Genomic DNA, 72,089 nt, shown 5'->3' on the forward strand with positions numbered 1-72,089 from the left:
AACCGTGACCTCCTGGTTTTTAGGTCAACACTCAATCACTGAGCTATGCTGGCCAGGTCTATATTTAACTTTAAATCAAGAGATAAAATATAAATACAGTATGCTTTCAGCACATATAAATTATTAAAGAAAAATAAAACTCCCAATGGGGAGGAATTAAAAAGAAGAAATTACATATTAGGAAATTGCGAGTAAAGAGGAAGCAGCCATAGCATCTTTGCCATCAGCTGAAAAAAAGCACAAAGAAAAAGTCTTCACACAGACATGACACAGTACTGCCACAAGGGCTATTTAATTTTTTTAAATTAAAAATGAGAGGAAGATTTTGATACCCATTTTTATTTTTCAGCAGATTAAGTGGATAAAAATAAGTATGGACTTAATAGACTTGCATCAAACTTTACATTCTATAAATAAACAATATGCACTTGAGATGATTGTTTTAGTTTCATTAAACATGTGATGAGTCTGTACAATGAACCAAGAGAGTTTACATATTTATTTATTCTTCAGAATATTCATGTGATGTTCTGTTTTTCCAGATTTCCTGATAAGTAAAAAGTTGTCAGGTTACATAGTCTAGACTCTAGAGTGATCCATTTAAACAGATGAAGATTTTTAAACCTTTTATTGGAAACAATTTTAGTTGTTGTTTTTTAAGTTTCCAAAAATACTAGAACTGGTCCCTTTGCTCTTCACCAAGCTTCCTCTAAATTTCATGCCTTGTGTGCAATTCACAGTGGCACAATTTTTTTAACTGAAGACCTTATTCAAATTTCACTCACTTTTCCACGAATGTCCTTTTTCTATCCTGAGATCCAATCCAGGACCCCACTCAGCATTCCTCCTTGGTCTTCTTCAGCCTCTAACAGTTCTTGTCCTTACCTCTCAGGATTTTAACATTTTTGGAGAGTTGGTCAGTTGTTTTGTAGAACGTTCCTCAATTTGGGCTTGACTGATATATTCTGATTGAATACCACAGATGGTATTGGTTCTGTCTCAGGGTGTCATATCAGGGGATTCATGAGACTGACATGTCTAATTATTTGCAATGCTGACTTTGATCAGTTGGTTAAGATGGTTTCAGCTGAGTGTCTCTAACTAGAAAGTTTATATTTTGCTCTTTGTTGCTAAGAAATATTTTTGAGAGATATATGCAAACACTGCAAATTTTGTTTTGCTTCAACTTTGGGAAAAAAATTTAAAATTGATAATTTGCCAGGCAACAAAGTAAATAATAATAATAAAACTACAGTTCTATTTTACTGAATAAGAGTTGTATCTGTCATGTTATCTGAGAAAAAAATCTCAGTAATATGTTATTTCATATTGAAATGTATAGAATAATACTTTGTTTTACGGTAAATAAGGAATCTACTTCTAATTTCAGATTATTTAGAAAATAATGGAATAAATTGTGGAAATTGCCAAACATAGGAAAATTTATATCCTTACATTTTAATTAATTAATTTAATAAATAATTTACTTTTTGTTTACTATATTCTGAACACTAACTACATGAATAGTGAACCAAATAGACATGACCCTTGCTGTAGAATTATAACAGTAAACAAATTAACATTTCATCTCAGGTTTCTTTAAAGGAAATCATTAAGTAAATGTAGAGAAAACAAGATAAAAGGAAATTAGTGCATTAGCAAATAGAGAAACATTAGAATTAATAATTAGAGTATAAAGAACAATAGCTCTGTCAGCACTTCTCTATGGGATAAAACTGCCCCTCCTTCCTTTGTCCTGAAGCCAGACAATTCAGGGCTGGGGCCTCTTGTTCCTCAGGGGGTACCTCTGCAGCCTAGAAACCCTCCCTGATTTTTATTTCCCACATGTGGGTATGGAACCAGGTACTCCCATTGTCCTCTTAAAAATACAGACAAATGCATGTCAAGGTTAATCAGAAAATGTACCCAGAGCATCAAAACTCCCGAACTTCATTTTAAAAGGACAAACTACAATACTTTTACCCTATGGTGAAAAACTTAATAAAGGATGCAGATAGACAATTCATTAAAATAGCCCAAAATACATTTAACTTCACTACTAACTAAAGTCTAAAGCAATAAAATCCTGTCTTCCCCCAAATATCCTGTCTTCCCCCATCATACTTATACTAAAAAAAGAATGCAGTCACTTGGTGTGCTAAGGTTTCCCTGAGAAGATGTTCACACATGGTAGCAGCATTATTGATTGGAGACTTTTGATGGACATTTTCCTTAGTATCAGATCAAATCCTGTAAAGCGCTTTGTATTTGACCCATCTCAAAGAAATCTAAGCTTTTATCCTAAGATATAAGCATTCATAAATTTAGAGACAACATAGTTGATAATAGAGGAAAAAATAGAAGTAATCTAAAAAAGGAACTGATTAAATAAACTATAATAAGTTCACAAAATAGAATGTCATGTGTACATTAAAAATAACATTGTAAAGATTACTGCTATAGAGGAATATTTACAAAATGTTTCAAGTTATTAAAGCTGTTTTTTTCCAAATAATATGTTTAGTGTGCTTTTATTTGTCACATAGAATATTAATTTACATATATATAACATATATTTAAGTTGTTAATAGTGGTTCTCACTATGAAGCAAGATTATAGACAATTATACTTTCGGCATTATCCCCCAATTGAAACATAATTTAAATATATATATATACTAATGTATGTATAGATATAAATTTATATAAATATATACATGTATTTATATATAATTTAAAAATCTGGTTTAAATCACAAGCTATATCAAACTGATTTTACTTTTAAGTTCTGGAGATCATTTTAACGTGTTCCTCATTTTTTTTATAAAAACTATGCTACTTAGACTTTTTACTGAAGCTTTTTTTTTCTTCTTCTTCTTCTTCTGAGAGGAATAGAGTAGTTCTTTTAAAAATCCATTCTTGGAAGTTCTTGTCAAGATGGCAGCATAGGTCAACACAGTACTCAGAACCTCCCATAACCACATCAAAATTACTGCTGACTACAGAACAACTGTTACTCAGAACCTGTAACCCAGTGGATCAGAAGTCCTGAAACTAGGATCTAAAGAACAAGTGAAGTGGAGACTGGTAGGAGGGGCAGAGACATGGGAGTACCTGGTTCCATACCCACATGTGGGAAATAAAAATCAGGGAGGGTTTCTAGGCTGCAGAGGTACCCCCTGAGGAACAAGAGGCCCCAGCCCTGAATTGTCTGGCTTCAGGACAAAGGAAGGAGGGGCAGTTTTATCCCATAGAGAAGTGCTGACAGAGCTATTGTTCTTTGTTAAGCCCTCTCCCCTCAGACCCTGCAGGTGGGCACCATATCTAAGTTTCCTTCAGCCTGGCTCACACTGTTCACCCCACTCCGGTGATTCTCTGAGACCCTGCCCCAGTGTACTTTTTGGCCTGCCTAAGCTCATTCCATTGGCTTTTGCATACAAATGTCCTGTCTTGGACATTCCTAAAATATCTCAAACAAGCAGCATCTGGCCCTGGTATGCCCTGTATCTCTTGCTAAGTAGTCTCAGGCTCAGCACTGGTGATAGCCAGCCTCTGTTCACAGCTTGGCCTCTCACAGGCACCTGTAAGCCCAGCCAAAAAGCAGTCATCTTCAGATCACTCTGTAGCTCATGCCAGTTGGCCCAGGCAGAAGATAGGTGCTGGCTGACCTGTCACCTTCTGGGAGGCTCCAAACCACTGTTCATTGGTCAACAGTTTTAGACCATACCGGATTACAACCCAACCACCTCTCTAACAACACACTTAAGAGACAAACTGGGCAGGCCCAAATCCCTACTGAAGTGAGTCCAGCTCCATGGAGTTGGCCCCTGCATAGAACCTCTCTGTTGTAACCTTATCTGATCCTTGTAGTCACTGAGCCTAAGGGACAATCCCTCAAGTGATGTGTTGTGGGGAAGCATGGGACTTGGTTGGAAAGTCTGTAAGGCGAATCCTCCGAAAGGTTGGAGTCCTCTAGGGGAAACTTGCTGACGGTTGCAGAGCTCCCAGTTGTTCTATAGTCAGTAGTAATTTTATGGGAATCTTAGTTTTAAACTTCAAAAGGTCCTTGTTTTAAAGACACTACAGATACATGTGTTTTTTCAAGCATAGTTACACTGCTAATAATATCTAGAGGTTAATTTTAGTCCAAGCTGTTGGTACAATAAAAGCGTAAAGCAGCAGGCAAATGGGGTTGTCTGGTTCCTTTAGCCAGGCAGTCCCTTAGCCCTCTCTTTTGTGGAAGTATGTGTCAGAGTAATCATTCATCCTTCACTCAGGGTATGCTGGTCAGCCCTGGCAAGTGGTTCCCCATGTGAGGACCGAGGAACACAGCGAAACATGATGAAACCCTCAAAAAGGAAGAGGAAAACAATGAAAGTAACAGCACAGTAAGTCAATGGAGCACACTTGGGATTTCCAAGTTCGAGGGAATTGTTTCTCAGCTAAGGTTTCATAATGGGACAACAGTTGTCTACGGAACAGCAGCAATATATCATAGTGCTAAAATAGTTATTAATAGCAAGTGGTCCTCTGTTACAAGAACAACTAAAAATTTATTGCAAACTGTTATCATTTATAATCCTTAGCTCCCTGATGCTGAAACACTAGACCTTAATCTCTGGGAACAAGTGGGCACAAATTTAAAGAGAAATAAGGCCCAGGAATTTAAAGAGAAAAGGAGTGACCTTATCATCATTAACAATGTGGGCTCTTACTCTTGTTGCATTGTGCCCACTTCCTATTGAAGAACAAAAGCCTACAGAGCAACAGGAGGATTTACCACTGCCCCCTTTTCCTGAGACAGAGTCTGTAGAGCCTGCAATAGCCAAACCCCCATCGCTGGAGGAAATGGAGAGTCCACCCCCTACATCCTCTATTGTGGAATCCTGTGTCAAGCAAGTCATGTTAGAAGGAGAGCTTTTGGCTTGCTCAGTAATGCAAGATCAATAAGGTAATACAATTCATGATCTACTCTCCTTTAATACCTTTAAAGAAATAAGGAAGAGTATCAGAGAAAATGGGGCTAACAGCCTATTTACAAAAGGACTCCTTAATGCCTTGTCTGAAAATTATCACATGACTCCATAGGACTGACAGATTTTGGCCAAAACAACTCTGGATGCCAGTCAACATTTATTATGGAGAGCAGAATAAGATGAGATATGTGAACAACAGGATGTTTGTGAGTGTTCCCTGGCTACCCCACCTAGGAGCCCTCTGGGCCACATCCTAGCTGTAAGTCCCAGGCACTATAAAACATCTTCTGAGAGATCCATGGAAAGGATTCTGATTTATTAAGTCTCGTCTGTAGGTTGTGTGTACCTATAGATATTGTGCATAGACTGGCTCTGTTAATTGTTGTTTTCTGTCTTTGTTGTTTGGTTTAATTTGTTTAAAGATGGGTCATATTTCACTCTGCTAGGGGTCCCAGCTACTTTCAGCAGGCTGAATATGTGACAGGAGTTGCAGGCACTTCCCAGAAGCTGCCAAGAATTCTTAATCTTGAGGACCTTTCCTGCTCCCCCTTTCAAGGCATCAGCCACTAGAAACTCTGAATTAGTATGAGTTCCTGTCTGTCTGTAATGTAACTTGGCTACTGCTTGATGACCTGTACTTGCTTTCCTATCTTTGGGGAACTTAGTTTGCACTTCACCATTGTATGAATATAGGAAATCTGTGGTTTCTACTGTTTGGACTTTATGCCACTCAAAACCCATTTGCTGTACTGGGTTAGTAGAACATGAAATTCTAAGGCTACTGTCCCAGTCCATCCTTTTGTCAGTACTCATTTATTTACTGTAGGGTTTTTTATTTCTGTTTTTAAAATCCCTTCTTATATAGAAGATTTCATGTCATTAGTCTACTCAAAAAGAGAGAAATATGGGAAGTAATCATTTAAACTCCCCAAGTATTTATCTTATAGGCCAGAGCTACAGATGTACCCTTAAAAAGGCTGCAGAAGTGGCAGCAATGGGGAGGGGGACGGAGGCAGTCACTTTTAAAGAAAAAAAAAGTACTCTCACACTAAAGCCTTTAGAGGCCCAGGAGTTACTGCAATCCTGGGAACAACCCCTGGACCTGCTGTCTCCCCACAGAACACCCTCCCTTTCTCCAGCCTCCTGAGAGCTGTCAGGTCATATTATCTCTATTATACTTTTTAAGAAAATGAGTATATTTTCCATTGGAAAAATAAGCCTATTTCTAAAAGTAAAGGGAAAAAAGTCTTTCCTGTATTTGTCTAAGAAGCAAAGGTTATATATATATATATATATATATATATATATATATATATATATATATTAGAGGACTGGTGCATGAAAGTCATAATCATGCATGCGGTGGGAGGGAGGAGGGTTCCCTCAGCCCAGCCTGCACCCTCTCCAATCCAGGACCCTTCTGGGATGTCCAACTGCTGGTTTAGGCCTGATTCCAGGCAGTCAAACAGCATAAAAAAGGACATGGAAAGCATAAAAAAATCAGAAATTATCTTAGTTAATGATGAGAATAAGATGTGCATAAATAAATATGTATGTTTATAGTTTGCCCCTATTGATTTGGAGCCATTATCTTAAAAACAAACAAACAAACAAAAAAAAAACTTATTTAGAAAAAAAATAATTTTGAACAGGACATAACTATTTACATGTAATATTTTAAACTCTAAAATGTAATTTCTTTACAAATCCTTTTTATTACTATTTATGTATGTAAACTTTTTAAAAATATATTTTATTGATTTTTTTACAGAGAGGAAGAGAGAGGGATAGAGAGCTAGAAACATCGATGAGAAAGAATCATCAACCAGCTGCCTCTTGCACACCCCCTACTAGGGATGTGCCCACAACCAAGGTACATGCCCTTGACCAGAATCAAACCCGGGACCTTTCAGTCCACAAGCCGATGCTCTATCCACTGAGCCAAATCGGTTTTGGCTATGTATGTAAATTTTTATTGTGAATTTGAAATAAAGTTTCTTGATCCAATTTGGGGGGGAAAATCCACTAAATCTGTTCTTGAATTCTTAATATAGGTTTTTAAATACATTTCTGGTTGTGTTTTCTCATCTATTTTGCATTTGTTCATATTTTTGCTTTCTTTGGCTTTGGCTTTTCCCTTAATAATTATTATCTAAAAAGAGAGCCTTTTGATTATTGGTGACTTTCACATTCTCAAAAGCAATCAATCAAAACTTGGCTCCTCTCCCTGCTGCTTCCTCCAAGTTTAAGAACTTGGTGGTTTACACATGCAATCCTCAACGGCTCTTCATTTATATTTTCCAGTAGGTTTTGAATTTTTTCCATTTATACTTTTCCTTATTTACATCTGAGTGAATTAATTATTCCTAGCATTTCTTTCCATCTGCACCTCACAGAGTTTTGGAGGTGGCACCTTTATTGGTCACATCTGCTCCTGTTCCAGTTCCAGGCCAGCGCTTAACTAGCTGGAAAGGTAGAGAAAAGGCACAGTTCCAATTTCAAAGGTTTCTTATTTTACTTTTTGTTCAGATGTGAATTCTGGATTCTTCGAACCTTCCTGTCGTCATACCTCTGCGCAGACTCCTCAGCACCACTTACTAATTACCATCAGGGCGCAGCCAAGCAGTGCTGCCCATGGCGGGGCAGGGGCATCTCCTGGGGAATTCAGAAAAGTAAACATTGTATAGTCCCTGGGAGAGGGGCAATAATGGTAGCCAATAATAATTTCATTAGCAAGTAACATCTGAAAAACCCAGGAGGTATCTTTACAGGAAATGGTAAGATATAAAATGACTTGCAGGGGCAAACATTTGCATGCTCCTTCTCAAATTCTAAACCCTCCTAGCCCAATCCCAGAGAGACAAATGTGTGCTTAAGACAGTAGTCCCTGGTTTGATAGTGAATTTAGGCAGTCCCAGATGGGCTTTAACTATTTTTCACTAAATAGGTAATTATGACTGAACATCTTTTTTATTACTCTCCTTGAACAAAAGGTGAGTAATAAATAAAATAGCAGTGCCATTTTAAGTCATGTTGGAATACCTGACAATTGCATGATGTATGTGAGTGTATTAGGTAAGTCCTGAATTCGACCAAATCCCCACACCAAGCATATCTGGATTATTTTATTTATGAAGACAGCTGAACTGAAATTCATTTCCTTTACAACTAAGTCAAGATTTCCAAGAGTTAAATCTCCTTTAAGTCTAGTTATATTATAACAACTATTTATTAAAAACTGAAATCAGACATTTCATGTTCCTTATAAGAAATTTATTGATGATTCCTTTACTCAAGCATGTAATGAGTCCTGCTTTGTGCTTAGCACAAATTGAATAGCTACTTGCTATTCTTTAGGTCACCCATTGCTACTTCTAGGCATTGGGAGAGAATCAATGTGAGATAGGACCTAGATCCAGCATGTCAAACTCAAAGACTAACACTGGCCAAACAAACAAGCTTTAAGTTTATGTGGACTGCAAAGAAACACAAAAGCTTCATTTGTCACAGAAATGTAGGTTCATTATGATAGTGACATGCCAAATACAAAGGGCTGAAATGAATGAGTAATCATTAACATAAAAAATAATAGAACATTTTAATAAAAATAATATTTTTATTGAATATTAACTTACTAGACACTGAATAACTGCACAAATTAATAACTATAACACAAATAAATCTATTTTTCTTGTTCTCTGAAAGCGAAATATTCCCTGTTTCATACACCAAACAAGGCAGTCCAAGACTAATGATGAGGCCATCAGCTATTAGAATATTTGCTGCTGGTATTAGTGGAGAAAAATGGTGCGCCAGTAAGTAAGGCATGTGAAGGAAATGAATACAACACGATTATAGTAATCAGTCATCAGCCAACGTTGTAGTTCATTATTAATAATTATGTATAACATGATATTGTAAAAGTTAAGTTACAGAATATTTATTAAAATGTTTCTTACATACCCTTGCACCGTCTGGGCTGCAAACATATTCGTTACAGGCTACATAACGAATGGGCTGTGTGTCTGACATGCTTGACCTCGATGATGAAACAGGCATTCAGCTTATTGCTTTCACTAGAGTTGTTTCTATTTCCCTCAGTTTCATCTTCTGTAAAACACCACAAGTCAAACCACACTGTTCCATTCATTACTTCTTTGATGACATCATAAAGAAGTAATCTGTGTACTAGAGTTATAACACCCACCCTGTCTCCCATGAAGATTGCATAATATTGTGGTTAGAAGCACGAATTTGGAATCTGACAGAACTAGGTTTGCATTGTACTCTTACTGCCAGGAGACCCAAGTGTTTTGACTTTCCCAAGCCTCAGTTTTCTCTTCTGTCAAGTGTTGCTGATACTATTACTATATTCAATGGATTGGCAGATTAATGACTGGGCAAAAAACCGCTCACAAAGCAAGTATCAATTAATATTAATTGTTATTAATATTATAATTAATATATATTAATTAAATAATAAAATTCCTCCATAACTATGTTATACCTCTTGGAGGCTTAGATAGTTCAAGATTAAGGTGACCAGACACGCTTTTGGCTGGACAGTCCCGATTTTTAACAATTTGTTCCGCATCCCGCTGCGTTTTAAAGAAGTCCCGAAAATCCAGCTTTTACAGACTGGGAGAATGGGATTTCATAAAAGGAAGCTGAGTCAATAATAGGTACAGTGTAGATTTTGGACTTCGAGATGGGAGTGCAGCTCTAATGCCGGTTCATCCTAACTCAACAACCACAGAGCAGTTCCATTTATAACTGGACAGAGGGCTTGAATGGACATTTCTCTAAAGACATGCACATGGCCAATGAGCACATGAAACAGTGCTCAGCATGTTTAATCATTAGGCAAATGCAAATCAAAACCACAATGAGATACCATGTTATACCTACTTGGATGACTGATACATAAAATGTAAGTGAGGATATTGCAACTGGGACCCTGTGATAACTGGTGGAGAAATAAAAACTGACACTGAGGGGAAACCATTTGGCTGTTTCTCAAAAAGTTAAACCTAGGCAGGGTGGAGGGGATCAATAGGGGGTAAAAGGGGGTACCTATAATACTTTCAACAATAAATTTTAAGACAAATTAGGGGGGAGAAAGTTAAACCTAGAGTCACCATATGATTCAACAATTCCCCTTGTGATTATATATACACAAAATAATTGAAAGTAGGAACTCAATTGAACACCAGTGTGCATAGCAGCATTATTCACGATGTTTGTAATTGGAAACAACCCCAGTGTATATGGAGAAATGACTGGATATATGTGTGATATATGCCTAGAATGAAATATTTAATCTTTAAAATGAAGGAAATCCTGAGATGTGCTACAATATGGATGAACCTTGAGGATGTTATACCCAACATAACAAACACTGCATAATTCCACCTTCATGGGGGTACTTTTCTTCAAATAGGCAAATTCATAAAGATAGCAAGTACAAAAGAAGCTGAGGGAGAGAGAAATGGAGAATTGTTGAATTGGTAGTTTCTGTTTGGGATAACAGAAAAATTCTGAAAATGGATAGCAATGAGGTTGCACAACTTTATGAATGAATGTACTTAATGCTACTGAATTTGTACACCCCAAATGGTTAAAATGGTAAATTTTACATGTATATTTAACCACAATTGAAAAACCCACAAAATACCATTAAATAATTTCAAGTAAGTGATTGTTAGGCATGCTAGTGAAAATTGAATAGCATTTCCTAGTTTATATTTTTGCAAGATGACAGGAAAAGTTTAGTTTCTCTAAAGATTTTTTTTCTGAAGTGAGTCTAGGAATGTCTAAGAATTATAAGATCATTAAATCTGTAGGTTATGAAATAGTTCTTTTGATATTCTTTAGTCTTAAACAGGACATAGGGTCGATACAGATTGAGCCGCTGTTTGAGATCACTTTTGTGGCAAGGCTTCTATCTAGTAGGTTTTTAAATTTTTGTCTATTCAACATAAAATTTATTTGCACACATAGTTTATCTTTCCTTATAATTATCATTAATTTATCTAATTTTACTTTACCTTGCTTTTTTGGTTCCCCTGTTGCATGTGTTGAGCTGGTGGGGATATTGTGTGTGTGTGTGTGTGTGTGTGTGTGTGTGTAATTATTTATTTTGAAAATATTTCCTTTTGAAAATATTATAGATGTCCCCTTCTATTTTTTTTTATTTTCCCCTTCTAGCTCACCATAATTCTTATTTAGATACTATTTGTTAATAGGTTATTATTTACTGCAATTTTCTTATATAAGCATTTTGTTTTAATTTTAGGCATTTGTTATATCTCAGGATAAGTTTAAAAAAGCCTACAATAAGTTTCTTTTTGGAATTTTATTGATTTTTTAAATTCTTAATGTATACCTCTTTTTTTGTTGTTCAAAATAAGGAGCCATGAATAATGGCGGTTTCGCCTAGGCATTTTTATATTATTCATTAAAGGAAGAGTCACACATCTACTGCAGAAGGGGCTGCGGAGACTGTGAGAATGACAACAGAGGATTTAGAATATCACTGAAATCACGTAGGATTTGATATTTCTTTCATTTTTTCAGCATTGTGATTTTTAAAAAAATGTTTTTATTGATTTCAGGGACAGGAAGGGAGAGGGAGAGAGATAGAAACATTGTTGATGAGAGAGAATCACCTGTTGGCTGCCTCCTGCACACTTTCTCCGGGGAATAAAACCAGAAACCTGGGTATGTGCTCTGGTCAGGAATTGAACCATAACCTCTTGGTTCATGGGTTGATGCTCAACCACTGAGCCACACCTGCTGGGCCAGCATTGTGATTGTTTTCTATATTCTTAGATCCACTTAATGTGAAAGTGGAACTTGAATTGCTTTGACTGATTTTTTTATTGTTTAAAGTATTACATATGTCTCCTTTTCCCCCCATCGGCCCCTCCCTGATCACTCTCACCCCCCTAATTACAAGGAGGCAAGCTTTAAAAATCAATACCTGTTTCTTCTTCTTGGGATTGGGAGTATTTATTGAATTCAGACTACCACCAGAAGGTTGAGCCTCACCTTTTGAACAGATCTTTATGTCTGAGTCCTTTAGAAGTTTCTCAGATAAAGGATGAGGACTTGTCACAGAATTTCAGTCTGGATTCTTCTACACTTCTCATCTCTCACATACTTGCAATGCTTTTTCTTCTTCACCAGGTCTTTGAGGAGCCTACATTAAATACTCTGATGGGAGAAGGAATTCATTCACTTGTGGACCTATTAGTTCAGCTGGCAAGGTAAATACTGTGTGTAGAGTGAAAACTTCCAGGAGTGCTCAGATGACTCAGAAATTGGCCTTCTTAAGAAACCAGAGCATTTTTTTTTTTTTTTTTTGGTAAAATAGAGTTGTTTGAAGATATTGGTTGTATAAGGGTCTGTGAATCATCTTTGTCCTAAGATCAGCAGGAAGTCAGGAAACATGTTAAACGCTGGGGGTGATCCACAGAGCATTTCATGTTGACAAGCTGACTGGCTGCGCTGAGGTGGAAGTTTGTTTGTTTTTAAATACATTTTATTGATTTTTTTAGAGAGGAAGAGAGAGGGATAGAGATTTAGAAACATCAATGAGAGAGAATCATCAATCAGCTGCCTCTTGCACACCACCTACTGGGGATGTGCCCACAACCAAGGTACATGCCCTTGACTGGAATCGAACCCGGGACCTTTCAGTCCGCAGGCTGATGCTCTATCCACTGAGCCAAACCAGTTTCGGCGAGGTGGGAGTTCTATAACAATTCCTGCTGTACTGTAACAATACCTACCTTCTATAGGTGCTTACAGTTCAGAGAATTGCAATTTAGCTACATAAGTTGTCAACAAGGTCAGGGAGTCATGATCCCCATTTAGTGATGAGAAAACCTGTCTGAGTGTGTTTCCAAGAGCAGCTGCACTTGTGCTGTCTCTTTTTGTGTCTTCCAGGCTCCTAGTGGATCTACATTTAGATGTTCTAACTCTGCACTTTTACAGCCTTGCCAGCACTCTGTTTGGCACTGAATTCTAAAGATCACACATTTGGGTGTTGTGATCCTTGATAATAAAGAAAATTGAATGAAATAAAAATGTCAACATCTGAGTTAAGATTACAACACATTTTCTAATTTTTGTGATCTTCCTTGAGATACTGAAGTTGAATTCTGAGACATGGCAGTTTTAATTTTTTATTTCTCTCAGAACAAATTATTATTATCATGAAAATTATTTTATTATGAAATGATTTCCAACCCTAATTGTGGGGTCTGGTATATTTCACATATCTTATTTAGTTTTAAAACTTCACAGTGAATTAACTGGTATTTCCTAATTTTGTGGAAGAAAATATTGAAGTTCTAGAGATGGTTTGCTGAAGATCACATGGGTAATAAGTAATGGAAGAGAACCTAGACCTCAGTGTATTTACAGTAATTTCACCTCCACAAAATGTGTCTAGCTAAAGGAGTTCAGGTTGCACTTAACCATATTGGACAGTGGAAAGTCCAGAAATAGAACAAAGGGATTCTAGATTTGATTATCTTCTTTCTCACAGGTACGTTTTTAACTTGGAAAGCTCTATTGATGAATCCCAACTATTGGGGTAAAATGTTGTAACACCTTCCTTGTTATTTCTATTTTATATGTTCTTATTGTTTTAGGGATTTAAAATGGGAGTTTTACTTAGATCATTACTACAGGGATCACACAGTGCTTTTCAGAACCACAGAACATGTATGCTCAATTGATCGAGGTAAGCATGTGTTGTTAAAGATTTTGTGAACAGTATAGTGACATCTGTTTGTATTTCTCTTAAGTTTAGACTCCATATCATAAACTGGACTCTGGATAGTGCAGAGCACAGATGAGATGATGGGAAGTCAGGTCCTGTTACTTCTCTCATAATCTCATTTTTGAAGTCCCTTTCTTCCTCTCAGCATCTACTTCACTTTCCCTCTGTATGTGAGTCTGACTGTCTATCTGTGCCACTGACCTGTTATTCTACTTTTAAGTTAGTCAACACCCTTTTCCACACCAGGTTCATAAATCTTAATGTTAATATTTTGGTGTATATATTTCCAGATTTTATTTTTCAATTAAATAAGTTAATAATTAATTAGTAGAAAAAATTAAATGTTTCAAAACTTATTTAAAAATGTATTATATAGTGAGCATCCTTTCATATCAGCATATATGTATACTAATGTATGTGTGTATACACAAACACACATGTGAAATTATGTATGTGAACATAAATACATAAGGTCTACACATGTTTTTATTCAACAACTTTATTTCTATTTATTCAAAAGACTACTTAATTTAATGGATTATAGTCTACATAAATAGCTAGGTACTATTGGACATTATCATTATTTACTATTATAAAAATATAGTTATTTAAGATAATTGCCTAGAACTCTTAGGACAGCACCAGAGAAGGCTTCCATCACTGCCAGCAGCTGGCTCCATAATGGCTTTAGGTACTGCCTCAGGCCAGGCCAAGCCAGGGCAGGGCCTCTGGCTGGACCAGGCTCTGGCCTCTGAGCAGGCCCTTCCTCTGGCTCTGCAGAGCTCTGGAGCTTTGGGTGTGGACCTGGACCAGGAGAGAGAGAGAGAGAGAGGAGAGAGAGAGAGAGAGAGAGAGAGAGAGAGAGAGAGAGAGAGAGAGAGAGAGAGATTTACTCACATACCTGGCTTTCCCATGACTTTCCACAGATAGGAAAGGTGCCACTGCCTTTAAGCGAACTCCAGCCCGTGAGCCTGCCCTCCCAGATTATCTGCCCAGATTATCAGTCCCCCTCACCTTCCTGAGTTGCCTGTGTGGGCTCAAGATGCTCCAGCTCTAGATTTTGAGCGTGGCCCACCAGGTGTGATGCAGTGGAGTTGATGGGCACCAAGGCCTGCTCTACCTCCAACAAGGCAAAAGGAAGGGGCTGCCCAAAACCCTGGACCTGGTTCAGCCAGGTCCCGACCATCGAAGCCATGGCCCTGGGGAGAGGCAGGTGGGCAGTCAAGTCAGAGTTCTGGTCTTTCCTTCTACTCTACCCTCCCATGGCACTCTTGTTTGGGACTGAGCCTCTGTGCAGTCCCTTTCCTATCCAGGGAAAAGCCCCATGCCATACCCAGCCCCTAGTGGCTGTTCTGTTTGTAGCAGGTGTGGGATCCAGCAGGTTTAACATAGAGTCTGTGTGAGACTCTTCTTCCCACTGGCAGCTCTCCTGAAGGTCCTGTACATTGCCCACCCCAGCCCTCCATGTCCCTGGGCATCTGGGCTGAGGACTGAGACAGACTCCTGAGCTGCCTGCTCACCACCATCCTGTTCTGAGCCCTCCACTGTGGTCAGTAGAGGTGGATGGAGAGAGGGGCAGGCAGAGCACGATGGGTCTTGGGGGAAGGAGACTCTGAGGGACATCTTAGCCCAGCCTCCCCTCTGGGTCTACAAGACCAGGGACCTCATCCTCTGTCTTCTTTGACTCGTGTGCTCCTGGAATAGTAGGCACCAGAGATCAGGCCTTTCTTGGGAATCAAAAGATGTATAAGATCAGGGTTCTGCCAGGCACTCCCCCAACTCACAGTTCCCACTCTGCTGACACAGGGGGGCCTCCTTCTGGACCCAGAGACCACTCACTTTATGACTTGGTCCTGCGGTGTGTCTCCCTGGTCCTTATGAGAAGGTGTGCCTGCAGATGTCAAAAGCACCTTGATGGCATCAGCTATGATGGCTGGTGGACAGGACCTGTGAATGATGGACAGCGTGACTGTGGGACCCACTGCCTAGGACTGAGGCCCAGGGGTTGTGTCTGCTTCATCCCTTGAGTCGGGCTAAGTGTCTCCATGCCTGCTTGCCTGCAGTAGGAGCTTCATACACATTGTCGAGTAAATAAACTCCAACCAGCACCATCCCACACATGTGAGTGGGCTTGGGGCCCCTGCTACCCTCCCGAGATCCCCTATGTGGCTACTACAACAAGGCTGAGGACCAGCTAGGTGAAATCTCCAACTGCCTGACAGACTGATTTCCATATGTTTTTCCAAACTGTGATGCCACAGGCCGCTGCTGGGTGAGTCAGAGTTCTTTCTAAGGGACAGATTGAAATCATTGCCACAAACCATGGGCACCCATCCGGCAACCCTGTCTGAAGACCCAGGGAGCAGGTAGAACCTGCTATGCCTTTTCCCCACAGCAGTGCTATGAGGTTTTCCCCTTACCACCCCACCTTTCAGAGGAGCATACTGAGACTCAGAAAGATGTGGTGACATTTTCAAGACACACAGCTTGCAGCGGGCAGAGTCAGGAGTGTGTGCTCACCTAGCTAACAGCTCCTCCAGGAACTGTTGGGCTCTGCAGAAGGCCAGGGTGGAGTCCTGGGGGACGTTTCCCCCCTGGAGAGCTGGTACCATGGATGTGGCCACTTGCTCCAAGGTGCCTTCATGGAGGTCCTGCATCCTGCAGGACTCAGGTAGGTTACCAGTTACCTCAGCTGCGCACTAGGTGGGACAAGGAGGGACATCCAGTCAAGGGATGTGTTCAAGAGGAGGGCCAGGGATGCCCAGGCTGAATGAGGCTCTAGGTCTTCAAAGTGCCACTTAAGTTCTGTGCATGTTCTTACAATTGGCACCTTCTAGGCATCTTTTTTCCCCCCTCTCAGCTGAGGAACAACGAATCTCCTTGTAGGAATAGTCTATATGAAGAGCACGGGCCCTGTGAGTCCTCTAGAAACTTCCCCTTATAGAGCTGAGAACACAGAGGCTTAGGGATATCAAAAGTCTGGTGAAGGGCATGCAGGTCAGAACTGGGACCTGTCCTGCATGACATCCCCTCTCAGTTAATGGACACTCATCTGTTCCTGACTTAGGTAGAAAGGGTGTGGGAGCCCTGTCCCTCCCCAGAGTGGGAACAGCGTACATGGTAGACATGGCCTATGAAAACCATTGACTTCAAAGGAGAAAGTTATGTTCATCCTTTTACACTAAAGGGCATTTTAAGGCCTTCATAATGGAGATCCCAGATCCTGCAAGGTGGCAAATGCTTGAAGACTGCAGACTGGAGAAAGGTGATCACCAGGCAGTAATCTGAGCAGAGGACTCAAGAAGGATCAAATCTATGTGGTGGCTGCAAAGTGACAGGTAACTCAAAGTACCCATGTGGCAATTGCCAATGAAGGAACATTGTGATAGAGTTGGACAACCTGGCATCAGACAACACAGGTGAAAATTTCAATGAGTGAGAAATGCCCAGCCAGGATGGGAGCAAGGCAGCAGCCATCATCAGAAACTGCTTTTGGCTATGTCCCTGCTCCAGCCCTTTGGATTTGGAATCTGCCTGCAGCCAATAAATGTTTTTATGTGCACGTCCTTCTCTCAGCAGTGGGTGTCCATCTCCAGCTGAGGAAATTACATGTACTGTGGTCTCAACTATGTCCCCTAATCCCATGAATTTGCAACCCCTAGAACTTCATTACGTGTCCGCATTTGAGTTTTAGTCTTCAAGCATGTAATTAAGATGAACTGAATTCAGTGTTGAGGGTCTTAATCTAGTCTGACCAGTGTCCTTAGACGAGGAGAGGAGGACAAATGGCAGTGCAGTGGGGAATCCTGTGACACACAGGGAGAAGACGACCATCTACAAGCTGAGGAGGGACCTCTCAGGAGAATTTAGGCCTACTGACAGCCTCCTGTCTCACGCCTAGCATTCAGAATAGCGAGAAAATGAATGTCTGCTGCTGACACCACCCAGAGTGGTCCTATATTAAGGCAGCCCGAAAAGCCTAACACAGCCCATTCCAACACACTCAGTACTCCAGGCAACATTGCTGATATGGCAGGTGAACTGAATCAGGCCCATATCCAACAGCACTGAAGGGCTGCATCACTGGGGGAAAGACATCTTCTATTGGGCCAAGTTCTGCAAGGACTGTGGACTGAGTGGCAGGGATAGTTTAAACAATAAAATCAGAGAAATGCCCAAGTGCTCATAGAGTCTACTGTGAAGTCAAACCACATCTCTCTCTCTCTCTCTCTCTCTCTCTCTCTCTCTCTCTCTCTCTCTTTCTCTCTCTCTCTCTCTCCCTCTCTATCTCTCTCTCATATTTATACAAATATGTGAGGAGTGTCTTTCTACCCTCCCATGTACCTGGAGGGAGGAGTGGGGGTCTGGATTCCTTTGTCATGGGTCTGTGTGAGAGTCTAGAGAGAGTCCTGGGAGGGTCCCTGGGGAGTCCACAGATCTGAGTGTGTCTGGGCACTGCCAGGTCCTCTTGGGGTTGTGGGTGTGGAGACCCTCGAGGCCGGCTCTCACCTCTGACAGGCACTGGATTGTGTCATCAGCCTGGTGCACCTGCACCATGACCTCATAGGTGGTGCAGTCGGGTCCTTGGGCCAGCACCTCAATGATGTCCTCTTGGGAGCTCTGCAAAGACAGAGTGGGTACTGAGCCTGGAGACATCAGGAACCTCCCACCCAGTCTGGGGTCCTGTGTCATAGAAGACTTCGTCTATCAGGACACAGGGAGGATGTTCCTGGCAGCCCTGCTGAGCTAGCAGCCATTGATTTGTGATAGGTCTAGCAACAGTGAAAACGTGAATCACTGATGAAAACTGTGCCCCTGTTGGGATGACATGGAGTTGGGTAAGGTCACGGCTCCTGACCTGGCCTCAATGCAATGGTTTGTCTTCCTCTGTGAGGTGATAGGTTGCAGAGGAAAAACATTCAGGACCTTAATCCCTCCCTTACCTGCAACCCTCTATTTTTAAAATACACAGTACTATCAAGTGGGATGATGTTTAAGACTTGGGAAAGTTCGACAAGGACAGTGGAGTTGGGACTGGTCCACAGGTTACTTGGTGCAGGGAGTTAATCAATTGAAAGGGGCATAATGCAGATGGCAACAAATGCCTCCTCTCTGATTCCAGCAAAACATGAAGAAAGATTGCTTTTCTACCCTCACAGGGACCTGGTCGGGTGGATTGAAGGTACAGGTTTCTTTGGGAGTGGGTCTGTGAGATCTTGGAGGCCCCTGGTTTGAGTCTGACTTCTGGTTCCAGTCCAGTCACTTCAGGGTTCTGGGTGTGGGCCAGCTCTCACCTCCGTTTGGCACTGGACAGTTTTCCTGGCCTGAAGCACTTGTCCTTTGTACCCGTTGATGGCATAAGTGAATCCATCTGCCAGCTCCTTTACGATATCCTTGTTGGAGCTCTGCAAAGACAGAGCCTGCTACCAGAACAGGAGGAACAGGACCAGTGTCAGTGTGGCAGATGCCCACCACCTGCTCTGCTCCCCAGATCAGGCAGAGAGGAGCATCTGTAAAGACCTCCAGGCAGGGAGTCAAGTTGATGACCCCCTTGAATACTCCCCACCCCGTCTCATCCTAACAAGCAGGTAGCAGATCTCCGAACCCAGCACTCACATGACACACCCTCCAGGCTTCTGACACCGACCAACCTGCTCCTGCCCAAGGATGTGCTTGTCATCCCACGCTGTCCCTCACCATCCCGGACGTGTACATACACACACACACACACACACACACACACACACACACACATCCCCGGAATGAGGGGTAAGAGGTGTGGGGCTCCCAGGTATGAGCCCAGCTGGTGCCTCGCCTGTATGGGCCTGGCCTGGGCTTCCCTGGGTTACCTGTGGGTGCCTCCTGCCAGAGGGCAAGGGGTATCGGTGGTGGCGCTTGCGCCTGTTTCTACACCAAGGGAAACATCTCTCAGCCTGGGCTTTCTTCTGCCCATAGCCTCGGAAGAATGGGAAGCAACACAGAGACATCCTTGTCTCCTGACCCTCTCCACTCAAGTGAGCTGCAAAGGCAGTTGCCTCCAGAATGTGGATATCTGGTTACCATGGTTCCAATTTCTCTCAGCAAGGAAGTGAGGTCACTCCTTCAAGGTTCCATGACCTGTGCCCCTTCCTCCAATCAGATAAACCCAAAGGCCCCATGGACTGTTGACATCTCACCCTCTGGGCCCATGTTACCTCCACACCTGTACACCAATCAGTACCCAGTATCCAGCACAGCCCTCTCCACAGCTCTCTGTGAATGTCTGGCTTGGCAGAGAAAGCTGTGCTCACACCTCCTTTTCCTTACTTGTTCTGTGCCCTGAGGAAGCCTCTGTGTCTCTCAGGGCATCCCCTAGTCTGCAGAGCTGCCCAATGAGGATGATGCTAGACACCATTTCCATAGGAAGTCATCAGGTGTAGATGAGAAAAGGTCCCTAACACCTGTGGGCTGGCGTCCCCAAAATCTAATGAACAAACATAGAGGTGGAAGCATGACAAGAATGAGTGGGACACAGCATGGGACACCGGACAAAACAGGCCTGAGGTCCAGCCTGAGATCTCAGGGAAGTCACTGCTCATGTTGGCCTCATTTTCACATCTGCACCTTAGAGGTTTGAAATGACACGAAATTCAGAGCTTGTCACTCATGGCCTAAAACTTCGCAGTGGTGTCTTTTTACACTTAGCATCAGAGCTAGTGCCTTATGTGGGCCCAGGGGTTAGGGGCCTTCACAGTGGCTTTCATTGAGTCCAGCCTCCTGATGGGAACATCCTTGTGTGTTCCTCAAGAGTACAGTAACTGGCTTCTGAACAACATAGCGTCCATCCCAGGGGATGGGATATCAGGTTCTGTCACTTCTCTCATACTCTCTCTCATTCTTTAAGTCCTTTCCTTCCTCTCAGCATCTCTCTCACTTTCACTCTGTTTGTGTCTGTCTGTGTCCGTGAACTATTGTTCTGTCTTTACACTGAGTTCACATCCTTTTGCACCCCACTTTAGTAAATCTTGGTTTTGGTTAGTTCTCTCCTTTGTTCTTAGAGTCTCTTGGTCTGAGAAGAGATGTGGCATCTTTTGCTACTTTATTATAACTTCTAGACATAACCTGTTAAGTCCCATGAACATAATAGATTTCAACTGTGACATTCCTTATACAACCATTCTAGTGTGAAACCATCAAGGTTAGCACCAAGAGTACTAACCCCATTGCCCTCAGGGCCTCTTGATACCATGTGTTCTCTCTGACTTGTCAACCTCTAGTATCACTGGGTCCCTAACCATTCTCTATTGGCAGCCCAATGGATCTTTTGAAAATGTAAATGCGATCATGCCCCTTATGGAAACATACCAGGGCTTCTTATGGCCTTTAGAATTAAGTCCAAAATCCTTAGTTTGTCTGTCCAGGCCCTCCATGATGTGACCTTATCTTCTATCCACTCTTGTCTCCCCCTCACCCCTTTTCTCTGGTCACACTTTTGAGATCCTCATTGGCATCACACTCTCCCAGTCCAGCTGTGTCATTGTCATGCCCCAAGTCCCAAGGTTTCCCTCTGGAGTTGTTGGAAGATTGGTGTTCTTTCAGGCATATTTGGTCTTTCCTCTGACCTCCTCTCTGCTCCCATATTGTTTTGTGTGTGTGTGTGTGTGTGTGTGTGTGTGTTTGTGTGTATGTTTGTTTTTTTGTTTGTTTGATTTTTTGGTATTTTTTTGTTATACCATGAAATGCTACAGCCCTGTTCACCCTCAGGAGTTGGAAGGACCTCATTCAGTGTGGAAGCTGAGAATTATAAGCAGCAGAATACTGATGAAAGTAACAGTAGGGATGTGTTTTTCTCACAAAATAACCAATCCATGGGTAGGTGGATCCAATGTTGAATTCAACTGCTCAGTGATAGCAGGGTAAGCTGCCAGTGACAAAGTGGCTGCAGCAACAGCTCCCAGCATCCAAGAGAGGAAAAAAGTTCTGTCTTCGCTGTTGTGCTTTTTATCAGGGAGGAAAATAGTGTCTCAGAAATCAATTATGAGACCCTTGCCTGAACCCTTGGCCAGTGCAGGCCAAATTGCAAGGGACATGGGGTCATTTAGTAGCAAACTGCTCCTGAAGGAGGTGCCTCAGCCCAGGAGGAGGAGGAAGATTAGCAAGACAAGGAGGAAGAGGAGGAGCAGGAAGAGGACAGGGACAGGGCAGTTGGGAAGTGTGTGATAGTGAGCTTCCTGTTTCTGCTGTGAACACTAATGGTCCCATACATTTCTTCTTTGTGGACATGTGGAGGAAAGGTGTCCCGAGATTCAGGAATGACTGTTTTCAAATCTGTTTCCTTGTGTCTTGAAGTACTCTGCCTAATAGGGCCCATATTATACATTTGTAACTTAAAAAAAATATATCTGTTTATTGATTTCAGAGGGAGGAAGGGAAACAGAAGGGAGAGAGGGGAGGGTGGGGGGAGAGAGTGAAACCAATGATGAGAGAGCCTCATTGATCAATCACATAGCCCCTAGACAGCAACCCAGGCATGTGCCCTGACTGGGAATGAAACTGGGACTTCCTGGTTCAGGGTTTGACGCTCAACCATTGAGCCACAGCAGCATGGCTACCCCATATAACGTTCTAATTTTAAACTTTCATTAATTCAAATTAAGTAAACGTTAAAATTCACTTAGACATTTAGGTTTCTCTTGTTGGATACCCAAGGAGGAGTGTTGGCTTTGTGTATAGACCAACCGGTTTCCCTGGAAAGCAAGTATGAAATGGAAGAAAGGAAATATATCTCCCCTCAGAGCAAGAGTATTCACGTGAGAACGATGAGCTTTGGATGATTGGGTCACGGCACTGCGTGGATCCCTCTTGAACAGCATGCCTCCTTTGGAAATACCCACTACTCCTTTTTCCTTTTCAGCTTAGAAGTTTTTGACATAATGGTTTTAATTTTAATTACAGATTGTTCCAGTGGTGACAGTGAAGCGTGGCCCCCCCGGTAGAACCAGGGCTGTGTACCCTGTTTCCGTACTGTCCTGAGCTGGTGGAACCATTGCCTCTTGCTAAGAGGAGTTTGACTGCTGAGTAAAATTCGGGGCTCATTGGGGAAGGAAAATGTTTAACGAAGTGTTGAGTGGAGAGAGTTGTTTTGAATTATTCCTGTTGCAACCAAAGCAATGCTCTTTCCATCCCCAGTGGTTTTAAATATTGTTAACAATTATCCTAGTGGTTGTTGCTGCTCAAATGGCAACTCAAGCTAAACACTGAGTGAAGTGGAATGCAGCCCAGTAAGTAATTTTTGCTCTTAATGAGAGCATTTGAAGATATAAATTGGCACACGGGAAAGTTTGGAAAGATATGATTGAGTCTGACCAGTGTTGCACAGTGGTTGAGGGTCCCCCTGTGAACCAGGCAGGCGTTCACGGTTGGTTTGATTCCAGGTCAGGGCACATGCCTGGGTTGCAGACTGGATCATCATTGGGTGTCGTGAAGGAGGCAGCCGAGGAATGATTCTCTCTCATCATTTTTGTTTCTCTCTCCTTCGCTCTCCCTGAAATCAATCTAAGTATATTTTTAAAATATACATTTAGCCTAGCCCTGGCTGATGGGGCTCATTTGGGTGGGCATCTCCCCTTGCACTGAAAGGTTTCCGGATCAGTTCCCAGAAGGGGGGTACTTGGCAGGGTTTTGCGGTCAGTTCCTTTCAGGGGTGGGCAGGAGGCAGCTGACCCACTATTCATCGATGTTTCTCTGCCTCTCCTTTCCTCTCTCTACTCTATATTTATATATTGGATATATGATCCTAGTGTAAAACCAGAAACTATACATAAGAAAAGGAAAAGATACTGTCACTTCTAGTAGTTTCAATTCCTCCAGTTCACTCGTGTTCACATTTTGATGCATACATTTCCAGATTTCATTTCTCCATTTCATCAGTTTATACTTACCAGAAAAAATTAAATGTTTTAAACATTATTTTAAAACTGTATGATGCAGTGAACATCCTTCCATGTCAACATATGTGTGTACATATGTATGTGTGAATATGTGTGTGTATGTACATATATATTATGTATATGTACATGAATATATCAGGTCAACACATGTTTTCAATCAACAACTTTATTTCTATTTATTCAAAAAAGTTCTTAATATAATGGGTTACAGTCTACATAAATAGCTAGGTACTATTGGACATTATCATTATTTACTATTATAAATATACAGTTGGGGTGCATTCCTCTTAGTTATTAAAGATAATCGCCTAGAACTCTCATGACAGCAACAGAGAAGGCTTCCAGCAGCTGGCTCCATAATGGCCTCAGGTACTGCCTCAGGCCAGGCCATGGCAGGGTGGGGCGAATGGCTGGACCAGGCTCTGGCCCCTGAGCAGGCCCTTCCTCTGGCTCTGGAGAGCTCCGAAGCTCTGGCTGTGGACCTGGAGCAGAAGAGAGAGGGAGGAAGGGAGAGAGAGAGAGAGAGAGAGAGAGAGAGAGAGAGAGAGAGAGAGAGAGAGGGAGGTTTTCTCACACACCTGGCTTTCCCTTGACATTCCACTGACAGGAAAGATGCCAGCGCCTTTAAGGGAACTCCAGCCCATACGCCTGCCCTCTCCAGGTTATGTGCCCAGGTTATCAGTCCCCCTCACCTTCCTGAGTTGCCTCGGTGGGCTCAAGATGCTCCAGCTCTAGATTTTGGGTTTGTCCCAATAGGTGTGATGCAGGGGACTTGATGGGCACCAAGGCCTGCTCTGCCTCCAACAAGGCAAAAGGAAGGGGCTGCCCAAAACCCTGGACCTGGTTCAGCCAGGTCCCGACCATCGAAGCCATGGCCCTGGGGAGAGGCAGGTGGGCAGTCAAGTCAGAGTTCTGGTCTTTCCTTCTACTCTACCCTCCCATGGCACTCTTGTTTGGGACTGAGCCTCTGTGCAGTCCCTTTCATATCCAGGGAAAAGCCCCAAGCCATACCCAGCCCATAGGTGGCTGTTCTGTTTGTAGCAGGTGTGGGATCCAGCAGGTTTAATGTGGAGTCTGTGTGAGACTCTTCTTCCCACTGGCAGCTCTCCTGAAGGTCCTGTACATTGCCCACCCCAGCCCTCCATGTCCCTGGGCATCTGGGCTGAGGACTGAGACAGACTCCTGAGCTGCCTGCTCACCACCATCCTGTTCTGAGCCCTCCACTGTGGTCAGTGGAGGTGGATGGAGAGAGGGGCAGAGGACAATGGGTCTTGGGGGGAAGGAGACTCTGAGGCATAATTCAGCCCAGCCTCCTCTCTGGGTCTACAAGACCAGGGTCCCCATCCTCTGTCCTCTTTGACTCACGCGCTTTTGGAATAGAAGCAGAGTTCAAGCCTTTCATGGGAATCAGAAGGTGTATAAGATCAGGGTTCTGCCAGGCAATTCCCCAACTCAAAGTCCCCACTCTGCTGACACAGGGGGCCTCCTTCTGGACCCAGAGACCACTCACTTTATGACTTGGTCCTGCGGTGTGTCACCCTGATCAGTATGAGGAGGTGTGCCTGCAGATGTCAAAAGCACCTTGATGACATCAGCTATGATGGCTGGTGGACAGGACCTGTGAATGATGGACAGCGTGACTGCGGGACCCACTGCCTAGAACTGATGTTCAGGGGTTGTATCTGCTTCATTCCTTAAGTCGGGCTAAGTGTCTCCAAACCTGTTTCCCTGCGGTAGGAGCTTCATACACATTGTTGAATAAATGAACTCCAATCAGCACCATCTCATCCATCTGAGTGAGCTTGGGGCCCCTGCTGCCTGCCCGAGAACCCCCAAGTGGCTACACCAAGACCTAGGACCATCTAGGTGAAATGTCCAACTGCCTGACAGACTGATTTCCATATGTTTTTCCAAACTGTGATGCCACAGGCCACTGCTGGGTGAGTCAGAGTTCTTTCTAAGGGACAGATTGAAATCATTGCCACAAACCACGGGCACACATCCGGCAACCCTGTCTGAAGACCCAGGGAGCAGGTAGAACCTGCCATGGATTTTCCCCACAGCAGTGCTATGAGGTTTTCCCCCTACCACCCCACCTTTCAGAGGAGCATACTGAGACTCAGAAAGATGTGGTGACATTTTCAAGACACACAGCTTGCAGCGGGCAGAGTCAGGAGTGTGTGCTCACCTAGCTAACAGCTCCTCCAGGAACTGTTGGGCTCTGCAGAAGGCCAGGGTGGAGACATGGGGGATGTTTCCCCCCTGGAGAGCTGGTACCATGGATGTGGCCACTTGCTCCAACATGCCTTCATGAAGGTCCTGCATCCTGCAGGACTCAGGCAGGTTACCAGTTACCTCAGCTGCGCACTGGGTGGGACAAGTAAGGACATCGAGTCAGCGGCATGACTGAGAATCCCACAAGGATTGAGGTCTGGAGCTCATTCGGGAGGTCCCAGCCCCACAGGGATGTGCTCAAGAGGGTGGACAGGAGTGCCCAGGCTGAAGGACGTTCTAGGTATTCAAAGTGCCACTTAAGTTCTGTGCATGTCCATACAAATGTCACCTTCTAGGCATCTTCCTCCTCCCCCTTTTTTTCTTTCTTAGCTAAGGAAGAGCAAACCTTCCTGTAGGAATAGTCTATATGAAGAGTACGGGCCCTGTGAGTCCTCTAGAAACCTCCCCTTAGAGAGCTGAGAACACAGAAGCTTAAGGATATCAAAAGTCTGGTGAAGGGCATGCAGGTCAGAACTGGGACCTGACCTGCATGACATCCCCTCTCAGGTAATGGACGATTATCTGTTCCTGACTTGGGTGGAAAGGGTGTGGGAGCCTTGTCCCTCCCCATAGTGGAAACAGCGTACATGGTAGACATGGCCTATGAAAACCATTGACTTCAAAGGAGAAAGTTATGTTCATCCTTTTACACTAAAGGGCATTCTGAGGCCCTCATTTTGGAGATCCCAGATCCTGCAAGGTGGCAAATGCTTGAAGACTGCAGACTGGAGAAAAGTGATCACCTGGCAGTAATCTCAACAAAGGACTTGGGAAGGAGCAAATCTATGTGGTGGCTGACAAGGGACAGGTGACTCAAAATACCCATGAGGCAATTGCCAATGAAGGAACACTGTGATAGAGTTGGACAACCTGGCATCGGACAGGACAGGTGAAAATTTCAATGAGTGAGAAATCCCCGGGCCAGGCTGGGAGCAAGGCAGGGACAATCATCAGAAACTGCTTTTGGCTATGTCCCTGCACCAGCCCTTTGGATTTGGAATCCACCTGCAGCCGATAAATGTTTTTATGTGCACGTCCTTCCTCCAGCAGTGGGTGTCCATCTCCAGCTGTGGATACTACATGTACTGTGGCCTGAACTGTGTCCCCTAATCCCATGAATTTGCAAACCCTAGAACTTCATTATGTGTCCGCATTTGAGTGTTAGTCTTCAAGCATGCAATTAAGGTGAAGTGAACTCAGTGCTGTGGGTCTTAATCTAGTCTGACCAGTGTCCTTGGAAGAGGAAGGGAGGACACATGGCAGTGCAGAGGGGAGTCCATGTGACACACAGGGAGAAGATGGCCATCTACAAGCTGAGGAGAGACCCCTAAGGAGAAGCCAGCCCTGCTGACAGCCTCCTGTGTCACTCCTAGCCTCTGGAATAGTGAGAAAACGAATGTCTGCTGCTGACACCACCCAGAGTGGTCCTATATTAAGGCAGCCCTACCAGCCTAACACAGCCCATTCCAACACAATCAGTGCTCCAGGCAGCACTGCTGATATGGCAGCCAAACTGAATCAGGCCCATGTCCAACAGCACTGAAGGGCTGCATCACTGGGGGAAGGACATCTGCTTTTGGCCTAGTTCTGCAAGGACTGTGGACTGAGTGGCAGGGGTAGTTTAAACAACAGCGAAATGCCCACGTGTTGACGGAGTCTACTGTGAAGTCAAACCACATCTCTCTTTCTCTCTCATATTTCTACAAATATGTGAGGAGTGTCTTTCTACCCTCCCATGTAGCTGGAGGGAGGAGTGGGGGTCCGGATTTCTTTGTTATGGGGCTGTGGGAGAGTCTAGGGAGAGTCCGGAGAGGGTCCTGGGGGGAGGGGAAGTCCACAGATCTGAGTGTGTGTCTGGGCACTGCCAGGTCCTCTTGGGGTTGTGGGTGTGGAGACCCTCGAGGCCAGCTCTCACCTCTGACAGGCACTGGACTGTGTCATCAGCCTGGTGCACCTGCACCATGACCTCATAGGTGGTGCAGTCGAGTCCTTGGGCCAGCACCTCAATGATGTCCTCCTGGGAGCTCTGCAAAGACAGAGTGGGTACTGAGCCAGGAGGCTTCAGGAACCTCCCACCCAGTCTGGGGTCCTGTGTCATGGCAGACCTCGTCTATCAGGACACAGAGAGGATGTTCCTGGCAGCCCTGCTGAGCTAGCAGGCATTGATTTGTGATAGGTCTAGCAACAGTGAAAGCCTGAATCACTGATAAAAACTGTGTACCTGTTGGGATGACATGGAGTTGGGTAAGGTCACAGCTCCTGACCTGGCCTCAATGCAATGGTTGTCTTCCTCTGTGAGGTGATAGGTTGCAGAGGAAAACATTCAGGACCTTAATCCCTCCCTTACCTGCAGCCCTCTATTTTTAAAATACACAGTACTATCAAGTGGGATGATGTTTAAGACTTGGGAAAGTTCGACAAGGACAGTGGAGTTGGGACTGGTCCACAGGTTACTTGGTGCAGGGAGTTAATCAATTGAAAGGGGCATAATGCAGATGGCAACAAATGCCTCCTCTCTGATTCCAGCAAAACATGAAGAAAGATTGCTTTTCTACCCTCGCAGGAACCTGGTCAGGTGGATTGAAAGTACAAGTTTCTTTGGAAGTAGGTCTGTGAGATCTTGGAGGCCCCTGGTTTGAGTCTGACTTCTGGTCCCAGTCCAGTCACTTCAGGGTTCTGGGTGTGGGCCAGCTCTCACCTCCGTTTGGCACTGGACAGTTTTCCTGGCCTGAAGCACTTGTCCTTTGTACCCGTTGATGGCATAAGTGAACCCGTCTGCCAGCTCCTCTATGACATCCTTGTTGGAGCTCTGCAAAGACAGAGCCCACTACCAGAACAGGAGGCACAGGACCAGTGTCAGTGTGGCAGATGCCCACCACCTGCTCTGCTCCCCAGATCAGGCAGAGAGGAGCATCTGTAAAGACCTCCAGGCAGGGGGTGAAGTTGATGACACCCTTGAATACTCTCCACCCCGTCCCATCCTAACAAGTGGGTAGCAGATCTCCGAACCCAGCACTCACATGACACACCCTCCAGGCTTCTGACACTGACCAACCTGTTCCTGCCCAAGGATGTGTATGTCATCCCACGCTGTCCCTCACCATCCCAGACATGTACATACACACACACACACACACACACACACACACACACACACACAAACACACATCCCCGGAATGAGGGGCAAGAGGTTGGGGCTCCCAGGTATGAGCCCAGCTGGTGCATGGCCTGTATGGGCCTGGCCTGGGCTGCCCTGGATTACCTGTAGGTGCCTCCTGCCAGAGGGCAAGGGGTATCGGTGGTGGCGCTTGCGCCTGTTTCTACACCAACAAAAACATCTCTCAGCCTGGGCTTTCTTCTGCCCAGAGCCTCGGAGGAATGGGAAGCAACACAGAGACATCCTTGTCTCCTGACCCTCTCCACTCAAGTGAGCTGCAAAGGCAGTTGCCTTCAGAATGTGGATATCTGGTTACCATGGTTCCAATTTCTCTCAGCAAGGAAGTGAGGTCACTCCTTCAAGGTTCCATGACCTGTGCCCCTTCCTCCAATCAGAGTCACCCAAAGACCCCATGGGCTGTTGACATCTCACCCTCTGGGCCCATGTTACCTCCACACCTGTACACCAATCAGTACCCAGTATCCAGCACAGCCTTCTCCCCAGTTCTCTGGGAATGTGTGAGGGACCCCGGCTTGGCAGAGAAAGCTGTGCTCTCACCTCCTTTTCCTTACTTGTTCTGTGCCCTGAGGAAGCCTCTGTGCCTCTCAGGGCATCCCCCAGTCTGCAGAGCTGCCCAGTGAGGATGATGCCAGACACCATTTCCATAGGAAGTCATCAGGTGTAGATGAGAAAAGGTCCGTAACACCTGTGGGCTGGCGTCCCCAAAATCTGATGAACAAACATAGAGGTGGAAGCATGATAAGAATCAGTGGGACACAGCATGGGACACCGGACAAAACAGGCCTGAGGTCCAGCCTGAGATCTCAGGGAAGTCACTGCTCATGTTGCCCTCATTTTCTCGTCTGCACCTTAAAGGTTTGAAATGACAGAAAATTCAGAGCTTATCACTCATGGCCAAAAACCTCGCAGTGGTGTCTTTTTACACTTAGCATCAGAGCCAGTGCGTTATGTAGGCCCATGGGTTAGGGACCTTCACAGTGGCTTTCATTGAGTCCAGCCTCCTGGTGGGAACATCCTTGTGTGTTCGCCGAGAGCACAATAACTGGCTTCTGAACAACATAGCGTCCATCCCAGGGGATGGGATGTCAGGTCCTGTCACTTATCTCATACTCTCTCTCATTCTTGAGTTCCTTTCCTTCCTTTCATCCTCTCTCTCACTTTCTCTCTGTATGTGTGTCTGTCTTTACACATGAACTATTTATTATTCTCTCCTTAAACTGAGTCCACACCCTCTTCTTTCCCATTTTAGTAAATCTTGGGTTTGGTAAGTTCTCTCCTTTGTTCTTAGAGTCTCTTGGTCTGAGAAGAGATACAGCATCTTTTGTACTTTATTTTAACTTCTAGACATTACCTGTCAAGTCTCATGAGTGTGATAGCTTTTAACCTAGACATTCCTGATTCCATTCTAGTGTGAAGCCATCAAGGTTAGTACCGAGAGTACTAAGTCCCATTGGCCTCAGGGCCTCTTGATACCATGTGTTCTCTCTGACCTGTCAACCTCTAGTATCACTTGGTCCCTAAACATTCTCTACAGGCAGCTCAAAGAATCTTTTAAAAATGTAAATGTGATCATATCTCTTATGGAAACTTACAATGGTTTTCTATGGCCTTTAGAATTAAGTCCAAAATCCTTAGTGTGTCTGTCCAGGCCCTCCATGATGTGGCCTTATTTTCTTTTCCACTCTTGTCTCCCCCTCATCCCTTTTCTCTGGTCACACTTTTGAGATCCTCATTGGCATCACACTCTCCCAGCCCAGCTGAGAGCTATGTCATTGTTATGCCCCTTGTCCCATTGTTTCCCTCTGGAGTTGTTGGAAGACTGCACTCCCACACCCCTTTCCCCTATAATTATCAGTCCACTCCCTTTCTTTGCCCAATATTCTATTATATTCATCAATTTATTCTGTTCCTCAGATTTTTAGTTCACTTGGTTTTTAGATTCACTTGTTGTTACCTGTATTTGTTGATCATAATTTTTAAAATCTTTTTTCTTCTTCCTCTTCTTAAAGAATACCTTTCAGCATTTCATATAATACTGGTTTGGTGGTGATGAACTCCTTTATTTATTTATTTTTTTCTTATCTGTGTGCTTCTTGTTTCTTAAGTCTATTTCTTTCACCAGGTGGGGGAAGTTTTCTGACATTATTTCTTCAAATAGGTTTTCAATATCTTGCACTCTCTCTTCTTCTGATGTTGGTATGCTTGAAGTTGTCCCAGAGGCTCTTTGCACTATCTTCAACTTTCTGGATTCTCTTTTCTTCTTGCTTCTCCAGAGGAGTGTCCTTTGGCTCTTTGTATCTCAAATCTTTGACTTGATTCTTGTGTTCCTCCAGTCTTCTGTTAGATCTCTGTATAATATTTTTTATTTCAGTCAGTTTATGTTTAATTTCTAGTTGGGTCTCATGAAATTTATCAGCCTTTTCTAGGAAATTTTTGAAAAACCTTATAACTGTGGTTTTGAACTCTATATTCAGTCTTTTGTTCTTCATCTCTTTCATTTGATATCTATTTCCTTGTCTCTGCCTTGTCACTGCTTCACAGAGTTGGTAGGATCCCTTTGTGTGTTTGGTGTCCTATATGGCCCAGTGGGTCAGCCTCCCCAGTTACTTGAGGTAGACACTGTTGGTGCTCCCCTTTGTGGACTGTGTACAGCCTTGTTGTAGTTAAGTCTTGATTGTAGTTGGTATCACTGGGAGGAATTGACCTCCAGGCCCATTGGATGTGAGTATCATCTGTGTCTACTCAGGGATACCTTCTGTATTGGAGATAGTATTATAGGATCAGACTTGCAAAATTGCAAAAGCCTCTGTGCTCAGCTTGGATGGGGCGGAGTCTCAGTCTTGGCTTCCTGTCAGCCCTGCCCTTGTACGTTTACCTGAGTTTCCGCCTGATTTCTGCCTTCCGAGGCTCCCCTGAGTTTCCACCTGATTTCAGATTCCCTGTGTAAGAGCGTGGGTGCCCCAGGGGCTTGCCCAGAATTGGGTTGGGTCTCTGTAGTCTGGAGCTTCTGACAACCTCTGCAACCTCTGTGGTCAGACCTCTCTGCTCGCATTCACTCATGTGCATGACTGTAGACCCTGCCCACTGAGTCTTTGGTTGCCTTTCTCTACAGTTTGGACTCCACCGTATGAGCCTGGATCCACATGGTTTTGGCTGGTGTTGGGGTTCAGTACAGTCGGAAAGGGTTCATTGCAATCAGGACTTCCTTTTCCCACCCACTAGCCATGTATTTGGCTGCTCTTCCTCTCTGTGCATGAGCGTCTCCCTACCTCAGCACTTTGCAGCTCCCATTCCCATCTGTGAGCCTCTCTCCTTCTTTCTAGTTGTAGATTTCCCACTCTGTCAGCTTTTGGATAATGTCTGTTCTGTCTTTTAGTTTTTGTTTTTAAATCGTTGTGTGAGGAGGCAGCTTATCTAGGCTGCCATCTTGGTTTCTCCTCAATGGTTTTAATTTTATTTATAGCTTGTTCCAGTGGTGACAGTGAAGTATGGCCATTGCAGTAGAACCAGGGTTGTGTACCCTGTTTCTGTACTGTCTTGGGCCAGTGGACCCATTGTCTCTTGCCAGATGTCCCGCTTTTGGCGGGATAGTTCCAATTTTTAACAATTTGTCCAAAAATCAGGACTTTTTAAAAAATGCTGTGGGACGTGGGACAAATTGTTAAAAATTGGGTCTTTCCCATTAAAAGCAGGACGTCTGGTCTAGGCTAGAAGATTAGTGCGATTTTTTTGTTGTTGTTTGTTTCCAACATTTATTCCATGTATACCATGGTTGGATTAAGCATATGACTAGATTTCTAACTACACACTAACTTTGTTCTTTCTTTATCCTAAAATAAAAACAATACACACTATTTCCAATGGCTAACCATATTGGGTTTCTGGCAAGAGAGGCCTGAACCAACAGGGAGAAAAATATGTATTCCAGTTTTTTCACTACTTGACTTTAGAGAATTGACAATCTCTCTCAGTCTTATTTCTCAAATGAGGGGTGAACTGGATGATTTTTAAATAGATTTTACTTTTTTTAGAGTAGTTTTAGTTTGACAACAGCAAGCATGTCAAACTCAAAGGCTAACACCAGCCAAATAAACAAGCTTTAAGTGTATGTGGACTGCAAAAAAACACAAAAGCTTCATTCTTCATGGAAATGTAGGTTTATTTTGATAGAGACATGCTGAATATAAAGAGCTGAAGTAAATGAGTAATTGTTAACATAAAATAATAGAACATTTTAATAAAAATTAATACTTTTCTCAAATATTAACTTACCAGACACTGAATAACTGCACAAATTAATAAGCATAACACAAATAAACATTTTTCTTGTCCTCTGAAAGCGAAATATTTCCTGTTGTGCACACCAAACAAGAGAGCCCAAGACTAATGAAGTGGCAATTGGCTGCTAAGATATTCGTTGCTGTAGTTCGTTGTTAATAATTATTTATAACAGGATATTGTAAAACTTAAGTTATGAAATTTTTATTAAAAGATTTCTTACATACTGTTATATTGCCTGGACCACAAAAGTATTTGTTGTGGGCTGCATGTGGCCCATGGGCTGCGAGTTTGACATGCTTAACAACAGAATGGAGTAGAAGACACAAAAGTATTTCCCATAAAGCCCTCACCCCAACACTTGTGTAGCTACCCTATTATCAACATCCTCTGACAGAGGAATACATTTGGTAAAATAAATGATCATACATCATTTATGATACATCATTGTTACCTGGAGTGTATAGTTTACATTAGGGTTTGGTATTGGTATTATGCAAGGGAATAATGACATCTATGAGTCAGTGTTGTATCCTATAGAGTAGTTTTGCTGCCCTAAAAAAATCTTCTGTGCACTGCCTCTCCATTCCTCCCTCTTCCATACTTCCTCCCTCTTCCATACTTCTGACAACCACTGATATTTGATATTTTCACTGTCTCCATAGGTTTTTTTTTTTCTTTTCAACATGGCATATAGTTGGAATTATATAGTGTGTAGTCTTTTCAGATTGACTTCTTTCATATAGTAATATGCATTAACATATCTTCAAAATAACATATGTTATTTCAAGCCTAGATAGTGAATGATATTAGAAGTGAATCATATTTCATTATCTTGATGGACTATCATTTATCTATTCACTTACAGAAAGACATTTTGATTGCTTACAAGTTTGGCAATAGTAAATGAATAAAGTTGATATAAACATTTTGTGCATATTTTACATGGACAAGTTTTCAACTCTGGATAAATATCAAGGAATGTGCTTGTCAGATCATAGGATAAGGGTGTGTTTAGTTTTGTATGAAACTAACATACTATCTTCCCAAATGTCTGTACTATTTTGCATTACCATCAACAATGAAGAGAATTTCTGTTGCTCCAAACCCTCACCAGCATTTGGTGTTGTCAGTGCTTTTACATTTTGATCATTCTAATATACTAGAGGCCCAGTACATGAATTTCATGCACAGAAGGATGCTTTGGGAGTTGTCCGACTGTGGGATTAGCCCTAAATGGGCAAGCAACATCCCTCTCACAATCTTGAACTGCTGGCTCTTAACTGTTCGCCTGCCTGCCTGCTTGATCACCCCTGACCACCTCTGCCTGATGGCCTGATGGCCCTAACTGCTCTTCTGCTGGACTGATTGCCCCTAACTGCTTCTGCCTGCAGATCTGATTTCCCCTAACCACCTCTGCCTGCCAACCTGATTGCCCCCTAACTGTTCCCCTGAAGGCCTGATTGTTCTCTAATTGCTCCCCTGACAACCTGTTGCCCCTAACCACCTCTGCCTGCTGGCCTTATTGCCCCCTAATTGCTCCCTTGACAAACTGATCACCCCTAACTGCCCTCCCCTGCCAGCCTGATCACCCCTAACCACCTCTGCCTCCGCCCCTGCCACCATGGCTTTGTCTGGAAAGATGTTTGGAAGATGTCTGGTCTAATTAGCATATTGCACTTTTATTAGTATAGATGTGTAGTGGTATACCATTGTTTTAATTTGCATTTCCCTTAGGACATATAATGTTGAGTATCTTTTCAGATTCCTGTTTTCCATTTGTACATGTTGTCTGGTGATGTGTCTGTGAAGGCCTTTATCCATTTTATGATTAGGTTGTTTGCTTTCTTATTGTGGCATTTTTAAAGTTCTTTGTAAATTTTGGTTAACAGTCCTTTATCAGATACATCTTTTATAATATTTTCTTCAAGTCTAGGGCTTGTCTTCTCATCAAGTTGACATTATATTTCAGAGGGAACATTTTTAATTTTAGTGGGAATCAGCTTATCAATTATTTCTTTTACATGAGTTGTGCCTTTGATGTTGTAACTAAAAAGTTATCACCAAATCCAAGTTCATCTAGATTTTCTCCCATTTTATCTTTTAAGAGTTTTATAATTTTGAATTTTATAGCTGGGTTTGTGATCCATTATGAGTTCATTTTTGTGAAGGGTGTGAGGTTTGTGATTATATTTAATTTTTTTCACAGAGATGTCTAGTTGTTTCAGCACTTTGTTTGGAAAAAGACACGTTTTGCTCCATTGTATTGCCTTCTCTTTTTTTTCAAAGATCAATTGATATTTGGGTTTATTTCTGGGCTGTCTGATCGGCTCCTTTGATCTATTTGTCCATTCTTTAACAATAGCACACTCTCATTACCTTAGCTTTATTTTAAGTCTTGATATCAGGTAGCATCGAGCCTGTCACTTTGGACCTCAGCATTGTGGTGGTTATTCTGGGTCTTTTGCCACTCCATACCAACCTTTTGTTTGTTGATATCCACAAAATAGCATGTTGGAATTTAGCTTGGGATTATAATTTAATCTATACTAGAAATTGGGAAGTACTGACATCTTGACAATATCGAATCACTCTATCTACGAACATGGAATTTTTCCTGTGTCTTTAGTTTTCCTTTTATTTGTTTTATCAAGAGTTTTTCAGGTTTCCTCATATGGATGGTGTAAATGTTTTGTTAGCTTTATAACCAAGTACTTCATTTTGGGGGTACTAATATAAATGGTACTTTTTTAGTTTCAATTTTTATTTTTTGACTGCTGTTATATAGGAAAGAAGTTGAGTTTGTATATTAATTAGCCTTGTATCTTGTAACCTTAATATAACCACTTATTAATTTCAAGATTTTTATATCAATTAGTTTTATACTAGAGGTCCAGTGCACAAAATTTGTGCACTTGTGGGGAGGGGTCCCTTAACTCAGCCTGCACCCTTTCCAATCTGGGACCTCTCAGGGGATGTCTGACTGCTGGCTTACGCCTGATAACACAGGGATCAGACCTAAACCAGCAGTCAGACATCACTTTCACAATCTAGGGACAGCTGGCTCCCAACTGCTCACCTGCCTGCCTTCCTGATTGCCGCTAATCATTTCTTCCTGCCAGCCTTATCACCCCCTAACCACTCCCCTGCCAGTCTGATTGATGCTTAACTACTCCCCTGGCAGCCTGATTACCCCTACCTGCCCTCCCCTGCAGGCCTAGTCACCCTAACTGCCCTCCCCTATAGGCCTGGGTTCCCCTCAACAGTCCTTCCCTGCAGGCCTGGTCACCCCTAACTGCCCTTCCCTACAGGCATGATCACCCTCTACTGCCCTCTCTTGCAGGCCTGGTGTCTCCCAACTGCACTCTCCTGCTGGCCATCTTGTGGTGGCCAACTTTGTCCACATAGGGGCAACCATTTTGTGTGTTGAAGTGATGGCCAATTTGCATATTACTCTTTTATTAGATAGGATAAAAGCCTAAGACATGGGTGGGGGCCAACTGGTTTGCCCTGAAGGGTGTCCCAGATCAGGGTGAAGGTTCTCTTGGCCATGAGGTGGCCTGGGTGAGGGGCCTGTAGTTGTTTGAAGACCAGCAATTCCCCCCGGCAACTCAAGCAGAGACCCTGGTATCTGGGATTTATTTATCTTCTATAATTAAAACTTTGTAGCCTTGAGGAAAGGCCAGGGCAGGCCAGGAAGCTTGGCTTCCTCCATCACTGAGGAAACCCAACCCTCCTGCTTGCTCTGTGGCCTCAGCCATCTTGGTTGGGTTAATTTGCATACTCACTCATGATTGGCTGGGAACTTGTGCTCATGATTACTGGATAGTGGTTTTACCTGGGAACCTCGGGAACTTCCTAAGAACCAGTGTTCCATGGCATGCATTTTAGTACATATTATCTTCAACATTCCTGCCCTCATTTCCTCATCCTACATTCATGTGCAGTCCTCTGCTGAGCTCAAGGGTCATGGTTTTGCAAGCTCACATTCAGCTGGAAGTAGATATGTAGGTACAAGTATTTGTTCTCTACAGGAAATAGCAAATCCACTCTTTCCTCGTGGCCATGCCCATTGCCTCACCATGTGAAGGTGCTAGGCCTACTCTTTGAGTCATCCCTCCTCCCCTAAGTACATATGTTGAAGCCTTAACATCCAATATGATGGTATTTGGAGATGGGACCTTTAGGTTATAATTCAAGATAGATGTAGTCAAGAGGGTGGGGCCCTCATAATATGATTAGTGTCTTTACAAGAAGAGACACCAGAGTGTGCTCACTCCCTGCAGGGGAAGTGAGTCCTTCTGTGCTGTGTGTGAGGACACAATAAGAAGGTATCTATCAGTAAACAGAAGCCAGTTCTCAGCAGGAACCAAATTGCTTGGACCCTTGATCTTGGACTTCCAGCCCCCCTAACTGTGAAAAAATGAATTGGTGTTATTTTAAGCCATGTGGTATATGGAATTTTGTCATGTCAGCCCCAGTTGCCTGAGGCAGAAGCATATGTCTCCAGTTATACTGTGTCCACTTGGCCTGCTGGTGGAGGAGGCGTATAGGAGATAAGTTTTTTCTGAAAGTTCCTCTGTGGTGGAAAAAATTGTTCTCACCCCCAGAAGTAAGGAAAAGAAAGGTGTCTTAAGATTTCAAGAGATGCATCATACTCTGTTATTCTAGAATGGGATGCCATCTTTGTGTCAACTTTTCAGATACTTCACAGGCTGGAGCACTGGGTCTCCCTGCTGTGATTGGCCTTGTTCATCTCAGTAGGATAACTCACGGTAAAGAGAGCACTGTCTGTACAAAAATATAGTAATTTATTTGCTCCTAACCCTGTATTTGTAAAATGTAGAGAAGGATTACATGTCATTATCTTGTTGAACAAATCACCTTTACATTCTGGTTGGCTAAATTCAAATGTAAACAAGACTACGGAGGAATTTTGAAGGTCTCTGGGAATGTGTTTTCAAGAAACTATACATTATCTATTCATTCAAAGAGGACCTCATCTGTCATCCCAGATATAGAGTAATATTACCACCTTCCGCCCACATTTGTCTGCTCACTGCTAGTACTTAGTAAGCTTTTTCCACTGACATTAATGAAGAACTTACTATGTGCAACATCGTACAGGGCTCTGGATACTAAAGTGTGACCATAGTGGATCTATGACACTAGTACACAGGTAACTTATAACTCAGCGAAGTCAGACACATTCACTGTGCTCAGACAACCACAGAGGGGGCAATGCGTGAAGTACAGTTTGCAAAATGAATGGGAACTTGTTTAAAAGAAATGAAACATTTTGCTAAAACTTTTTGTTAATTCAAAATAGTTCTTAGAAAATAATAAAATAAGGCCAAATTTGCCTGTGATGGCAAATTCTTCTTCTTCTTCTTCTTCTTCTTCTTCTTCTTCTTCTTCTTCTTCTTCTTCTTCTTCTTCTCTTCTCCTTCTCTTCTCCTTCTCCTTTTCCTTCTTCTCCTTATCTTCCTTCTTTTTTCTTATTTATCCATATCCCATTTCCAGTTGATCTAGGGCCTTAATTTTTTGTCACACACACCTGGGCCCCTAGAACTTCTTCCCAGGATAATTGTGCTAGTGCTGCCTCCCCTGGCCTTTTCCTTGTGCCTGCCTTCATCACTCATGAACATTTTACTTAGAAAAAGTACCTTCCCAGTTCTCATTGCCATAGTGTCTTAGAGAGAACCTTCTTAATGTCTACTTGCCTACATGTGTTCTTAAGCAAATGAGAGATAGAAAAAAAAAAGAAGGTCTTTTCTTTCTTAACTTTCTGGATGAATATGCTTGCTTGCAATCAAGAATAATTTTTAAAAATGCTAGAGGCCTGGTGCATGGACTCATGCACTAGTAGGGTCCCTCAGCCAGGCCTGAGCTCTCTCAAAATCCGGGACCCTTTGGGGGATAGTGGAGAGCCAGTTTCAGCCTGTTCAAGACTAGCGGGAGCCTGATCCTCACAGGCCTTATCCAGGCTAGAGGAAGCTTTGTCATGTTCATGGAGGGTCCTGGTGGTCAGTGTGCATCACAGCAACTGGTCAAATGATTGAGGCCCGGTGCACAAAATTTGTCCACAAGAGGTGGGGGTGGGGGTATGGGGGAGAGTCCCTCAGCCCAGCCTGCACACTCTCCAATCTGGGATACTGGTGGGAACAGTCCTGAAGGGGCAGTCAGACATCCCTGTCACAATCCAGGACTGCTGGCTCCCAACTGCTCACCTGCCTGCCTTCCTGATTGCCCCTAACCACTTCCTCCATGCCAGCCTGATCACCCCCTAACCACTCCCATGCCAGCCTGATTGATGTTTAACTGCTCCCCTGCCAGCCTGATTGCCCCCAACTTCTCTCCTCTGCCTGCCTGGTTACCCCTAACTGCCCTCCCCTGCAGGGTTGATCACCCCCAACTGCCCTCTTTTGCAGGCCTGGTGCTGCCCAACTGCCCTCCCCTGCAACCATCTTGTGGTGGCCATCTTATGTGCACATGGGGGCAGGATCTTAGACCACATGGGGGCAGCCATCTTATGTGTTGGAGTGATGGTCAATCTGCATATTACTCTTTTATTAGATACGATAGAGGTTTGGTGCATGAGTGGGGGCAAGCTGGTTTGCCCTGAAGGGTATCCTGGGTCAGGGTGGGAGTTCCCTTGGGGCATGGGGCGGCCTGCATGAGGGGCCTATGGTTGTTTGCAGGCCAGCCATGCCCCCTGGTGACCCAAGCGGAGGCCCTAGTATCTGAAATTTATTTACCTTCTACAATTGAAACTTTGTAGCCTGGAGCAGAGCCAAGCCTCCTGCTCACTCCATGGCAGCAGTGGTTTCTGTTTGGATTTGTTTACCTTCTATAATCAAAACTTTGTATCCTTGAGTGGAAGCTTAGGCTGGCAAGTGCAGGCAGAAAGCTTGGCTTCCTCTGTTCCCAGGGAAACACCTTCTTCCTGCTCTCTGTGACTATAGCCATCTTGGTTGGGTTTATTTGCATACTCACTCTGATTGGTGGTAGGCATGGCTTGTGGGTGTGGCTTGTGATGGTTAATTTGCATATCACTCTTTTATTAGGTAAGATAATAAATTCCCAGCTATATAGATGGCAGACAACAAGAATGACCAGAGACCAGAATGACCACAGCTCCTAGCCCAGACTGACCCTGCCCCCTAGAGAACAGTTAGGGCAATTCGGCAGGCAGGTGAGCAGTTAGGAGCCAACAATCCCAGACTGCAAGAGGGATGCTGACTTCTAGTTTAGGCCTGATCCCACAAGATTCCTATACCGGCAGTTGGATATTCCCAAAAGGTCCTGGATTGTGATAGGATGCAGACTGGGCTGAGGGATGCCCCCTCTGTTTATGAATTTCATGCACAGGGCTTCTAGTATATACTAATAAAAGGGTAATATTCTAATTAGACTGGGAGACTTTCTGGGCGTCTTTCTGGACAAAGCCATGGTGGCTGGGTCAAGACAGAGGTAGAAAGGGGCGATTAGGCAGGAAGGGAGGGCAGTTGGGGGTGATCAGGCCAGTGGGGGGACAGTTGGGGGTGAGCAGGCTGACAGGGGGGCCAGTTGGGGGCAAGCAGGCTGGCAGGGGGGGAAATTTGGGGCAAGCAGGCTGGCAGGCAGAGTGGTTAGGGGTGATCATCAGGCAGGCAAATGAGTGTTTAGGAGCCATCAGTGTCAAATTGTGAGAGAGATGTCCAACTGCTGTTATAGGAATCCCACAGGGATTGGGTCTAAACTGGCAGCTGGATATCCCCCAAAGGGTCCCAGGGTGGAGAGGGTGCAGGCCGGGCTGAGGGACACCCCTCTATATACGAATCTCATGCATTGGGCCACTAGTTTAGATAATAAAAGTCTAAGTGACCATTATGGCAGAATGACCAGAACAACTGGTCATATGTTTCACACTGACAACCAGGGGGGCAGACACTTGACAGAGGAGCTGCCCCCTGGTGGTCAGTGTGCTTACACAGGGGAAGCGCCGCTCAGCCAGAGGCTAGGCTCATAGCTGGTAAGCACAGTGGTAGTGGCAGGAGCCACTCCCACCTCCAAGGCAATATTAAGGAGCAGCGAGCTGAGTGGTAAGGAATAGCGAGCAGCCGGGCAATAAGGAGCAAGGAATCCCAGACTGTGAGAGGGCACAGGCCAGGCTGAGTGCCACCCCCAGGTGCACAGGTACACAAATTTTGTGCACTGGGTCTCTGGTCTACCTAATAAAAGAGTAACATGCTAATTGACCATACCTTTGCAACATCTACCAGTTAATCAGGAGTGAGTATGAAACGTAATCCAACAAAGATAGCAAGTTAATTTGCATATGCAGATGCCTAGCAGCTGGGGATGATGCAGGCATTCCGCACCACCCCAGCAGCTCAGGGCCTCTGGGCAGTGTGGGAAGGCAGAAAGGCAGCTCTGGGCCAGAATGGAAAGGCCATAGTGAAGGCAGTGCCAGCAGCCAAGGGAATAAAGGCCCATTCTTGCATGAATCTTCATTTGGGTATTGGGCCACTAATCTATATATAAAAACCTAAGCAACCATTACAACTGGAAAACCAAACAACTGGTCTACTGGTCACTATGACTACACAGTGACCACTGGGGGCATACACTCAATGCAGGAGCTGCCCCCTGATTGTCAGTGTGCTCCCACAGCCAACCTCCCACTACTAGCCAACTGCCTGCAGTCCCTCCCCCTAGCCAGCCAGCCCCAATCAGCCCCGTTCAGTTGATCTCCAGCCAAGCCTAGGGACCCCACCATGTATGAATTCATGCACAGGGCCTCTGGTATACATAGATTTAACAACTGTTAAGACAAATCTACTGACCACTAAGAATGGGTGTTAGCCATTGGGCTCAAACTGGGTCCTGAATGAATGAATAATGACCTCTGGGAGGTGCCAGTGGGGGTTATGGAGGTGCCGCTGTTTTGGGGAGGGCGTTTCAAATTTAACTATTAACTGTTAGTATGATAGTATTGGCCTTTACCAGCTAAGAAGCAGCCATATGTTTATGGTGAATAAGTAGTTGGACACCTATACTCAATAAGAGAATAAAGAGCTAGCCATTTTGACTTGATGATGGAGATTTTAAGGAAGTTTGAAGGGGAAAGTGCTGTCGTAAAGGGCTCGTCAGGAAACACATTGGGGTGCTCTCGGGCTCCCCTCCCCATGGCCTTCCTCTCTGACCTCTTCCCAAACACAGGCAACTTGCCAGCAGTGTTATCAGCACACCCTTACAGTGATAAACTTGATTTTAGGTCTTGGGTTATGATGTTGCTCAATTATGAAAACATTACTCAAATTGCATGCCTTGAATTTACTCCTTAGTAATCTGATCAGACTATTTACTTTGATTTAAAACTTTAAGTTTATTTTGCTTTTTATTCTACTTAAGCAGAGAATTTGAAAGTTCTCTTGATATAGAGCATTTATCCTGAAAAGAACAGGTGCTTCTGTCTGAGTGTGGCTTTCATATATATATATATATATATATCTGATATATATATATATACACACACACACACAATATATATATGAAAGTAAGAGGGAATTTGAAGAGGAAGGGAGAAAGAGAGGTAGAGGAAGAGAGAAACATCAATGATGAGAGAGAATCATTGATCAATAGCCTTCTGCATTCTAGGGGTCAAGCCCTCAATCCTGGTTGAGCCTGCAACCCCAGGCATGTGCCCTGACCGAGAATCTAACTGTGACCTCCTATTCATAGGTTACACTCAATCATTGAGCCACACCTGCTGGGCTGGATTTCTGATTTCTATGCCATTGCATGAACCTTTTATGAATAGAATCTTCAATGTCAGTATGAATAAAATAGAAGATTAGTGTGATTAGTGTGAATTAAAAGGAATACATTTAATATGTTAGCATGTAATATAACAATGTAAAACAAAGTGGAAATATGTACCTGATTTAAAAGTAAAAACATTCTACTGAACTACTAGTATTTTTCCTTTGAATGCAAGCCTACCAAACAGCTGGCTAATGCAGGCTGGGTAAGGCAATTCAGGAAAGAAGGAGTTCGTGGCCACCGCCTTCGGTGACCAACTTGAATTCAATGGTGATGCAACAGGAAGCAGCTTCAGCAACAAATAAAACTTTTATTGACTCAGAAATTGCTAGAGCATTTCTGAATGCATTTGTTTATTTTTGATAGCACTGGATCTGGATATTGTTTTATCTACCTTTGTTAGTGAGCAGGAAATCTGCTCCAGGAGGCAGGCGATGGGAAATATTTTTCAACCAGTGAAGGTTTGCTATCTGCCTATTTAGGAAATGTGGATGTTTCATTGCTCATTTTACTGGGCCACCACTATAGTTACTTAGCATGAATCAGCCAATCTGCTGTGGGAGGAGTTTCTGTGATTTTCTAGCTTATGCCTGTATCTAGGACATGGGTACAAATGGAGGCTATAATGAATGACTGGAAATTGGCACCTTAAGGTGGATGTGGTTTTCTTTTAGGCAAAGTTCTAACTAGGTCTTTCAGTGCCCTGAACAAAGATAGAAATACTAGCCCTTTAGATGTGAAGGTACTATGATATTGCCTGACATAGACTTTTAATCTGTGGTGTTAGCTTGCCTCCAGCAAATCCTGTCTATAGGATGTTTCTAGGGGGATTCTAAAATGTCTTTATCCAGCTAGCACATAAAAATGATGATACTTGTGATAATTCAAACAAACCGAAAAGCAATAAAAATTCTCAACACATTTAAAGTAAAAAAGCCCCTTTGGGGGAAAAGTGGAAATTAAAGAAAACCACTCAACTAAACACTTCCTGACTAACTAAAAATACGTATACTGGAGGGAAAGCAGGCTGTTAACAATGCCCAATTAACACACAACATGGGCAAAGCCAACCCTTATGTCTATTCCAAATGCTTTACATACCTTTCCAAGTAGAACTATGAAGTGATTCCTTTAATAAAATAAAAATCAGAGCCATGATTCCTATTATTTTATGATAAGGCAAAATCACAAAATCCTATAAACCCCAGAATTCCTTGTTCCAGATGAACCAATTTAATTTATAATCGCAAGACACTGCCTGGTTTTAATGAATTTACAACATGTGGATCAGTTCATGTCACTGCCTTTTACATATAAGTCCTCAAAAACAGGCTAGAGCTTGTCAAGGACAAACAAGAGTCTGCAGATTAAATAGTTTAGGAATGATAATTTCTATTAATCTAGTGAGTTGCACCATATCTGTGTCTAACTTGTTGTGCCTCCTATGTAATTTGGACATTTCTGAAGTCTGACTACCAGCAGATTAGGCCTTGCCTACATAATTAACTTTTTAAAAAGTCATTCATTAAACTACATGTTTATGTCAAACCAAATAGTACGAACTTTCTCAAAGGCAGTGTGATTAGAATAATTGCCACTCTAGGCCACTGTGAATCATGCTAATTAGTTTTACCAAAATTTAGAATTCTATAATGATTTTGCAACCAAAAAAAAAAAGTCATGGGCTTAGAACAAATTAAAGTGGAATCCAACTACTCCCCTTAATGAGAACATAGAGCGATCTTAGTCATTAAGTTAAAAAACAGATAATGAGATAGGCTTGGGGAGGGCTGGGTCATTTGTGCGTTGTTGATCTATTCGACCTTTTGGGATGAAGAGCAGCACTTTACCCACAAGGTGCTTCACCTGGGGTTTCTTGAGGAAGGATTTTCTGGACAAAGGAGGGCCTTGAAGAAAAGGTGTAAGAAAGAAGTATTAAGTTGGCAGATCAGGAAGGTGGAAAGGCTATTTAAGATGGCACAGTTTTCTGACTTCTGAGGTCACTGTTGTTTCTACTTAAGAAATGCATTCCATCCATATTTTACTTATGATGATGCTAGTTTGCCAAGAAATGGGACTCTTCACACATGTAATTTTTTCTGATTAGATATTTTCTTTTATTTTGTATAAAACTATTAAGTGAAAGGCAGCTGAGTCTTGTTGATGTACTTTTAGTTAGATTCATTCATCCATAAACAGTATGAGGACTAGTCAGCTCTGACCAATAGAGGCCATTGTGACATTTTTTTCTACCTACTGATTCTCCTGCAGTGGGCAACAGTGCGAATGTACTACAATAGCCACCTGTGGTGGACAATGGGGAAAGAAGGACATTATAGAAGTTAAGGATTTGGAAATAAAGTGTTTATACTTTTATAAGTTTAGATGGAAGCTTTTCAGAGTCTATGATGTGAGAATGCATGTGTGACACACAGTCGTTCATCACCTCTATCCTTCAGTGGACACCAGTGTGAATGTACTGTGATACCAGACGACATGTATCGAACAGTGAATTTACAGAGGGGTAGTGAGTACCCCTGTCTTACTGACTGAGCTTAAAATCTAGGGAAATAAACATGTGACATTCTTGTCACTTAGTCCGTAGGTCTCATAGGATAATTACAAAAAGTGATGAGATTTATAAGGAGACCCAAATCAGCTCTTCCTGGGTCAGAAAAAGTGGCATTAGAACCACGGTTTGAAGAATGTCCAGATGGAGATGATGGGGCACATTTCCATCTGGAGACCAGTACAGAATCTAACACATGAAAGAAGGAAGTGGTCAAGTCCATTGGGTAAGTCATCTGGTTTATCAGCATTTAGAGTAAGAACAAATGGCATTTAATGCTGGTAAGATACACTATAGTATAAGAAGAAGAGCTTAAGTTTCAGGTTTGCTGAAATAATATTTTATTCAGTAGTCAAAAAATATATATATAAAAGTTGTTTAGCCAGAGAAATATACATATTTATTTAACAACTAGAGGCCCAGTGCACGAATTTGTGCATGGGGACAGGGAGGGACCACGGGAGGTTGGCCACTGGCCCCAAGGAGGGAGCCAGCCCTCAACCCTCCTGGGAAAGGGACCACATCTGTCACCACCCACCCCTGGTTCCGCATCCCAGCCCAGGCCCAAAGGCCCTGGCAGGGTCGAGAGAGGAGGAGATGGTTTCCAGGCCGGGTGTGAAAGGAAATGGACACCAGACACTGATGCTGCCCTTGGCGCCCCATGACTATACGGTTTCCCACCTTCCCTTACCGCTGCACCTCCAAACCTCGTGTCAAAGGCTAACTTTCAATATATCACAGTGAGGGAGCTGCTCTGCTATGTATGAAACCCTGACCCAGAAGCAGGCCTCTATGAATGGTTTAGCACCAGGGACGGATGGGGGCCAGCTGGCCAGAGGGAGAGCCCATGGAAGATTGGCTGTGGGAGTGCAGTGACCACCAGGGGGCAGCTCTTGTGTTGAGCATCTGTACCCTGGTGTTCAGTGCACATCAGTGACTGGTCGACTGGTCATTCCGGTTGTTCAATTGTAATGGTCACTTAGGCAGATAGATTGATAGATACATAGCAAGTATTTATATCCTACTGTATAACTATCTATATGGTCCTATTCCAAGTACTTTACAAGTATTAATTAATTTATTTTTATAAGCTCCTTGTGAGTTAATACTATTAGCCACAATTTACCTGCGAGGAAACCAAGGCACAGAGATTAAGTTGAGAAAGGTTGCTGAGAAAGTAATTGGAGCTGGGACTTGAAGTTAGGTATCAGCCTTGAGAGCTGTTCTCACAGCCATTGTGTTGTGCTGCTCTCAAGGGGAGACAGTTTACAGAACATTTAATGTTGTGACTGTGCATTTGCAGTGAGAACAGGTAAAGAAATCTCACAAAAATCTCAGTGAGTCAGAGTGGGGTCTGTCAGTAGCTTTGGGGGTTATATACCTTCTCATTTTGAAGTATGGTTTTGTTTTATTTCAGTTTTTAAATAAATAATTACTGCTTTCTTTTCATTAGTGTTAGATATATTTTTTACACTCTTATTTTTATTATTTCTAGGTAATTTTATTTTAAATACTAGAGGCCCCGATGCATGAAATTCATGTTCTCAAGGGAGGTTCATTCCTCAGCCTGGCCTGCACCCCCTATCAGTCTGGGAGCCCTTGGGGGGTGTCCGACTAAAAGATTAAGGCTTCAGTTGGACATCCTTAGTGCTGCCACAGAGGCCGGAGAGGCTCCTACCACCACCACTGGGCTCATCAGCACTGAGGGGTGCTCCCTCTGTGGGAGCACACTGACTACCAAGGGGCAGCTCCTGTGTTAAGCGTCTGCACCCTGGCAGTCAGTGCACATCATAGCAAACAGTTATTCTTCCCTTTAGTCAATTTGTATATTAGCCTTTTATTTTATAAGATAGATTTCACACACTTTGATTTTGTTTTCTGATACAATTTAAAACATTTTTTCTTTCACTTGATAACTTTACATTTATTGATATGGAAGATGGCTACCATCTGTTTTGATGTATGATTTCTTAATTCTTTATCATCTTAAAAAGTCCTTTGCTGGTTGTTTATGCTGGTTGTATATATGTTGTGTGTGTGTGTGTGTGTGTGCGCGCGTGTGCGCATATTCCTTTTGTAAATTAAGAGAGGTTTTGAAGATAAAAAGCCAATGAATCTTAGTGACTTTGTAGATATGGGTGATGACAGAGAAGGAAAAACCAGGACTAATGACCTGTGTTTTCAATATGAATGACAGTGATGATGGCATTGAGATGGGTAGATAAATCAGAGAAGGAAGGATTTTAGGGGAAGAGCAATCATCTTAAATGTGTGAAGTGCTTGTGTGTCACTTTTGTGGAACGGTAAGCAGATATTTGGTTGGGATGGGAATGATGAGAAATGAATTTACCAGAGAGGCCAGGTTACGTAGATCTCACAATTCCTGCAGTGGCAGTGAGCAGGGCCAAGCCCAACAGTAGGAACTTGGTCTCTGCAATCAGACACAGGAAGGGTAGCATTCACTTCCTTCACTCACAACTGAGCCACTCTAGGAGGAATGCTCAGAATTTTCTGATTACAAAAACAAAATGTAAGAGTATATACCTTTTATAGTTGTTTTAAAGATTAAATAAAATCACAAAAGCAAACCAGAACTTAGTATAAAAGCTGGTATAGACTGATCCCTCAAAAAATTAGCTATTATAATTATACTAGAGACCTGGTGCACAAAATTCTGCATGGGGGGAGGGTGTAGGAAAAGTCTCCTCAGCCCATCCTGCACCCTATCCAATCCAGGACTCCTTGGGGATGTCTGATTTAGGCCTGATTCCACAGATTGAGCCTAAACCAGTTGGACATCCATCTCACAATCTGGGACCACTGCTACTAACTCTGCTCACCTGTCTGCCTGACTGATTGCCCCTGATTGCCCTCTCTGCTGGCCTTGTCACCCCCACCTGCTTCCCTCTGCCAGCCTGGTTGGCTTCTACTGCCTCCCCTGCTGGTCTGGTCACCCCAACTGAACCCTGTGCTATCCTGGTTACCCCCAAATGCCTCCCCCATTGGCTTCGTCACCCCCAACTGTCCCTTCTGCTGGCCTAGTCACCCCAGACAGCCTGCTGTTCAGTCATTACTGTTACTATGATGGCTTTCTGGATAATTTTGAATATTCCTTTAATATTAGTATAGATACATAGTGATTATTATAAGCATCATACCAACACATAAAATCATTGAGAGTGAGTTAAAAGCAAGGGATTTTGAGGGACAGGGGATTCAAAAGTAGGAGATAGGTAAAAGAAAAGGAGGAGGGATAAAGAAACAAGAGTAGCAATCCTTTGAATGAAAGAGAAGCTGACTTTAGAGTAGCAGACAGTATAGCTACAATTATTTACAATTATGTAGAGTAGAGGTTTCCAAAGCAGTACTTAGTTAAGTCTGTTCCATGTCCTGCTCTCAAGAAAAATGATGGGGAATAAAAACATGTCACGGAGCTTGGCTAGCAGATTGTCCATGGAGATATGTAATTTGCCAAAGAGGGAATATCAAAGAGGTTATAAATTATGTATTTTAAAATTATTTTCAGTTGCTTTTAGAGAGAGTGGAAAGGAGAAGGAGAGAGAGAGAAACATCAATGTGAAAGAGAAATATGGATTGGTTACCTCCCCCACATGCCCTGACCTGGGATTGAACCTACATTCCTGTTTGTGCCATGACTCGGAATCAGCAGCAACCTTTTAGTACACGGGAGGACTGACATTCAACCAACCGAGCCACACCAGCCAGGGTTATGAATTAGACTCTGATTACATGAACATGCTTCTGAGATTGTTCTTTTAGAAAACTTGGTTGTGACTGGAATGAAGCTAGTGCCATCATAAAAAAAATGGAGCATTTCCTGACATCTGTATTTCCTCCCAATTGTAGGACTTGATTGGATTTAGGTTCAATTACTTGGCAAGACGATGTTTTGGGTGAGACATGCATCCTATAGTCCTTCAAGGCCCATAAAGTCTGGCTCGCTCTCTGCGATGTTAATATTGATCAGGATTTAGAAACATTTATGTGGTTCAAAGTACTTCCATGTATGGGGTATGGGATGGTGAAAGAAAAGTAGGCAAGCAGTAGAACTGCAATATGATGCATACATGGGAGTTCAATATACTCTTGTTTGGACTGTGCTTTTGAACATTTCTGTTGTAAAAGCATTTTTAAAACAAAATATGGAGCACTTAGGAAGAATCAGTAAATACTGAAGACATGAGAAGAAAATCAATTGGTGGCCACCGCATAGTTTACTCAGTCAACTTCATTTAAGTGAATAACTGAATTAATTCACTGCAAGAAAAATGGATAAAGAAGCTTGCAGCAGAAACTTCTGAAGAGTAAACAAAATAAAAGTTTTAATTTAAAAATTACCTAATACAATTTTAAGCAGACAGTGTATTATTATAAAAACAACAGAATATTACATGAAATTTAAATGGTGTGTGTGTGGGTAAAACTCCTACAATTTCCATCATACTTATATAATTAAAGTAATTTCTGTATATTCCCTTCCAGTCCTTTATTCATAGGCAATCATATTTTTACATAATTACAACCACAATATACAGACAATTTACATTCTGCTTTTTAATGTGGTTCAAGGGAAGTATAGCTACAATTATTTAGAATAAAAATATTATATGTAATATTCACTATGAATGCAGGAAAGTTTCATTTATCTATCTTAATATACCATGTAGAAAGGGTGATTGATTGAAATGGGGTAAAGTCATTAACCAACTCTTTGCAGTTCTTATTGGAGAAAAAAAGAACTTCCAAACTTATGAAACTGAATAATATATTATAGCTAGAAGCACTGGTAATATTTTCCTAAGCATTGCTTCATGCTAAATCTTTATGCATTCTGTTAAATTGCTTTTAATGCCTTACTGTAAATATCTGCTTTGTAATAGAACATCATCATCATCATTATTATTATTATTATTGTTATTATTATATGACAACATGTAAATTTACCAACAACATTTGAAAAACTCCATTTGATCTTTACCTGGGAGATATTATGTAAGTTAGACAAATACAATGTTGGAAAAATTATGATAACATAATATGATTTCAGCATTGGCTGGATTTCAAGCTAGACTGGCCTGCAAAGGATGCACTGTTGAGATGATGTCTGAGCATTATAGAAGTTTCTGTTCTGAATATATTTTGCCTATGATTCATGAGTCTGGTGAAGTTTATAACTTTTGCTTTCCTGAGGTGCCCCCTCACAAGTTCTGCAATTTCCATAATACTCCTAAATTAAAAAAAAAAAATCTCTGAATCTAGAGGCAGCTTCCAAAGATGAAAAAGGAGGCAGACTTATTTTCTCAGCCCCAGTCTATATTTTCTATTAACATGTTTGCAAAATGGGCAGTTGGAGGTAATCATAATAAAAAGAAAGAGAGGATTCATCAGTCATCAGTTAATGGAATTTAAATTTATTTTTGAATTAAAAATGTAAGTTTCAAAATCATTAACTTCTTGAGTACTTTTTAATAGTTCACCAGTACATCTAACAGTGATTAAAAAAAAATCTTTACTGTTGAAAGTATTACATATGTATGTCCCCCACTTTTTCCAACATTGACCTCTTCTGGCCCATCCAAGCCCCAGGTCTTCACCATCCTATTATCTGTGTCCATGGCTATGCATACATGCATACAAGTTCATTGACTGATCTCTTCTCACCGACTAACTAAACTTCCCCTGTCTTCTCTCTGAGATTCAACAGTTCGTTCCATGCTTGTGTGTCTCTGGATCTATTTTGTTCATCAGATCATTTTGTTCAGTAGATTCCACATATGAGTGAGATCATGTGATGCTTGTTTTTCTCTGACAGGATTATTTTGCTTAGCATAATTCTCTCCAGGTCCATCCAGGCTGGTTGCAAAAGTTAAGAGTTCATTGTTTTGTTTTGTGTTTTTTTTTTACAGCTGGGTAGTATTTAACAGTGTAAATGTAACACAGTGTTTTTATCCACTCATCTGCTTATGGGCACTTAGGCTTTGTAATTGCACTGCTATCAACAGAGGGGTGCATGTATTATTTCTACCTGGCATTTCCAATGTCTTAGGATATATTCCTAGAAGTGGGATCACTGGGTCAAATGGGAGTCCCATTTTTATTTTATTTTATTTTTTAATTCTATTCTATTCTATTCTATTCTATTCTATTCTATTCTATTCTATTCTATTCTATTCTATTCTATTCTATTCTATTCTATTTGGAAACTCCTTACTGTTTACCATTATGGTTGCACCAGAATGAATTCACACAAGCAGTGTACTAGGGTTCCCTTTTCTCCACATCCTTGCCAGTATTTATAGTTTGTTGATTTGTTGGAGATATCCATTTTGACAGGTGTAAAGTGTAGCTCATTGTCATTTTAATTTGCATCTCTTGGCCACCTGTATGTGGAGAGGTGTCTGTTAATGTCCTTTGCCCATTTTTAATTGGATTATTTGTCTTCCTATTGTTAAGTTGTATGAGTTCCCTATATATTTTTTATTTTAACCCCTTATCAGCTATATCATTGACAAATTTGTTCAGTGGGCTTTCTTTTGCTGTGTAGAAGCTTTTTATTTTAATGCAGTCCCATTTGTTTATTTTCTCCTTAGTTTCCATTACCCTAGGAGCTGTAGCAGTAAAGATATTGCCTCAGCATATGTTTGATATTTTGCTGCCTATAGATTCTTCTAAGATTTTTATGGTTTCATGTCTTACATTAAGTCTTTTAACCATGTTGAGTTTATTCTTGTGTATGCTGTAAGTTGGTGGTCTAGTTTCATTTTTTTTTCATGTATCTGTCCAATTTCCCCAACATCATTAATGAAGAGGCTGTCTTAATTGCATTGTATTATAACTGCATTATTACTTCCTTTGTCAAATATTGAGCATAATGACCTGGGTTCATTTCTGGGTTCTCTGTTTTGTCTCAATGACCTACATGCCCATTCTTGTGCCACTACCAGGCTGTTTTGAGTATAGTGGCTTAGTAGTAGAATTTGATATTTGGTATTGTGATTGCTCCAAATTTGTTCTTCTCTGTCAAGATGGCTGTGGCTATTCAGGGTCCATAGAGATTGTATTGCATCTATAGATTGCTTTGGCTACTATTGACATTTTAATGATTTTATCAATCTATGAACAGGATATATTCTTCCACTTGTTTATATCTTCTTCTATCTCTTTTTTCAATATCCTGTAGTTTTCGGAGTACAGGTCTTTTATCTCCTTGGTTAAGTTTATTCCTAAGAATTTTTTGTTGCAATGGTAAATGAGATTTTGTTTGTTTGTTTGTTTGTTTTGTTTTGTTTTTAGTTTCTGTTTTTGAGAGTTCATTATTGGTGTATAAAAATGCCACCGATTTCTGAGTGTTAATTTTGTGTCCTGCTATGTTGCTGAATTTATTTATTAAATTTAGTAGGTTTTTTTAATGGAGTTTTTAGGGTTATCTATTTCCCAGCTTTTGTTTGTTGGAAGTTTTTTGATTACTGCTTCAATTTCATTGGTAGTTATAGGCCTATGCAGGTTTTCTGATTCTTTCTAATTGATTTTTGGAAGATTGTATTTTTCTAGGAATATTTCCATTTTGTCCATAATGAAATCCTTCATTATGCAGTCTGTGAATAATGACAGCTGTACTTCATCCTTTACAATTTAGATGTCTTTTATTTGTTTCTTCTTATCTGATTACTATGGCTAGAACTTCTACTACTGTTTTGAAAAAGAGTGGTGAAAGTGGGAAACCCTGTCTTGTCACTTAGAGGAAATTGCTATAGTTTTTGCCCATTAACTATGATGTTGGCTATAGGTTTGTCATATGTGGCTTTTATTATGTTAAGGTATGACCACTTTAGTCCCATTTTGCTGAGTTTTTATTTAAAAAGGGTGTTGGATTTTGTAGAATGCTCTTTCTGCATCAATTGATATGATTGTGTGATTGTTTTGTCTTACAATTTATTTATAGGGTGTATCATATTTATTGATTTGTAAATATTGTATGAGCCTTGCAGCCTTGGAAGAAATCATACTTCATTATGGTGTATCATCTTTTTAATGTACTACTGACTAAATTTCCTAAAATTTTGTTGAGAATTTTAGCATCTATGTTCATCAGGGATAATGGCCTGTAATTCTCTTTCTTTGCAATGTCTTTATCTGGTTTGGGATTAGAGCTATGATGACCAAATAGGAAAAACTTAGAAGTGTTCCTTCCTCTTTTTTTTTTTTTTTTTTTTTTTTTGAAAAGTTTGAGGAGGTTAGGTGTTAGTTCTTCTGTAAATATTTGGTAAAACTCCCTGTGAAGCCATCTGTACCAGAGCTTTTGTTTGCTGGAAGTTTTTTGATTACTGCTTCAATTTCATTGGTACTTATAGGCCTAGTCAGGTTTTCTGATTCTTTCTAATTGATTTTTGGAAGATTGTATTTTTCTAGGAATATTTCCATAATGAAAGACTCATTTTTATTTTTTTTTTGCTTTGTTTTTTGTTTTTTACTATCCTTTGTATTACTGTGGGGTCAGTTGTTACTTCACCTCTTTTCTTCTGATTTTGTTTGGGTCCTCTCTCACTGTTTCTTGGTGAGTTTGGCTACAGGTTCATTAATCTTGTTTGTCCTTTCAAAGAACCAACTCTTAGTTTTATCGATCTTTTCTACTGTTTTCTTTTTATGTCATTTATTTCTGCTGATTTTTATTATTCCTTCCTTCTACTTACTCTTGGCTTTTCTTGTTGTTATACTTCCAATTGTTAAATTTTGTAGGGCTAGAAAACTTACTTCAAGTTTGTGCTATGAACTTGCCTGTCAGGACTGCTTTCACTGTGTTCCATAGATTTTAGGTTGTTGTGTGTTCACTTTCATTTGTTTCCAGGATGTTTTTTATTTCTTTTTTGATATCTTTGGTAACAGTTATTATTTAATAGCATGCTATGTGTTTTATTGTTTTTGAGTGTTTTTATTTTAGTTGGTTTCTAATTTCACACCATTGTGATCTGAGAAGATACTTGATGTGATTTCAATGTTCTTGAATTTGTAGAGATTTACCCTGTGTCCTAAAATACGGTCAATATTTAAAAATGTCCCATATGCATTTGAGAAGAATGTATATTCTGTAGCATTGGGGATAAATGTTCTAAAGATGTCAATTAATTCCATCTAATCTTGTGTGTCATTTAAGATTATTGTTTCCTTGTTGATTTGTTGTCTAGAAGATTTATCCAGTGATGTCAATGCATAGTAAAGTCCCATACTAAGATTTTATTGCTATTGATCTCTCCCTTTATATTTATAATTTGGATGCACCTGTATTGGATGCATGTATGTTTATCAGTTATATCTTCTTGTTGTATTGATCCCTTTATTATCATAAAGTGGTCTTAAATATCTTATAATGGGCTTCACTTTGAAGTCTACTTTGCCAGCTATAAGTATTGCTACCCCAGCTTTTTAAATTTTTACTTGCCTGAAATTTTTTTCATTCCTTCACTTTTAGTCTGTGTGCGTTCTTTGTTCTGAGGTGGGTCTTATGTAGATAGTATATATGTAGGCTGAGTTTTGCTGTCTATATATATATATATATATATATATATATATATATATATATATATATATGTGTGTGTGTGTGTGTGTGTGTGTGTGTGCGTGTGTGTGTGTGTGTCCATTCAGCTACCTTATGTCCTTTGTTTAGAGCATTTAATACATTTACATTTAAGGTTATTATTGATAGATACATACTTGTTTGTTGTCATTTTTATTCTTTATGCCCGTTTTCCTTCCTCTCCTTCTATTTATTTTTTTTATAGCAGTCCCTTTAACATTTCTTGCCTTGATGGTTTGGTGGTAATAAACTTCTTTACTTTTTTTTCTGTAAAGCACCTAACTTCACCTTTAATTTTGAATCATAGCCTTGCTGAATATAGTAGTTTTAGATTTAGTCCATTGCTTTTCATTACTTGGCATACTTCATTCCACTCCCTTCTAGTCTGAAGTGTTTCTATTGAGAAATCAGTTGACAGTATAATGGGAGATCCCTTAAAAGTAATCTTCTATCTCACTCTTGTAGTATTTAAAATTCTGCCTTTGTTTTAACATTTGCCATTTTAATTACTATCTGTCTTGAAGTTTGTCTTTTTGGGTTCATCTTGATTGAGTGTCTCTGTGCTTCCTGGACTTGTGTGACATTCTCTTCCCCAAGTCAGGGAAGTTTTCTGTCATGATTTCTTCAAATAAGATTTCTATTTCTTTCTTAGCTTCTCATTCTGGCACCCCTATTATGCAGATATTGTTTTGTTTCATGCGCCAAAGCTTTGGTTGAGTAGTTGCAAATGAAAACTCCTGAGCTCTGAGTTTAGATGACTAGATCAGAAAACTATGGTTCATCTGCACAATGGAATACTATGCTTCCATAAAAAGAAGGAATTCTTACCATTTTCAGCAACCTGGATAGAACTGGAGAACATTATGCTAAGTGAAATAAGCCCTTCAGTGAAAGAAAAATACCACATGATCTCACCCATTTGTGGACAATAAACATTATAAACTGATTAACAAAAAGATAGATACAGAGGCAGCAAAGCATCAAACAGACTGTCAAATTACATTGGGAAGGTAGAAAGAGGTGGGGGAGATAAGAAATTAACCAAATGACTTGTATGCATGCATATAAGCATAACCAATAGACGCAAAACACTGGGGGGGGGTGAGGGGGAAGGGCATGTATGGAAGTAGGATGGGGGAGGAATGGTAAGATATGTACACATATCATATCTTAATAAAAAATGGAAAAATTAAATAATAATAATAATAATAATAATAATGAAACTGTAGTATTTTCTCCTACCTGCCACAGTCTGCTGGCCAGCCACATGCCACCTGTTGCAGCTGGACGTTATTTGGGCCCCGGGTCTGGGCTCTGGAGCTCTGGGGCTAGGGAGCTCAGCCTGGGCACGGGCCTCTATCTTCTCATGGAACAGTCCCTCCTACAGCCCAGCACTCCCTCCTCTCTCATCTGCTGGGCTGTTGCCCTGGGAGCTGCATCAGCTCCTCTAGCTCCTCCGCCCTTCCTACCCTCTGCAGGTGTCTTCTGTCCTTCCTTGCTATGTCACCACCACAGCTGGACCTCCGTTGGTAGTTCCAGCCTGGCCCTGGGATGGGGTGTACAACAGGTGTGCCTGCTCTGCCACCATTTTCTCTTCCCTAATATTGACTTTTGATGAAAATGGAATGGCAGAAAGTTAAATAACCAGATGCAAGAAAGTAAGCTTGCTCCTTTGATTAAAAAATGCTTCTCCTAAATAAATTAAGTTCCAATTCATGTCCACTTTTCTGTCTAGGCAGTTAGAGAGCAAAAGTAAAGCATAGGTAGCCACATAAAATAATTGGCCAAAGGGGGAGAACTTCATGAAATTTTAATATTTCATTTCTAATTAGCTAACATTTAGTCATTCCACAAAGACAGGGTACCTAAGTACATTGATGTGTTTACATGTTTTCTTTAGTTTTTCAAAGGAAGGTAGCAAATTGGGAATGGTGCAAATTTTTATTATAAAAATAGCCAATTTTTGTTTTTTAAATGAGAAACAAAGAGATGACATTGTTAGTGATAGAGCTAATATTTAAATCCAAGTAGTCTTTCTCTGCTCATACCCACTGAATTATATGCCTCAGCTATCATAAGACTAAATATAAATTTAAAAAAGAGAAGATGAAAGTTAAGTTTAACATAGTTCTAGTTCATGTCATAGTCAAATTGTTCTTACCCAAAAAGTTATTCTTTAAAAAATACTATAAATTGGAGGATGACCAAAACTAGCAAAAATCAAAAGGGACTCTACATTTGGAAGAAGGAATGCCACTGGGTGAGCTGCCCAAGTTCCACAGCATTTGAATTGGGGCAGGCCCCCCTCCCCACATGGTTGGCCTGTGCGAGAGGAACATATTAGGCCTCCTGGCCAGGGCAGTCCAGGCACTGGTTTGGAAGCCATCACAACAGCTGGGAGGTGAAGGGCCAGAGGTCTGTTGGAAAGAGAAAACCACAGATATAGTATCCCAAGTGATGCACTTATTTCCCCCCACCCTTGGGCTGTCCATGCACTGGGCAGATTTTAAGTAGTGCAGCCAAAGTTAACAGAATATCTCAGCTTCTGCTTATTATCCAGTTTAAAAATTAGGTTCAGCCCAGTTAAATGTCAACTGAATAAAACAACATTCTTGGGAGGAGTATGGAAAGCTCCAGAATCTCTACGATATAACACAAAGCCATCAGCTTTTGGTCTAAATTACTCCTCTACAAAGAAACGGCAACAAATGACTCATACTTGGGGGGGAAAGGCTGTCTATGAGGACCAGCTCTGTGAGAAGACAAATACTGCATTTGTCAGTTTTAAATTGATATTGTAATGATGGGGAACATACTTGTAACCAACATAACAAATAGAAACTATCAAAACAAAAGGGACAATATAAAAGGAACAAGTGGAAACCCTAGCACTGAGAAACACATAATCTGAAAATTTAAAAATGTACTTAATGTGAGAGAGAAAACTCTAGAAGACAGAAAGAAGGATACTAAACTTAAAGGCCAATAAATAGAAATTATTAATATAAAAAGGAGAAAAAATAGGAAAAAGAGAACAGGGCTTTAGGAACTGGGAGATAGAGAAAATAGGACAATGAAGAGATTTAAAAAAATAGGACAGAAACAAAATATTTAAAAAAGAATTTCCTTTTTCTTGTCTTCAAAATTTGTTGAAAGACAACTTAAACAGAGAAGCTCAATAAAGTAAAGAGAAAACATTGACCAGGGGAAAAACAAAACATCATGTTCCCTATAAGAAAGTAATCATATGAATGAGGACTAGTAATAAATATAAAAATGCACTAAACTAAGATAGAAAAAACTTGGGTTTACGTTTCAAATCTTCCATAATCCTTCTCAATGACCGTGAATATGACATCAGTCTCCCTAAGAACAAGTTCTCTTACCTATAAAATGAGGCAATTTTTATAAGTCTTAAATGATGACTTATAATTGTTCATGGATATAACAGATTCTTATGGGCTTTAATGAAAAAACAATTAATATCATTATTCAATATCCTAGAAGTACCCTTAATTGCTGTTGCCTTTTACCCATTCTTCATTACTCAGATATAACTGGATTTTTGTATAAATTATATTCCATTACACAATTTCTTTATTTTTTATATAATCTTATCTCAGCTATAAGGAACAATTTAATGACACCATTCTCTGAGTAGGATATATATATATATATATATATATATATATATATATGAAGAATTAATTTATTCAACTCACCATCTTCTGTCTCTGACACTGAGTGAATGTACATGGAATTGGATGCCTGTCTGATAGGGACTGCCTCACCAGGAAACGGAGTCTCCTACTTCAGTTGTTCTCAGGAGCAACAGATGTGAAATCTAGTCTAATTCTAAGATATAGACCATGAAGTGTGTTATTTATTTAGCATTTTCTACTATTCAGGTGATATACTTGTTGTAGAATATTAAGAAAACAGAAGAGAAAGCACTTTCATTTTCATAAACTATAGCAATATTTTGGTGCATTTCTCATTAGATTTTTTTTCAACTCTCTAGTATATAATCTGTTCTTTTCTAAGAGAAAAATGACAGAAAAATGTATGTGTCTTTATAAATACTGATGACTTTTGAATCATGAAAGTGTTGATTTAATTTTAGAGTCTGCTTTTTGAAATGTTTATACCCAAACACAGATTTGTGAGTCCAAGAAATTGCCTCCTCTAATGTACAAACATGCCTCGCTACCTTCCAAGATTCCCTCCTCTCCTGCTTCTTAGGCCAGAGACTAAGACTTCCTCGCTTAGGGATCCTGTGAAGACAGAGATTGATTTGGAATTTAAATGGGACCCAGGGTCAGACACAAATATCCCGTCAACTGACGAAGTAACTGGCCTGCAGTCGTTAGGCACTTGCGCTGCAGAGCTTTCTGATGGGCTCGGGGTAACAGTGTCACAGTCTCAGGGAGGAAGGCACAGCGACAGGGCTTTTGACATCTGCTCCACTTCTGCCTGAGAGAGGGAGAACCTCAGAGCCCCATGGTGTGCAGGCTTTAAGAGCCAGCACACATTTAGGAGCCCTGTTTTCATCTGGAGGTGACCTATGTGGGGATGTGGGTTGTGCACCAGGTATACATATTTGGCATAGTGCTTTCGTCCATCGTGGCTTCCTAAGGGCCAGTGTTAAAACTGTTTCCATGTCTAAGCAAAGAAAACTGCCTGTATTTTGATTTGTCCCAGTGGGGAATGAGCAGGGTAACTGGTCCCAGCTACAAGCTCAGTTGTGGTGGGTATTTACACTCTGCAGCACTCAGAGGGCTGTGGCAGGAATGGATTCCCCAGGACAGTCCAGGCTGCCCGCACCTCTGTGGACACTCAGTGTCCTGTGCGCACCTGTGACCGCAGCTGCAGGAGGGCTCCCTTGCTGTGACCCTGCCTTCCCTGGGTAAGGGCAGGACAGCTCACATTCCATTCTTGGTTAAGTTACCTGCTGTTTGCTTTTATTATTTTTGCTACACCACTCATTTTATTTGTAGTGAAATGTTTTAGGCAATCTAAGAGCAAACGTAAAAGTAAAGATGAAGTAAAATTAATTGCTTGATATTCATTACTGAATGTATATCAAACAGAATCAAAACAAACAACAAAACAACAACACACATATATTTAAATTATTTTTCTTTTCCTTTCTTTCTTTCTTTCTTTCTTTCTTTCTTTCTTTCTTTCTTTCTTTCTTTTTCTTTCTTTCTTTCTCTCTCTTTTTTTTTTTCTACTTGTCTAACATCCATGTCCCCAGGGAAACCCCTGGAGATGCTGGCCAGTTTTGTTTTAACGTCTTATGAAATTTTCATGAACAAGCTAAGCATAATGGTTGAGAACACATGTATTAAGTTCATGTGAGTGGAATAAAAGTTTATGAATTAACTTTTCAACAACTTCTCTACAGATTTTGATGTAAATTAGTTTTTTGGTTCTGAATCTTCTCTAAAAGAAAATGTACAGTTTGGGGAATTTGTTTCTCATTCTCTCTTGGCTGCTAATGGGCTTTTACCGAGTCTAAATACAAAGTTCATCTGACAACAAAATACTACTAATAGAACTACTACTGTTCCCAACCACATTCCATTACCATCAACCTCCCTGAAAAAAAGAAAGAAGAAAAAATAAAGGTGTTGGTTTTTCGTCTTTGTTTCTCATAGGCGGGGGCGCTGGTTGGGAAAAGGTAACTTGTTCCATTTAAAGTGGAAGTACACTGCATTTCCTAACTTTGGAAGACAGTGTTTCTTGGTCCATCATGACCCTGAGTAGCATTAAGTTTTGTGCTTTCAAATCACTTCTGTTTTTTTAAGAAATCCTTGAGCTCTTAGCCTACCTGCAACTTGTTGGTGCACTGGGTCCCTTTTTTAGCCTTCTGTCCCATCACCAATCATTCCTGTCTGGAGGCTCTGCTCATGAGAAAAAAGGCCACCTGATCTTTAGGCTCTGCTGTGTCTAAGGCTGCTCTGCTCCCTTTGCTTGCATCCCGCACACTGTTTTCCTCACCCTACTTACTTAGCAAATCTCTCCGTGGGTGATGAGATGGTGAAGGCTACCTACCCATTGGCTGCCTGTTAAATCCTTCCTCTTCTCTTCTTTAAATAACAGGGCTAAGTTGTACCCAAAGCTCACCCTGCAGACTATTTCCTCAACACCCAGTGGAACATAAGTGAAAACACCACTGTAGAAGAGGTGCATGTCTTTCTCTCAGAAGGCAAGCCCTCCAGAGCAGGGCCAGTGTTTGCTGTATGTTCTGCTGTGCCAAGCACACTATAGATGCTCAATGAAGTTTGATAGTGGGGATAAAGAAGAGATCTCCACACCACTGCCTTCTTTGCCTTCTTTTTTCTTTTTTAATACATTTTATCGATCTACACAGAGGAAGGGAGAGGGATAGAGAGTCAGAAACATCGATGAGAGAGAAACATTGACCAGCTGTCTCCTGCACTTCTCGAATGAGAAGGTCAAATCTATAGCATATCTTCTTTCATCATACTCTTTGCGGTCCCGCTGATCTTGTCAATTCAAAGATTTTGTATTAATCATGTGTAAACCTCAGACTAGAACAGTGTTTTTCAACCTTTTTTGGGCAAAGGCACACTTGTTTCATGAAAAAAATCACGAGGCACACCACCATTAGAAAATGTTAAAAAATTTAACTCTGTGCCTATATTGACTATATATAAAGTAATTCTCTTGAATAGGAATCAAATAAACACAAAGAAAGTATTTTATAATTACTTTATTATGAAATATTAAGTAAACAAAATAGTAAAAAATTATAAAATTCTTGTCTTGTCTGCACATACGGCACACCAGGCAACATCTCGAACAGCGGTTGAAAAACGCTGGACTAGAAGACTGTGATTTTAGCTCCTTTGGTTACCACAGTGAAACAGGTAACATGAACCAGGCGTGGTGAGAATAAAGGACTATAGTTTCCCTGAAAGGTGTAGGGAATCTCTGAGGCCAGGCAAGCTGCATCCAGCTCTGGAACCTTTCAGGGGGTCACCGCCCTTTGGGGCTGCTGGGGAGGTGTCCTGGAGGAACTGAGAGTCCCACTGAAGCAGGGGCTGCCTCGGCTCTGCAGCTGCCTCTAGCCCAGGTGGTTCCTCCGTGCCCCGAGGCAGCACAGGTGGAGAATCGAGGGATTCCCAGTGTTACTATAGCCAAGACACCTGGCCACCCTCTGCCTGCTGGGGAATACTCACTGTAAAACCACCCAGAGTGTGTCTTATTCCTTCACAAGGTCTGAATACTCAATTCCCTCAGCCTTGAATATAGTTGTAGATTGTCTCAAAAATGGCTGGAAAAACGCAGATACTATGAATAGAATTCAAAGCATGGTGGCAAGTTTTATGTTTTTCCTGTTTTAAAATACCCATCAAATATAAAATAGATGTTTTTTTGAAAAAGAGCTTGACTTAAATTTTTTTAACTTTGCAAAACAAAAGTGTGTGTGTGTGTGTGTGTGTGTGTGTGTGTGTGTAAAAAGGAGAGAGAGAAAGAAACAGAGAGAGCAGGGAAAGAGACAGAGAGAGAGAGAGACAGAGAGAGAGAGAGAGAGAGAGAGAGAGAGAGAGAGAGAGAGAGAGAGAGAGAGAGAGAGAAGCCAATTGCAAATGTCAGAAAAGTCTGTGAACTGCACTCTCTCTCCTGCCTCCAGGGTGTCCTGTGTGTGGTCAGCTCCAGCTGGCTCTCTTGTGAACAGAAATTTCTGACTCAGCTGCCACATTACTTTTGGAGATATCACTCCCAGAAATGATACCAGCTTCCAGAAAGGTTCCTTTTGATGTTTAAAACCAATCTTGTATATATTTTAATTTGTAATCATTGAAATTGCATGACATACCAAAGCATAAAAGAAGCTGACCTTCCAATGTATTCAAAGAAAGAATGCAACAAAATATACAAGTAGGGTATATTTTTATCATGCATGTGCTGAAAATATCAAGGTCAGTATTTGTAATGTCAAAATTTACATATTGTCTTAATAAATTTGTTCTCTCTGAAAAATATAGTTAGTGCCATTAAATTAAACAAAATAATAATTTGCAATTGAAAGAATGCTAAATATTTTCATTTTCCTACCAGATCTGCTCTGACCTTCCCCATCGTGCTCCAGGCCTGGAGGTGTTCCCTGCGACCCTCTGGGAACAGGCCCCCTTGCCCTGGGAGTTGGATTTGGCTTGAGCTGTACACAGCACTGGAGAGACTGGCAGGGAATTCCCTCCCTTTTCCTCAGTGTGGGGTGTGGCTGGGCAGTCCTCTCCAGCGACCCTCTGGGCAGTTTCCCAGACCTGTTCTCTCCCCGTGGGTCTACAGGTCTAGCCATCGCTCAGGCCAGATGCTTCACTTAACCTCCTGGTTTCCGTTCACCCTGCCCACATTCCTGCACTAAGCTCAGTCCCAGCACCCTTTGTGAGTAGGCTGCCACAGGATTGGAAGTGCATGGCTGAAGACACTTTTTTTTTTTTAAATATATTTTATTGATTTTTTTTGCCTCCCTCCCTCCCATACATATCCTCCCTCCCTAGAGTTTTATGTCCATTGGTTGTACTTACATGCATGTATACAAGTCCTTCATTTGATCTATTATCTAATGAGAACCCGTCACATCAACAACTGCTTTGCTGAGTGCCTTTTACATACTTGGCATTACAGGTTATACGTGGAAGTTATTATTATTTTTTAAATCCTAGTCAACCCAAAATTTATAATTTTGTTAAGGGGAGTGATATTTGCTTCTCACATTATAGGCTGAACTTGGAGGTACCTAACAGCAGTAATTTTTGTTTGATCATTTAATGCAGACTGTGATTGCTCTCTACTTGAATGTGTCTCACTAAAATTCAGATCTTGCACCCAATACAATAATATTTGGAGGTGGGGCCTTTGGGAAGTGAGTAGATCTTGAGGGCAATGCCTTAACCAGTGGGATTAGTGTCTTTATAAAGAGGCCCCACAAGCTTCCTAGTCATGTGAGGGCATAGTGAGAAGACAACATCTGTGAACCAAGAATCCAGTTCTCACTAGGCAATGAGTTGGCCAGCACCTTGATCTTGGACTTTCAGCTTCCAGAACATTGAGAAATAAATGTTCTTTAAGCCACCAGTCTATGGTAATTTGTTATAACAGCTTGAATGGACTAAGGAAGTGATCCCTATATTAGTTCAGCAATGGTAGCAAAAGTTATTTTTATTCAAGAATCAAAGTAATGGAGAGATGTTAGAAACTCAACAATATAATTAGGTCTCCTTATTATTAAAACTAGAAGCCCAGTGCATGAAAATTCATGCCTGGAGGGGATCCCTCAGCCAGGCCTGCCACCTCTCACAGTCTGTGAGCCCTCAGGAGTGGGAGGTGACCCAATGATCAGGGGAAGGTAACACCCTCGTCACACCTCTACTGCTGCCACTGTTGGCAGTGCAAACCTAGGCTAGCCCTGGTTACCTGAGCCACAGGTGGCCATGCGTGACTGGGTAGCCACTACCTGAGGCTTGCCTGGGCCTCAGACCAGCCCTGGGCTGCTGGGTAGCTGATACCCAAGGCTTGCCTGTGCCTCAGACATTGGCTTGGGAGCCAACCTCCAAGGCTTTCCTGAACCTCAGGCCGGCCTTGGGTGGCTGGGCGGCTGAAGGGTTTGGGTGACTCTGGAAGTAGGCATGTGGAGCAGCCAGATCTGCCTGGGAGCAGGCCCTGCCATGCTTTGCACCTGCCACCCCAGCAGGGCTGAAGGGACTGGGTGCTGCCATCTTATGGCTGTGGGCACTTCCATCTTTGAGGCTGTGGCAGTCATTTAGCATATTCCCTCTTTATTGGCTGTGGGTGCCACCATCTTTGTGACAGTGTGATGGTCAATTAGAATATTCCCTCTTTATTAGATAGTATGTCAGAGCAAGTGTTAACTCTTAATTGTTTAATACTAGTGGCCTGGTGTACAAAATTTGTGTGTGTGGTGGGGGGGGGGGGTAGGTTCGCTCAGCTCAGCCTGCACCCTCTTCAGAGACCCCTTGGGGGATGTCTGACCATCCTGTGGGATTGGGGATTAGACATCCCTCTTGCAATCTGGGACAGCTGTCTCCTAATCACTCACTTGCCTGATTGCCCCCAACTGCCCTCCCTGCCAGCCTGATCTCTGCCCTCCCCTGCCTGCTTGATTGCCCCTAATGGCCTCTGCCTCAGCCCCCACCACCATGTCTTTGTCTATAAGTAAGTTAGACATCAGGAAGATGGCTGGTTGACCCTGTGTAATTAGAATATTACCCTTTTAGTAGTATAGATAGAATATATAGGATAGGATTGCTTAAATGGTGTGTGTGTGGGGGGGGGGTTTCATCAGGAGGAGATGCTCTTGGCAGACAAAAATACATAATCCCTATATTTGGACTGATAGTCAGTCATATGCACTATACTGCCAAACCAGTCATTAAAAAATTGAACTGCTTTCTTACACCTTACACCAAGCAGCTGTTGCCCTGAAAACCCCTCCTCAGGCCCCACCTTAGGTTCTGCCTTAGCAGTTCACCCAGATATGGTTCTGGTTGGTCAGTTTCTATGCCAGTCAGCATCTCCAGGCCTATCAGTGAGTCTGATCAGATAGGCAGGCTGATCAGCAACCCCAGAGGAGAGCAGAGAGAAAGAGAGGTGCATCTGCTGGCCAGGGCTGGAGTGAAAGAGAGAGTGAAGTTCTGATCAACAGCTGCCACAGAGGCTACAGATCAGATCCTGCTTTTCTCTCCCCAACCCTCTCTCCGGGCCTGATCTGAAGCCCCCTAGGCAGTCAGTGCTGGATCTAGGCTCCCACAGCAGAACCATGCCAACTCAGCACTGACTTCCAGTCCATTGAGCCTCTGATTGTTGTGGATGTTATGGACCCTGGGTTTTTATATATTAGGATTACATGTGAATGTTGAAGGATAATATCTGCCTTCATAAATAGTTGGTCTAAATACCCATTACAGAGAAGAAATGGTTATTCAGGAAATGATTTAGTTAGACTCAGAGATAGTCTTTCTCTCTTTCTTTTTATATTGCTTCTAGGTGGACCCCAACAAATACTGCCCCTCGGATGATAGCATCCACTATTTTGTAGAATTGTATATAATCTGAGCTGCAAATTACAAAATTTAACTCATATTAGCTTAAGCAAACTGGATGATGGTTCCTATAAATGAAAACTCATAGTTTGGGCTTCAGACAGAGTAGAAATCTGGGACTTAATACCATCCTGATTTCATTATCATTTCCTCTTAGAATTTCTGTGTGTAGTTTTCTTTCTTCTGATAAAGCTTAAAACAAGCTCTACTTTCCATTTTTCTTGTCACTTATGACACCAGAGAACAAAAGTATCTTTTCAGAATTCTGTGCTAGAAATGTTTTGAGGGGACTCATTGTCCATTTAGATCTTGTGCCCACTCCATCGCAACTGCTGTATGCAGGAGAACAGATGTCTGGGCTGGATCCACACACTGACAGGAAGAACCAAGGGGAATCGGGGAGAAATGGTAGAAGATGAGGGGTATGGGTGGTGAGCTATAACTGGTCAAGACTGACATGGGTGATTTCACACACCTCTACTCACACAGCAGCTTGCAATCCGTGTTAGAGATGGAGCCCACCCCATTAAACATTTTCTTGGCAGCAGCTGCAATGATATCTTAACATATCTAAGTCTAGATTCCTACACAGATGAACCCAATGGCTCACAAAGAAAAAATGAAATATAACACTTTTTCTTTTACACTTATAAAAACTCTGTGGGACAGATGGCTCCAAAGACTATATGGGCTAACCCACCATGTTTACTGCAGGTAGACTTCTTTAACTGGTATCAAGGCCTGAGTGTGGCTATCTAGCCATCAGTCCACAGCCTCTTTCCTTCTACTCATGAGGCCTTAGTTAAGATGATTTCAGTCCAAAAGAGAGTTGTTAATAGCACTTGGATCTTAAGATCCACGGGATGGGGTAGGTGTATTGACCCTTTTGCCAGTATTCCTAGCCCCTCTTCAGCCCATAAGAACAAATTCTTCCTTATGTAAAACTAAACAAAACATTGAGAGTCAAACCTAATCAATCAGCAAATACCAATCATAGCAAACTCAGAGTCAAATTAATCACTTGTGTCATGTTTATTAAACCGTTATGTCTCTAAGTAATTGCTTAGGGAACAAAGAAATGATAAAATATTTTAGAGCACCTTTTTATTGCCCAAATGACACCAATAAGTTTACCAACATGTAAGGAAATATTTCACTTGATGTCAGTAAGTTAGCATAGCCATCACAGCACAATATTCTTTTGAAAAAATGACGTAAAGGCCAAATCTACTTTGTTTATTGGTTTGAATGCAAAATGCTTTGAAATTAGTTATTTAAGAAAATATTATTAAAAGTATTGTTTCTGCTATTAACATAAGATTTATATGTTATTAAAATATAATATAAATACAGTGACAAACAATTTTCATCTCTGGATTGGAAAATCAATAGAGACAGACTGTATTGCTGTTATTCACTACTGCATTAGAACATAGTAAGTGACAATAAATACTTAACAAATGAATTAATTAGACAATTAATCTCAGATGTAAATGGGCCTCTGGCAGTATTAAAATACTCATTTTTATATATTTATAAGTTTAATCCTGATATTATAAATTCTACTTACATAATTCGAAAAGCTAGCCTTATATTAAATTATGAAAACTAGGAAGACACTAAAATCAAGAAAAAAATGTGGATGTTACTATGACCAATATTTTCTAACACTGGCTTAAAGTACAATGAGAGTGAAAATACAAATAGATTGGATGTATTTTGTAGATCAAATGCTTACCAAAAAAATCTTAAAGCAAAATGAAAACCTATTGCAATTAATAGGAGACTTTAGTAATAACTAATTGGCATTAGAGTATGGGTATCAAAAACTTTTCCATATGTCAGAGATAGAAAATCCTATAGAACAAAATTGACCATATGTGAAGAATGTACAAGAAAACCTTATGTAGCTTTACAGATGGGCATGATTTGAATAATATACAAAAGAACCATAAAATAATATGCAAATTGTGCTAAACATGGGGTTCTACAAAACCCCAACATATCTGGCATTGGCTTTATACTATGTGGTGGGTGGTGAGGAAAATGCTATTACATGGCGGAAAGATGGTGAATCAAAACAGTCTTTGGCAAGGCATCACAAGAAAGAGACAAGTACTAGGAAAAACTGGCCAGCTTGCAAGAGAAATATAAACAGTAAAGGAAATGCCAGAAATTTGGACCCTGTCAATATTGAAAAAGTTGACTGCTTATAAACCTTAAACTCTAATAAACATTGTTGTAAGATGGGTCTTTGCAATGTAAAGGCTCCTTATATGTCAGCTCTGTGTTAAATATATATAACAGTGGGTAAGGTTTTACATAGAGTCAATAGTCATTAAGTACAGAGAGAAAGAATATGGATAAGAATGTGAAGAAATTCTATGTAGAAAATGCATTGACTTGAGAAGTGCAGCCCATGTAATGGAATGAAATAAAATATGTAATGGGTCCACTAACTTCTGCTACATGCCATGTCCTAAGTATTATGTGAAGGAAAAGTTTTGTATTCAAGTGAGCAGAACATTAGTGATTTTAACAAAGTTTGATGTATTTCTCAGAACTTCCTTGCTAACGAGCTTCATAAATCTCTAAAAAAGTGACTATGAATGCTAGCGTTTCTAAAGGTTTGTTTTCCTGAATGTTCTATAGCTCTGTTCCAATAATAAAACTATCAGCATGCCTACCCATGGATTAGACTAAAAATAGACATTCAGAAAGTATAAATATACTAAAAAGAAAATGAAAAATAAAGACAAAATCCACTTTCCTGAGGCTGAGAAAGCCCTTACCATCAGCCTGCCCAGAGGTAACACTATAAACAACACTTAGAAGGCCCTGTGGAGAATAATTAAAAAATGAGTGACAAAATGTCAGTAAAGTTACAGATTATCTGAATGACATATTCAACCACTTCGACCTCGTTGGCATTTGGAAAACCCTACTCTGACAACTTCAGAATACACATATTTTTACATGCAAATGCATTCACCATCATAGCCATAAAATAAACAATAAAATTAAAAAGGCTGAAATCAGAGTATTCTTTGACTATAGTGAATCTAAATTATAAATTAAATTACAATAAAATACCTGAGAATACATGAAATGAGAAATGAAATATGTAAAGAATTTAAACAAAGAAATGAGAAAATATTTTAGACCAAAGGATAATGAAAACATTTCAGATTTCCAACTATGATGGTCTAAAACCCTTCCTAGTTTTCATAATTTAATATGAGGCTAGCTTTTCGAATTATGTAAGTAGAATTTATAATATCAGGATTAAACTTATAAATATATAAAAATGAGTATTTTAATACTGCCAGAGGCCCATTTACATCTGAGATTAATTGTCTAATTAATTCATTTATTGTCACTTACTATGTTCTAATGCAATAGTGAATAACAGCAATACAGTCTGTCTCTATTGATTTTCCAATCCAGAGATGAAAATTGTTTGTCACTGTATGGCCTTGTTCTGCAGAAAACCTGGGCATAATACAAAGAAAGCAACATATAAAAGTTTTGGGGAGTGATTAGAAGCTGACAGACATTGGTGGGAAATGCACATTTGGAAGAGGAGAGATGGAGAACCATACAAGTCAGTTCCTATCTTCCCAGCCTCTAGCATGAGACTAAAGTGGCTGCAGCAGAGATACTTTTTGGATGCTTCTTCCTCAGAACAAAATTATTTCTTTGCATGATGAATCACTCTCACTCTTGATGCCACCCCAGATGTGATTTCTGTTGGAAACACATCTGACTAATCAGAGAACTTTTTCTTAGTTCTCATTTCCATAAAATTCTTTGTACCAAATCCTTATTACATTATATTTTAAACACCAGTCTTGTTTAATGAATTGCTGCACCTTAAGAAACTGGACTGTGCCTTACTTTTGGACATTTGCAAACATCCAGCTCCACCTCCCTCACCCTCCTCCCCAACCCCAAAATAGAGCTTAATGAGTGCATGGTTTTTATGTAGCAATTTCTAGTTTCCTAAAGAACAAGTTTTACTGAGGAGACTTCTGGGTTTTAAAATTTTATTTTTGACACTGTTATATATGTCCCAATTTTCTTCCTCCACTTTGCTAACCTCCATCCAGCCTCGGCTCCCCATTCCCGTGGCCATCACCATACTGTTGTCTGTGACTATGGGGAATGCATACACTTTCTTTGGCTAATCCCTTTACCTTCCTTCCTCTAGTCTCCCCTGTGCCATCCCCTCTGACAGCCATAGTCTGTTCATGCATCTATGCCTCGGTTCTATTTTGTTGGCTAGTTTAGTTTGTTCATTAGATTCCACATATGTGTGAGAGTGTATGGTGTTTGTCTTTCTCTAACTTGCTTATTTCACTTAGCGTAATACTCTCCAGGTCCCTCCACATTGTCTCAAAGGGTAAGAACTCCTTCTTTTTTTTACCGCTGCATAGTATTCCATTGGGTACCACAGCTTTTTTATCCATTCATCTACTTATGGGCACTTGGGCTAGTTCCAGGTCTTACCTGTTGTAAATAATGCTGCCATGAACATAGAGGTGCTCCTTATGATTGGTGTTTTGGATGCTGAGGATATATTTTCAGAAGTGGAATCCCTCAGTTAAAAGTAGTTTAATTTTTAATTTTTGGAGGAAACTTCATATTGCTTTCTACAGTGGCTACACCAATTTGCATTCCCACCAACTTAGAGTTCCCTTTTTTCTACTCCTCGTCAGCACTTGTTTGTTGACTTCTTGATGGTAGCCACTCTAACAGGGATGAGGTGATAGCTCAATTTTGGTTTGAATTTTCATCTCTCTAATGATCAGTGATGTTGCACATTTTTGCATATGTCTATTGGCTGCTTGTGTGTCCTCTTTGGAGAAGTGTCTATCGGGTCTTCTATCCATTTTTAAATTGGATTGTTTGTCTTCCTGATGTTCAATTTTGTATGTACTTTATATATTTTGGAAATTAACTTCTTAGCCAAGTACTTGGAAAACTATAAGACATTGAAGATAGAAAGTGAAGAAGAGGCAAATAAGTGGAGGCATATGCCATGGTCATGGATAAGAAGAATTAACATCATTGAAATGTCCATACTACTCAAAGCATTTTATAGTCAACATATCTACTATTAGAATACCAATGGCATTTTTTTCACAGATATAGAACAAATATTCCAACAATTTATATGGAACCTTAAAAAAAAACAAAATAGCCTCAGCAATCTTGAGGAAAATAAGAACAAGTTGGAGATATCACAATACCACTATCAAATTGTACTACAAGATAATTGTAATCCAAACAGCCTGGTACTGTCATAAGAAGAGGCATATAGATCAATGGAACAAATCAGAGAGCCTAGAAATCAATCCACATCTCCATGGTCAATTAATATTTGAAAAAAGAGGCAAAACATACAAAGGCAGTCTCTTCAGTAAATGGTGGGGAAATTGGACAGATACATGCAAAAAAAAAAAAAAAAATGAAACTAGACCTAGACCACCAACTTAAACAATGCACAAGAACAAATGCCAGCATGATCATCCCGATCCACCTCTGCCTGCTGGCTTGATTGTCCCTCACTGCTCCCCCTCCCCCCAGCCTGGTCGCTC

General features: G+C 41.4%; 3 protein-coding genes across 4 annotated transcripts; 1 reads left to right on the plus strand and 2 right to left on the minus strand.

Annotated features, from left to right (window-relative positions):
• Positions 1–11,974: 11,974 nt before the first annotated feature.
• LOC118727986 (anaphase-promoting complex subunit 1-like) lies at positions 11,975–32,683 on the plus strand. Of its 2 annotated transcripts, none has more exons than XM_045587281.1 (3): positions 11,975–12,243; positions 13,636–13,727; positions 32,611–32,683. In XM_045587281.1, the coding sequence occupies exons 1-3, from the start codon at positions 12,143–12,145 to the stop codon at positions 32,649–32,651; spliced, it is 234 nt and encodes a 77-aa protein (XP_045443237.1). In that variant the 5' UTR covers positions 11,975–12,142; the 3' UTR covers positions 32,652–32,683. The 2 variants fall into 2 exon arrangements, with proteins under 2 accessions (XP_045443237.1, XP_036309964.1); XM_036454071.2 differs by lacking the exon at positions 32,611–32,683 and adding an exon at positions 22,701–23,748.
• On the minus strand, positions 16,196–18,458 carry LOC118727985 (ral guanine nucleotide dissociation stimulator-like). Its single transcript, XM_036454069.1, has 2 exons — positions 18,276–18,458; positions 16,196–16,465 (listed from the first exon to the last, which is right to left on the minus strand). The coding sequence occupies exons 1-2, from the start codon at positions 18,456–18,458 to the stop codon at positions 16,283–16,285; spliced, it is 366 nt and encodes a 121-aa protein (XP_036309962.1). The 3' UTR covers positions 16,196–16,282.
• LOC118727987 (ral guanine nucleotide dissociation stimulator-like) lies at positions 25,582–28,127 on the minus strand. The gene is made up of 2 exons (XM_036454072.2): positions 27,885–28,127; positions 25,582–26,062 (listed from the first exon to the last, which is right to left on the minus strand). The coding sequence occupies exons 1-2, from the start codon at positions 28,065–28,067 to the stop codon at positions 25,880–25,882; spliced, it is 366 nt and encodes a 121-aa protein (XP_036309965.1). The 5' UTR covers positions 28,068–28,127; the 3' UTR covers positions 25,582–25,879.
• Positions 32,684–72,089: the final 39,406 nt, after the last annotated feature.

This window comes from Pipistrellus kuhlii, unplaced genomic scaffold (genome assembly GCF_014108245.1).
Source record: "Pipistrellus kuhlii isolate mPipKuh1 unplaced genomic scaffold, mPipKuh1.p scaffold_m20_p_27, whole genome shotgun sequence".
Classification (NCBI taxonomy): domain Eukaryota; kingdom Metazoa; phylum Chordata; class Mammalia; order Chiroptera; family Vespertilionidae; genus Pipistrellus; species Pipistrellus kuhlii.

Coding starts and splice junctions, on each gene's coding strand:
- LOC118727986 (XM_045587281.1), top strand. CDS start 12,143: ATGCTTTTTCTTCTTCACCAGGTCTTTGAGGAGCCTACATTAAATACT. Junction 12,244..13,635: donor CTATTAGTTCAGCTGGCAAG/GTAAATACTGTG, acceptor TTATTGTTTTAG/GGATTTAAAATGGGAGTTTT. Junction 13,728..32,610: donor TGTATGCTCAATTGATCGAG/GTAAGCATGTGT, acceptor TTTTATTTATAG/CTTGTTCCAGTGGTGACAGT.
- LOC118727985 (XM_036454069.1), bottom strand. CDS start 18,458: ATGACACAGGACCCCAGACTGGGTGGGAGGTTCCTGATGTCTCCAGGC. Junction 16,466..18,275: donor CAATCCAGTGCCTGTCAGAG/GTGAGAGCCGGC, acceptor TGTCCCACCTAG/TGCGCAGCTGAGGTAACTGG.
- LOC118727987 (XM_036454072.2), bottom strand. CDS start 28,067: ATGACACAGGACCCCAGACTGGGTGGGAGGTTCCTGAAGCCTCCTGGC. Junction 26,063..27,884: donor CAGTCCAGTGCCTGTCAGAG/GTGAGAGCTGGC, acceptor TGTCCCACCCAG/TGCGCAGCTGAGGTAACTGG.